Source organism: Gavia stellata, unplaced genomic scaffold (assembly GCF_030936135.1).
Source record: "Gavia stellata isolate bGavSte3 unplaced genomic scaffold, bGavSte3.hap2 HAP2_SCAFFOLD_42, whole genome shotgun sequence".
In the NCBI taxonomy this organism is placed as follows: Eukaryota; Metazoa; Chordata; class Aves; order Gaviiformes; family Gaviidae; genus Gavia; species Gavia stellata.
This window is the reverse complement of record NW_026776913.1, coordinates 977,336-1,047,425: the sequence shown is the minus strand read 5'-3', so window position 1 is coordinate 1,047,425 and position 70,090 is coordinate 977,336. Positions and strand designations below refer to the sequence as shown.

The window sequence follows — 70,090 nt, the reverse complement described above, 5'->3', positions numbered from 1 at the left end:
GCTGAGAAGTGTGTTTATTGTGGATTAAGTTCTCTTGTGTTTTACTTTTTCTTCTTTTTTCTTTCCCCCAATTAAAGAACCCTGTTTCCATGCAGTTCTCCATGGAGAGCAGGTAGGAATTGCTGCAAAGCAGCTGTAATATTCAGGTGCAGACTTTGGTGGAGAAGTCTGATGTAAAGAAAAGTGATGCAAGTCCCCGGTGGCCAACGAGAGCAATGGCAGGGTTGGAGAGGTGAGGAGCAAGGTTGTCCATACCGTGTCTGGCCTCGAGGGACTGCTTTTCCTACCTGTCCACACCTCTTTAGGAGACACTCTGCATCCATATCAACTGGAGAATTCTCCGATCACATCTTCAGATTGCTCATTGAAAAGGATGAGCTAGCTATGCTACTTCAGGGTAGGTACCTACCTCTCTAATTGGCTATACAAATGTTGAAGACCTGAAGAAAACTATAGAAGAGGCATAGCTCGTTAGCGCTTTCTGCATTTTAATGAGCCCCATGGTGTATGTAGTGCTGACTCCAGGAGCCTCAGGTACTGAGAAGAGACTGAACAATCCCCTCAAGGAGACAAAGGCAGAAGACAAACCTAAAATACTCTGAAGCATTACTGGGCCCCACTGAGGGCCATTACTGACAAAGCCTCCCCAGGGACTCGTTAGAGCCGATAATTGGAGGCTGTGATTGCAGGTAGGCAAAGGCACTGTGCAGGTGGCTCTGACGCTGACAAAGCCCTTGGATTGTTACATGGAGCACAAAGGCCAAGCCCTGACCCCCGGCCCATGGGAAGGGGGATCCTGTCCCTCACACGTGGGTCAGGGCCCTTCCTGGGGCAGTGGATGTGGGGTCTGCAATGCCCAGTGCAGGACAATGGAACAACACCCCCAGCTTCCCCATGGGGTTGCAAGGAGGAAATGAGGCTCCAGTGCCATGAGGACAACATGTCTTCTCACAGCCCTTGGTGGCACAGACAACTGCCATAGCCCAGAGGACAAAGACCTGGGTTCTGTTCGTGTCTTCCAGCCTGGCCAGCGCCCTTGGCAGTTTCCATCACAGGCTGTCCCACGCCTGCCCCTGTTTTCCTGCAGCCTGTAGACATCCATCTTGCTTCTTCACCTTGCTCTCCCCTGGACATTTCTCTGCCTTCACTGACGTCTCCCCACCCTCACCAGCCGTTCGTTGAAACACAAAGCCATGGTCTGATCACCAACTCTCACTGGGTGACCTCTTGCACCACAGCTCTACCCTTCGAGTGACATTTCTTCTTCCTCATGTCCAGGCTCCACTTTCCAAGCTGCACTTTGTAGCAGCTTTTCTCTCTCCTGCTTTTTCCCACCTCCAAGGAAAGCTCAAAATTCTCAGAAAGCACCCTCCAAGCAGGCGACCTAACTCATCAGCCTTCTTGTGGCCTTTCACCTGAGCTGACAAAAGTGACCTCACTGTGATCTTCTAAACCATGTGACTTTCCCTGGCCTTTCAGCTTCTTGGATAGGCACAAACGAGCCCTATGCCTGCTGCTGTCCCGTCAGGTACTCAGGCAGAAGGCACATGCCAACCCATATCCATGCCCTCTTCCTGGATGGGGCTCCACCATGTGGGGGGATAATAAGGACATTCAAGAGTGTTGGCCCAAATGCTAATCACTGAGGGATTCTGGGTATGACTGGCTTCTAAAAAGACTTTGTACTGCTGATGACATTTGGGCCTCACCATCCAGCCAACTTCCCACCCACCCTACCATCCACTTCTTCAGACTGGAGAGCATCAATCCGGCTCTAAGGAGACTCTGGGAGATGATGTCAAAGGACTTGCAAAAGGCCAAGTACACAACGTGCCCTCGTTTCCCCTAACCATTCTGGTTCAGCAATGCCTTTCTTGTCCTTCAAGGGCCTGGAGATGGCTGCAGGACAACTTGCCCCATGTCCTCCTAGAGTCTGAGGTAGGCAGGCCACTTGCAATTCTGTCAGTCCTCATCCCTGCCCTTCTTGAAGAGGGGTTTGACGTCTGCTTTTTCCAAGGACCACAGAACCTCCATGATTGCTCCGGCACTTTTGAGGTCACAATCCAGAATCACAGGCAAGGGTGACGTAGCAGTCAGGAGCACTTGCTATGAGCCTGGCCAAGGCAGCTGAGATGAATGTAGCTGTGAAAATGGAAATTTGTTCTTGGAGTCACACACAGAAATGTCGGAGCTCTGCCAGGTGCCCATGTCTCAGCTGGTCTCTTGCAATCCTCGTACACACAAGGGTGATCAGAGAGAGGAGTCCTTGCCTTGCACGTGCAGAGGCAGTGCACTGCAGCAGTCACAGTGTCTCTCTGACCTCCTGCTGCTGCTCCCAGAGGCTGGGAGGCACCTCAGCCCTGCGGTGTATCGCCCTGCTCTGCACTCGTCTGAGATGCTCCATGGCATGAGGAATGGACACGGGGACGTGGGTTAAATGAAGCACATCCCAGTGCTGCATCCAGGTGCTTTCCCAGGGGATGTTACTCTCAAAGTGAAGTGACCTTGAGACACTGTCTGTCCCAGAGGCCTTCATGGCACCCGCAGGAAGAGCTGATGGCATTTGTGCTCACTCGGGTTCATCTCCCCACACGCACACCATGTGCATGCTTACGTCTCGTCTGTACAATGCAAACCTGGACTTCTGACCTGGTCATTCGGTGTCCCTCTGTGGAGGGACAAGCAACCTCTCCGAGCTGGGCTGAGAGGCCAGTGCTGGACATGGTGGTGGTTATTGGCTGGTGTGTGACGACTGCCCTGGGGCAGCTGCCCGGGGTGTCCAGCGAACACGGGCACAGGCCAGACCCTGTCTGCTGGTCCTTCATGTCTCTGACTGGTCCCACAGCAGGAAATGGAGGCCAGTGAGAATGTCCATCCAGCCGGCACGCTGAGGAGATCTCCGCTGCAGGCAGCTTGCAGCCCCAGGTGCCAAACTTGCTGCCCAGGACAGCATGAGAGAATTGGCCCAGGGGATGCTCAGGAAGGTCCTTTTGCCCCAGGGACAGGGCAGCATGCCCCCAGCTGCCACCCTCAGCAAAGGGTTTCTCTTTCCATGTCTCCCCTGCACACACACAGTGCCCTGCTCTTCTGCTCGCACTTCCCATCTCCCCACAGAGCCTTTTCCCTAGCGAGCACATCTAGGCTGGCCTGGCCAGCCACTCCTGCACCCCCTCCCCAGGCTGTGGAGCCCAGGGCCATGGGGTGAGTCCGCAGGGTCATGCTGGTCATGCTGGGAGGCAGACCCAGCTCCGGGTGCCTACTGCCCCCTTCACCTTCAGCACTCAGACACTGCCCCACGGCTCCAGAGAAGATCTCAGAGAAAGGATCTCAGACAAACCACCCGGAGCAGGGTCCTTTATTTTGTTTAAAGACACAGCTCCCAATTTACACAAAGTCTCTGGGTCACACAGGACAGGCAGATACTGAAATAGAAATAGGATAAAGAATGACTTCCTTTTTGTGGACAGCATTAATACAACCAAGAAAAGCTAAAACCCAAAGAAACCAAAGAAAAAAACCTACCAAAGAGAGTCTGGGCATGTAATGAGTTACGAGACAAGGGATATGCAGTAGAACATGGGCAGATCATTGCTGCTTCTTAAAAGCAACAAGTCATCAGTTTCCTTAGGGCATCCTTGAGCTCCTGGTTCCTCATGCTGTAGATGAGGGGGTTCACTGCTGGAGGCACCACCGAGTACAGAAATGACACCACTAGGTCCAGGGATGGGGAAGAGATGGAGGGGGGCTTCAGGTAGGCAAACACTCCAGTGCTGATAAAAAGGGAGACCACGGCCAGATGAGGGAGGCACGTGGAAAAGGCTTTGTGCCGTCCCTGCTCAGAGGGGATCCTCAGCACAGCCCTCAAGATCTGCACATAGGACAGAACGATGAAAACAAAACACCCAAAAGCAAAAGAAACACTAACCACAAGAAGCCCAACTTCCCTGAGGTAGGCGTCTGAGCAGGAGAGCTTGAGGATCTGTGGGATTTCACAGAAGAACTGGTCCAAGGCATTGCCTTGGCAGAGCGGTAGTGAAAATGTATTGGCCGTGTGCAGCACAGCATAGAAAAAAACACTGCCCCAGGCAGCTGCTGCCATTTTCACACAAGCTCTGCTGCCCAGGAGGGTGCCGTAGTGCAGGGGTTTGCAGATGGCAATGTAGCGGTCATAGGCCATGATGGTGAGAAAATAAAAATCTGCTGACATAAAAAATACAAGTAGGAATACTTGGGCAGCACATGCTGCATAGGAAATGGCCCTGGTGTCCCAGAGGGCATTGGCCATGGCTTTGGGGAGAGTGGTGAAGATGGAGCCCAGGTCGAGGAGGGAGAGGTTGAGGAGGAAGAAGTACATGGGGCTGTGGAGGTGGTGGTCGCAGGCTATGGCGGTGATGATGAGGCCATTGCCCAGGAGGGCAGCCAGGTAGATGCCCAGGAAGAGGCAGAAGTGCAAGAGCTGCAGCTCCTGCGTGTCTGCGAATGCCAGGAGGAGGAACTGGGTGATGGAGCTGCTGTTGGACATTGGCTGTTTCCTGGTCTTAAGTTCTGTCCAAAGAAGGAAAAGACAGGAAAAATTTAGGACAGATTTCTCGAAGAAAATCCACTCAATTTTTCATAGAAATCCCCCCGCAGTTGGAATACATTTCCATTCTCTAGTTTGTGCTGGCTGAGTGTGCTGTGAGGAGCAGGAGCTCTGCCCTTCTGCTGCTGAGGAGTCAGCTTTGCTCTGCTGCAGTGGGTACATGGGAGCTGGTTTGTGACAACTCTGATGTTCACAGGGGATGTCAGATGTAATCCACCTTTCATGGAAAAGTTCAATATCTGCACTCATGACTCATGGGAGAACGTGGGCTGTGGCAGAGAGGCTTAACATGACTTTCTTACAATTTTGTCTATGTTTTTTCACAGAGCTGCAGTGTCCATCAGCCCTTTTCCCATCTGCCCTGTGTTTTCATTTTGCCACCTTGAAGATGCCTTCACACACAAATTACTCTTTTAAAAAAACCCTAAACCTGCACTCTGATGAGACCAGAGGAGTCCTGTTTCACAGGACAGCTCTGCAAACTCTTCTCCAGCCCAGCCCAGAGGTGGAGGTGTGATGGAGAGGGCAGGACACGACCCCTCCCAGAGAGAAGCAACTGACTCTGCGAGGAGAGTGCCGACCCCCAAGGAAAGGCTCCGCACTCCCGAGGATCCCACAGCAGAGCTGCGCCTTTCTGGGGGGCAGCTTGCAAGCCCTGCAGGACAGGCAAAGCAGAGACTCGGGGGTCCCTCCGATGGGAGGTTCTACAGAGAGAGTCAGCTCATTGCCCCGCAGACAGTGCCCAGCAGACATCTGCAGGGAAACACAGAAAGAGAGCTGCCTGAGCGCACCCTCCCCCTGTGCTTGTTTGCAGTGTCCTCCCAACCCCGTCCCTGTCTCTGCTGCCTGCAGCTGTCCCTGCCAGGAGCTGGTTCTCTGTCCCCTGTGTCTCCTCCCTGGCAGTGCTCACACAGCCCATCCCACCCGCTGCCTGCTCAGCTCTGCCCTGCAGAGCCCTCCCTGCAGCAGGACACTGCCCAGGGGCATCTCTGGGTGTGCAGGCTCTGAGGGGAACATCAGACCAGCCCTGGCGAGGATGGAAAAGTGACACTGATGCTGTCTGTAACCACGGCATGGTGATTTCCAATACTCCCCGCTTTATTCACCTCTAAGAGGAACAGACTTGGAATTTCAGTGCCTCCTCCGGAAATGAGAGATTAATTTCTATGTGCCATTGCCCACCCAGACAACCCAGAGGAGAAGAGTGAAAGACCAGGATCCTTCCCTTTCAGGCAGCCCCTGCCTTGCTGTGCTTCCTGAAAAGTCTCCTGGGAAGATCCTGCAGTGATGTGGAGCTGTGAGCAGCCCTGACCCACACAGCACCCTCTCAACAGCAGAAGCACCCTGCCATTGCACTGGTCTCTCCTTCCACCCCCAGCTTCTCCCCACAGCGCCGTGGGGAGCTCCCCGGGCAGGCTGAGTGCTGAGCCTGGCAGGCGGCAGAGTCCCTGCCCCAGCACCCAGCCCCGGGGGTGCAGGGACCCTGCTCGGAAGGACAGCCCTGGGCACCCCTGGCTGCACACCCACCTTCACACCCTGCAGCCGTCCCTGGCAGAAGGCAGCCCTCATGCCCTGTCCCTCTGATGGTGCAGCAGGGAAGCCCTGCTCTGGGGCACCTCCTCCTCCTCTATACAGGAGTGAGATTCCTGGGTACCATGCCAGCTTTACGAGAGCCCTCCATGAACTGCAGCTGCATTGCCCTGCAGCCAGAGACTTACCGTGTCAAGGGCTGTGAAGATTTCTCCTCCAGTGAGCTCGCCTCTGTCCTCCCACCCCAGACTGCCTTTAACCTCTCTCTGCCTTGATCCTCTCCCCTCGGTGCCTGCAGGCAGTGCCCTCAGCCCTGCTGCGCTCTGCAGAGGAGCTGCTCCTGGGCAGAGCTGTCTCTCCTCAGCGCTGCCCGCTTGCCCTGAGCTCCCTCCATCCCAGCAGCCCGGCCCAGCTCAGCAGCAGAGGAGCAGCCCAAGGCGGCACTTTCTCTGCCCCTCGGGGCTCCCCCCAGGGGTCCCTGGGGCTCCAGGGGAACCTGCTGTGAAACAGGCTGGAGCAATCACTGAGGTTCCCTCCCGCAGCTGGGGAGAGACACTTCTTCCCAGCACTGACATTTCTCCTATCAGGAAAAGAGTCAGGCATGAGAATCACGTTTTGTTTGTTTCATCATTAGACAGGACACCAGGAAGGTGACAGGCAGGGATCTAATTTCTGCAAGCTGGGGGCATGTCTTCAGTTGACTGAATTCAGACATTTCATTCTGGGTTTGTAGTCCTCGGGATAAAAAGACATCCAGAATACTTTTGTCCAAGCCATCTCTCTCCTCTGAAGCAAAGCCTTTGCTCACCCAGGCTCTTGGACACTTGATAACAGGTTCCCCTATGGCAAGTATGACCCTGCCTGATGCCACAGCTGTGGTGCTTCAGCCCAGATGTGCAGCAATGCCCTCAGCCAGGGCCACGGACAGGACAAACTGGAGCCGTTACTGTGGGAGACAGAGCTGTGACCTGATGGCAGAGCTCAGTCCAGCTGGTCTTCAAGGACAGCATCCTCCAAGCTCTGCAATAACCCAGACTGCAACTCAAAGGAAACTAGAAAGGGCACCATAATGAGTGTTTACTACTTCAGGAACAGTTGAAGAAGAAAACCAAGGTACTCTGTGGCCACTGCTGAGTTTCATAAGAGCAGGTGTAGACAGAGCTGAGATTCTCTCTTATCCTCTTTGCCTCAGTCTTCCCCAGCAAGGTCTCGCAGGCCTCTGTGACTCAGGGCAGGACCCTGAAGGAGATCAGCCAGTGGTGGATGGGGATCAAGTCAGGGGTCACCTGAGCAAACGCAACCCTTACCAGTCTATGGGACAAGCGGGGCGGCATCCCAGGGAGCTGAGAGGGCAAGCCAATCTCACAGGGATGACACTCTCCATCATCTTTAGAGGGTGATGGAGACTGGGGGGACTCCCTGATGACTGACAGCACCCAAACATGGCACGCACCTTTCAAAAATGCACAACAGATGAGCAGTGAAACTCAAGGCTGTGCTCCAGAGTGTGTCCATTCACTCAGATCCCATTTCTGGGTGGCTGAAAAAGAAGGTGTCTGGTTTTACTCAGGGTAGTGTGTGTCTCGCCATCCTCTTTGCTTTCTGTGATGAAAGGACAGGATTGCTGGGCGTGGGGAGAGCAGTGGTTGTCTTTTAACCTGGAAGTCAGTGAAGTTTTCAGCATCATCTCCCACATTATTGTTGTGCCCAAGTTAGGATATGATGGCCTGCGTGGGTGAGTCAGTAGATGGCTAAAACAACAGTCGGATGGTGGAGCTCAGAGGGATGAGGTCAATGTGTGGTACTCTGCCTGGAGGCATCTAGCTAAAAGGGTCCTGCAAGAGTCTGTCGTGCTACCTGCTCTGTTTCATGTGTTTTTAATGACCTGCAGGAGATGAGAGAGTTCATTTTCATAGCATTTGTAGATGCAACTATATTGAGGAGAGCAGAAACTACACTGCAGTCCACAGCTGCCATCCAAAGGACATAGACAGGCCAGAGGGATGGGCAAAAAGTAGAAACATAAAATCATAGAATCATTTAGGTTGGAAAAGACCTTTAAGACCACCGAGTCCCACCATTAACCTGACACTACCATGTCCACCACTAAACCAAGTCCCTAAGCGCCACATCTACGCATCTTTGAAATACCCCAGGGATGGTGACTTAACCACTTCCCTGCACAGCCTGCTCCTACGCTTGATAACCCTTTTGGTGAAGAAATTTTTCCTAATATCCAATCTAAAGCTCCCCTGGCACAACTTGAGGCTGTTTCCTCTTGTCCTATCACTTGTTACCTGGGAAAAGAGACCAACACCCACCTTGCTACAACCTCCTTTCAGGTAGTTGTAGAGAGCGATAAGGTCTCCCTGAGCCTACTTTTCTCCAGTTCCCTTAGCCATTCCTCATAACACTTGTTCTCTGGACCCTTCATCAGCTTCATTGGTCTTTGTTGGACATGCTCCAGCACCTCAATGTCCTTCTTGTAGTGACGGGCCCAAAACTGAACACAGCAGTCGAGGTGCAGACTCACCAGCACCGAGTACAGGGGGACAATCACCTCCTTGCTCCTGCTGGCCACACTATTTCTGATACAAGCCAGGATGCCGTTGGCCTTCTTGTCCTCCTGGGCACACTGCTGGCTCATATTCAGCCAGCTGTCAACCAGCACCTCCAGGTCCTCTTCTGCGGGGCAGCTTTCCAGCCACTCTTTCCCAAGCCTGGAGCGTTGCATGGGGTTGTTGTGACCCAAGTGCAGGACCCGGCATTTGGCCTTGCTGAATCTCATACAACGGGCCTCGGCCTGTCCAGATCCCTCTGCAGAGCCTTCCGACCCTCGAGCAGATCAACACTCCTGCCCAACTTGGTGTCATCTGCAAACTTACTGAGGGTGCACTCGATCCCCTCATCCAGATCGTCCATAAATATATTAAACAAGACCAACCCCAAACCTGAGCCCTGGGGGACACCACTTGTGACCGGCTGCCAACTGGACTGAACTCCATTCACCACAACCCTTTGGGGCCTGGCCATCCAAGCCATTCTTTTACCCAGCAAAGAGTACCCCCATCCAAGCCATGAGCAGCCAGTTTCTCCAGGCAAATGCTGTAGGAAACGGTGCCAAAGGCTTTACTTATGTCCAGGTAAACAATACCCACAGCCTTTCCCTCGTCCAATAAATGGGTTACCTTGTACTAGAAGGAGATACAGGTATCAGTAGCTGCAATGGTATCTCCATCTGCAGTGGCATCTGCACCTGTATGGGCACCTGCAATCATCTATGCATCTGCAATCCTCTCTGTATCTGCAATGGTGTCTCCATCTGCCATGTTACCTGCATCTGCAATGGTATCTCCATCTGCAATTAAATTTTCTCTGCATCTCCAAAGGTACCTTCCTCTGAAATGGTATCTCTATCAGCAATGCTACCTCCGTCTGCAAGGGTATCTGCAACACTATCGCGCCTCCAATTTTGTGTACATCTGCTATGGCGTATGCTCAGAACCTGGAGTGGTATTTGCACCTCTAGTGGCATCTTCATCTGCAATCGCATCCGAAACGGTATGTGTTTCAGCAAGGGTATCTGCAGTGGTATCTGTGTCTGCCGTGGCATCTACAGTGTCATCTGCTTCTGCAAGGGAATCTGCAGTGGTATCTCTGATGGTATGGGTAGTGTTGTCTCTGCCTGTATTGGTATCGGTGTCTGTCATGGTGTCTAGATGGGTACCGGTATGTCTGATTGTACCTGCATCTGCGTCTCTTCTGGCATCTGTGCGTGTATCTTCAATTGTATTTGTAGCAGCACCCGTATGTTTAACCCTGCCTCTATCAGTCATGGCACCTCTATCGGTAATGGTATCACGAGCAGTAGCTGTAGTTGTAGGTGTAATGGAATGTGGGCTTGTGTCTGTGACTGTACTTGTATCTGCGATTGTACGTGTGATTGTATCTTGATCTGTAATTGTATCTGCAATTGTATGTGTAATGATTTGTGTGACTGGTCATGTAGCTCTACTTGTGCATGTTATGGTGTCTCCGACTCTAATTGTATCAGTAATTAGATCTATTTTATGCCTGTATCTGCAATTGAACGTGTGTATGTGTCTTTTAATTATAATGGTGGCTCTGTGTGCTGGTTTTGGCTGGGATAGAGTTAATTTTCTTTGTGGCAGCATGTATGGTGCTATGCTTTGGATTTGTAATGACAACAGCTTTGATAACACACCGATGGTTTAGTTATTGCTGAACAGCGCTTACTGTCATGAAAATTCAAGACTGGCCAGTGCCGACCGAGCAGAGAGGCTAGGACGCAAAGTAAGGAATTAGAAGGGTAAATCTTTGTTCATGCGCATGAGGAGTCCCAGCCAAATTGGGGCACCCCGAACGAGGTTTTACATGGGCTTCCCATACCCTTCAAGCTCTCGGGGAATTTTTATGGTACCCCGTGAGGTAAATTAAACAGACTTTTGTGCTTAAATATGACAGAAATATTTAATGACTAATGCATCGGTCAGAGTCCTACCGCAACAAGCGTTTCTACAAGGAGTCTGCAAATACGCGTCACAAGCAGATTCCTTACCTACACTTGCACCAGCCCAGCTCTGCTGCCCAAAGTTTGCCCCTGAGCTTGGGCCCCTGAGCGCTCCCACTCCAGGATGGCTACAAGACAATGCGGAGGCTGTTGCTGATCTCATCACCCAGGGAAACTTCACTCCCTTACAGGAAGTCCTTCTGTTTCTGGCATCCCTGCTTCCAGCCAGTTTAACCCCTTCTGCAGCTGGGCCTCCTTGCCCTCCCTGCCAGATCATTCCTGGGTCACAAATGACCCCTGCTGAGCAATCGTAAATTGAATTTCCCCTCCATATGCAAGGGGCCAGCTGCATGGGGGTAGGGGGCTGCTCAGTGCTGGTCTGTCCAAACCCTGTGTCTGATCTCCATGCTCTGTCATGCCATCTTATTAAACTCTGCTCCGGCTATTTGCTGGGTGAGAGTGCTCACTATTGCCTGTGTGTTTGGGGCGAATGCATGTACACGCTTTGCTGGTGAAATCCAGGGGCTGGCTGCAGCAGGAGGACACCAGGGTGTGGAGAGAGGCAGGGCTGGAGCTGCCAAGTGGATAACGGCCCCGGGTCTGGGCAGGGCACTTGGGCAGACCCAAGCGCAGGCCCACACTGGAGGGACCGTGAGGACCGTTCCCGTGGGTAAGCGCTGCAGGATCTGCACAGACCACTTGTCACCTGCACACCAGACCAGCTTGAGAAGGGAGCGGGATGGGGCCGGTTGTGATACTCATGCCTGTGTGTGTTCTGCCGGTGGTGTGGGTGCTGCAAAGGTGCTGTTCCCTGCTGGAGTTGGTCAGGTGTGTCCATCTATATTTCCTCGCCGAGACCGGCATTTAGCAATTTCTTTTGAGTGATTCCCCATTGGGTGACCTCTCACTTTGGGAGGATCCAGTCACTGCCCACCCCAGGAACGTGCTGCCCCTGCAGAACCCCCAGGCTCTCCAGGTAGCTGTAGATTCCCCTCCTGGAGGACGTCTTCTGCACAGTCGTATGTGGGACAGCCCTGGGTGTGTAACTCAGTGCTCATTCACCATCTCCACGGTCACCATACACCAAAGAGTGAGCCCAAGATCCAGACCTGGGTCTCTAACAGCTGTGACAATGTGACCACGAGAGTTTCTCTCTCAATTCCAAGGAGAGAAAGGCCCTTTTGAGGTGAAATTCCTTGGGCCTGTTGCTGCCATCAGCTTTGGAAGAAGAGCCCAAACTTCAGTCAGCACACTGGGGAGATCCCATTTGATTTCAGAAATGCTATGAGAGTGTAGCTCTGTCCCAGTGAAAGACAGACTTTTATTTCAGAGCCAGGGAAGACAGAGCAGGCTCATTCCTCAGTAGAAGTAAGGAGAATCTCAACATTTATGTAGAAACACAGTAAAGGCTAATAACAACAAAGATAATGAAAACAAAAAGGACAAAAGAGCAAACAAAGGACAGTCCAGCAATGGGATACATGGGAAACATCCCTAAAATCACTTTCTTCATGGCATCCTTGAGGTCCCGGTTCCTCATGCTGTAGATGAGGGGGTTCAAGGCTGGGGTCACCACCGAGTACAGCATTGCCATCACTGAATCCAGAGCTGCAGAGGAGATGGAGGGGGGCTTGAGGTAGGCAAACGTGCCAGTACAGATAAACAGGGAGACCACAGCCAGGTGAGGGAGGCACGTGGAAAAGGCTTTGTGCCGTCCCTGCTCAGAGGGGATCCTCAACACGGCCCTCAAGATCTGCACATAGGACAGCAAGATGAATATAAAACAACCCCAGAATAGAAAAGCACTAAAACTAAGAGGCCCAGCTACCCTGAGGTAGGAGTCTGAGCAGGAGAGCTTGAGGACTGGGGGAATTTCACAGAAGAACTGGTCCAAGGCATTGCTTTCGCAAAGTGGTAGTGAAAATGTATTGGTAGTGTGAAGAAGAGAATTGAGAAACCCACTGCCCCAGGCAGCTGTTGCTATTTTGGCACAAGCTCTGCTGCCCAGGAGGGTCCCATAGTGCAGGGGTTTGCAGATGGCAATGTAGCGGTCGAAGGCCATGACAGTGAGAAGAAAAAATTCTGCTGACATCAAAAATAAAACAAAAAAGACTTGGGCAGCACATCCTGCATAGGAGATGGCCCTGGTGTCCCAGAGGGAATTGGCCATGGCTTTGGGGAGAGTGGTGGAGACGAAGCCCAGGTCGATGAAGGAAAGGTTGAGGAGGAAGAAGTACATGGGGCTGTGGAGGTGGTGGTCGCAGGCTATGGCGGTGATGATGAGGCCATTGCCCAGGAGGGCAGCCAGGTAGATGCCCAGGAAGAGGCAGAAGTGCAAGAGCTGCAGCTCCCGCGTGTCTGTGAATGCCAGGAGGAGGAACTGGCTGATGGAGCTGTTGTTGGACATCTGTTTTCTGTGGGCATTGGGACCTGTCCAAGGTGAAAAAGACAATGACAATTGAGGACAGAGTTCTCTGAGGAAAATAACATGCTATTTGTCATAGAAATCCCCATCCCTGTGATGAATGAGGAACAAGCCAGCGCATTCCCCAGCCCTGTCAATTGAATGGCATGGTGCCTGACAGTTTAAAACAGAGCTTGGGCACCTACTTCCCATGAAGATACTTCCAGGGAAGGACACCCAGAGTCAGTGCCACAACAGAAGCTGACCTGCACCCCAATCCATACCCCAGAGAGCAAGAGCAGCATGGAAAGGTGGGGAAACAGGGAAGAAAACTGCAATGCTCCAAAGCAATGAGGTGAGGACAGAAAGGCAGAGGGGTGTGCTGTGAAGCCTTCTCCTTACCCAGCTGTGCTCACCACCTCTCAGATGGTGTCACTGTAGGGCAGGTGGTTTTAGTCTCTTTTTTGTGTACTGCATCCCAAGACACATCCACCTGGAGGGCAAGCTGCCCAGGGCATGACTCATAACGGGGACCCCATTGCCATGAAGGCAGAGGCTCTGCTGGGTAGGAGAGGAGACCAGGGGGTTGCTCTGGGGAAGGTATCTGCACTCCAGGGCATGGCAGGGAAGTGCCAAAATAGCCCCCGCCATGGCATTTCTGGTAGCAGCTCCTTCTCATTCCCTGCCCTTGTCTCTGCTGGAGATGTCCCTGCTGGAAGCTGATTCCCTGTCCCCATGTCTCTCTCCTACCATCTCTCACAGACCCCATCCCATTCACCGTGTGCTCAGCTCTGCCCTGCAGACACCTTCTGGCACCAGGGTACTGCCCAGGGGCACCTCTCTCTGTGCTGGAGCTAATGAGCAGATCAGACAAGTGCTAATGAGAAGTGGGGTCTCAGTGCCTTTCCCAGAACATAGAAATAAATTTCCATCTCTCACTGCCCTTCCAGACAACCACGAGGAGAAAACTCAAAACACTGGCAGCTTCCCTTTCAGGTAACCGCCACATAGACCTTCCTTTTGAAAAGTGCCCTTGGAAATGTCCTGGGGGGGATGTGGAGCTGTGAGCAGCCTTGACCCATGCAGCACTCTCTCCACAGCAGAAGGACCCTGCCATTGCACTGGTCTCTCCTTCCACCCCCAGCTTCTCCCCACAGCGCCGTGGGGAGCTCCCCGGGCAGGCTGAGTGCTGACCCTGGCAGGCGGCAGAGTCCCTGCCCCAGCACCCAGCCCCGGGGGTGCAGGGACCCTGCTCGGAAGGACAGCCCTGGGCACCCCTGGCTGCACACCCACCTTCACACCCTGCAGCCGTCCCTGGCAGAAGGCAGCCCTCATGCCCTGTCCCTCTCATGGTGCAGCAGGGAAGCCCTGCTCTGGAGCACCTCCTCCTCTTCTACACTAGAGAACCTGTGGCAGTTCTTCCTGAAAGCTCTCAGAGTTTGTGGGATGTGCCAGCATTAGGAGATCTTCCAGTGAACTGTACCTAAATTGCCCCACACCCAGAGACTTACCGTGTCAAGGGCTGTGAAGATTTCTCCTCCAGTGAGCTCGCCTCTGTCCTCCCACCCCAGACTGCCTTTAACCTCTCTCTGCCTTGATCCTCTCCCCTCGGTGCCTGCAGGCAGTGCCCTCAGCCCTGCTGCGCTCTGCAGAGGAGCTGCTCCTGGGCAGAGCTGTCTCTCGGCAGTGCTGCCCGCTTGCCATGAGCTCCCTCCATCCCAGGAGCCCGGCCCAGCTCAGCAGCAGAGGAGCAGCCCACGGCGGCACTTTCTCTGCCCCTCGGGGCTCCCCCCAGGGGTCCCTGGGGCTCCAGGGGAACCTGCTGTGAAACAGGCTGGAGCAATCACTGAGGTTCCCTCCCGCAGCTGGGGAGAGACACTTCTTCCCAGCACTGTCATTTCCCTGCTGACAGACAGAGTCATGCCTAAATATCAACTTTTCTTGGCCCATCTTTAGACAGGACAGCCAGACAGAGACAGGCAGGGATCTCCTTTACCCCTGCTGAGGGAAGGGATGCAGCTGAGTCCAACAAGGCATCTCATCCTGGGTTTGGAGTGCTGGGGCTGGAAGGGCACTCAGCTCCCTCCCATGCACACCACAGACCCACAGCAGGTGGGATTCCTCCTGCCCCCCTTCAGGTGGACACACAATAGGCACCTGCATGTGAGCTCCTGCTCTCAGCTCCCATGGTAATTGATGGAGCTGGAGGCCAGGAGTGAGCTGTTCAGATGCAGTTGTCTGCTGACATCTGAGGTGCCAGAGGTGGTCAAAGATGTGTGCCGGTAATAGAGACAGATTGAAGATACGTGCAGGCTGATGTAGAGACAGGCCAACATCTGGGGCATCTTCTTGGAGGCTCTTGGGAATTTCCTTTGGCCAACTGAAAGGACAGCTGCTGCCCAAATTAAGGGCAACTGAACCTGTCCCTACTCGTTATGTTCAGGTCAGCCTATAGAGATATTCAGATGATGGAATGGAGCCGTATGCCATAGGGAGAGCTCCGTCTCTTTCTTCCTCTCCTCCAGGTGTTGGTTTTACTAGATCTTCACTGACTGTATTGGCAGCTGTCTCGTGTTCATCCCCACATTGTGGTACAGAATTCAAGGCAGGTGCTCAATGTAATGTTCAAATCCAGGCCCACAGAGCTACATGAGATGCCAGGGCTGGCAAGAAAATCACAGGACCACCAGGAAAGCAATTCCCATTCAGGGTGGGTGTGTGACAAGGCACCGCAGGTGGCATTGCAGACAATGCAATTTGGTGGCTGTGTGCCATTGACTGTTGCCATCACTCAGAGGTGTCGGTCATCAGATGTCATCAGAGAGGCAACGTCTGTCCCTTCTCTGCCCAATAGCTGCAGGCATTGCGTGAACACAAAGCATCACACACGGATCTTTATTCACTCCCTTGATGATACAGTCCGGGAACAGAACAATCCTTTTCTCACTGTACCTGCACACTTGTCTTCATGGACTGCGTCCTCCAACCACAGCAATGGTCCATATCAAAACTCAATTGACACTCAAAAGGGAATTCAAGGGCACGAAGATGAGCTGTTGCTACTTCAGGAAGAGTTAAGGAAGAGACAGAGAGACTGTGGAACCACTTCTAATTTTAGTAAGAGTAGGTGTAGATAGATCTGAGATGCTCTGTGTCCCCTTTGCCTCAGTTTCCACCAGCAAGGTCTCCCAGGCCTTTGTGCTTTGAGGCAGGGCTCTGGAGGAGAACAACCAGCTGTGAATGGGGATGAAGCCAGGGGTTACCTGAGCAAACCGCACACCTACCAGTCCATTGGACTGTAGGGGCTGCATCCAAGTGTGCTGGGAGAGTTCTTCACCAGTAGATCCTGGTCCATGATGATCCCAGTAAGGAACGTACTCACACTCTGTGAGGTACCATTTAAAAGGCAGTTAGGTCAAGGATTATAAGGAGAGAATCGTATAGGTAATCTTTGATCCAGTTAGGTGGTGGGATGCCTAGGTGGTTTATCATCGAATGGGACTCCCAGCCATGCGAAGCACGCCATGCAGACCCCATCCAGAGAAAAGAGTCTCCTGTTTTGGTCAATCAAACTCTTACTGTATTCCCTTAAGTGGAAATGACTCTATTCCTCTTCTCCACAGTCAGTCAGAAATGATGTTCTCAGGAGACCTTCCTGCTGCATTGTCAGACAGAGACAAGGCCATGCAGGTGCCGTGATGGCCGGTACCGAGTGGGAGCTGCCCACAGGCTGCACTGTGAGAAGGAGCTGCTGAGGTTGTCCTGTGCCCAAGGGATCTCTTCAGCACAGTACAGGTGTGGAGGTCACGCTGTACACGCAGCACAGCGCAGCACAGCACTAACTGTTCGATGCACAATGGTCTTCTGGTCAGGATCAGTGATCAGGTTTCCCTGGGAGAAGTCTGCGCTCCACCCCAGTGCCACGGCTGAGGTGCTGCAGCCCAAATGTGCATGGCCAGGAGGAGCTGGAGCACAGGCAGGAGGAGCTGAAGCCCCAGGACTTGTCACTCTACTGTGATGGTTTGGGATTAAATGAGAAGTGGTGGCACAGCTTGCTGAGCTGGGGTGCTGCAGTGGAGGGATACAGGCTCTGATGGAGAAGGTGACAGGGAGGATGAGAATCGTGGGGAAGCACCCTGTGTGAAGGAGCAGCTAGGATATATGGAGCTCCTCCATGAGATGGGCAAAAGGTTGGGCTAGCTTCTGTGAGTGAGGATGAGAAGACAATTCAATAAGGGTGACATGGTCTTGGCTCTCATAACCTACTTTGTCAGGGAGAGGAAACAGCAATAGTCCTCTCTCAGCAAGCCGAGGAAGTGTCCAGGTTAAGGAGCAGGTTCCTGTGGGGGACTGTAAGCACCCTGGCATTCCCTGGCCAGGCAAAGCGACAGGATGGCGGCAGCCTGGAGGATCCTGGGACAAGTTCCTAACAGAGCTGCCAGGTGGGCCAACAAGGGGGATGCTCACCTGGAGGCGGTACTGGCAAACAAGGAAATAGTGGGGTCCCAGGTGTCAAAGGAAGGCCAGCAGCAGAGCACAGGCTGGTGGACTCCAGAGGAGAAGCCTTGGATGTATGGGGAGACTGATACAGGTGGTGCCATGGGAAGCAGCTCTGAAGGGGGAAGGAGCTCAGGAAATGTGATAGGCCTTGCAGGACAGCCTCTCCCGAGCACAAGAAGGATCTCTCTGAATACCTATGGAAAAGAAACATTCATCTGTTGGCCAACATTGCTCTGATGGCCAACAGCATCCTGGCTTGTATCAGAAACAGTGTGGCCGGCAGGACTAGGGAAGTGATTGTCCCCCTGTAGAGAGGTGGGTGGGGGTCTCTTCTCCCAAGTGACAAGTGATAGGAGAAGAGGAAACAGCCACAAGTTGTGCCAGGGGAAGTTTGGACTGAATATTAGGAATAATTTCTTCACTGAAAAGGTTCTCAGGCAGGGGAACAGGCTGCCCCGGGAGGTGGTTGAGTCACCATCGCTGGAGGTTTTTAAAAGACCTGTGGATGAGGCGCTGAGGGACATGGTTTAGTGGTGGACTTAGCAGGGTTAAGTTTATGGTTGGACTTGATGATCTTAAAGGTCTTTTCCAACCTAAACCATTCTATGAATCGATGATTCTATGATCCTTGTACAGAGTCCGCACATGAGTGCCATGAATCGATGCCACCATTCCAGAGAAGGAGACAAGGCATTTGACCAGGTCGTTGAACCCTGGAATCGGTATGCCATGCCTCCTGTGCTTCCCGCAAGCACCTAAACTTTTGTCCAGAGAAGTGTGAGTCCTCTTTAGGTGTCCTGCCTGTCTCCCGCCCCATGCTGTGCTTTAGGCTGTGAAGAGAATCAAAACTTTATGACTAGGTTAGCTTCATTTTACATGCTGAAATGCAGGGCAGATGAAGGGAGCTCTGAGCTTCCAGGCTCTCTGCCGCCCAGTTAGGGCTTCAGAGAATGGAAATGCAGGTAATCTTCTTGTGCCAGTGTACACCACATCATAAGTTTGCCTTCCTTTATACCTTTTAACTAACCTGGGATCTGCCCGTTGGCTGCCTTTGGTTAAAAAAGAAACTATATTTCTCTTCCACCTCCCCCTCCTCAAAAAAGCAGAGAAAAAAGATATGGAGCATGGATTACTTAAGGGCAATACAGTAATCTTTAAATTATAAGAGAGAGGAAAGGTAGTACAACGAATCCCAAAACATCCTTGCGAGCTTCCTTATTTTCACTTGTCTCCAAAGCTCAGCTTGCTTAGGTCTTGGAAGGACTACCTCAAATCTCTGCAACCCAAATCCCTCCAACCTCCTCTTAGCAAAGGTCTTTTATCTGCCTGTCACTTCAGCACACTGTCCAATCTCTCTTTTTCAGCTGGGTGACGTCAAGGTACTCCATTGCAACGCCTTCCCTACAAAAGTCTTCTCTCCATGCTGATCCCACTTGGATCATGCCAAGTTATGTACGGCTCCATCCTCCTCTTGCAGAGCTCCATTGGATGGGCAGTTTTCCATTTCTTTCATGCCCAATCACCTTCACAACATTTTCTCTTGCATGCATACCACATATTGTCTGAAGAAGCACATTTACCCCCCACAGCTTCACTCCTTTCCCACTGCAGGCTGAGATATTTCTCCTCTTGGAGCAGACATTGTGCAAAACTGCTCCATATATGGAAACCCACTTCAATGCTGCATATTCATTTGGGCTAAAAAAAAGATAATAAAAATATCCTGAGCTAGTTTCTCAAAGACACATTTTCAAAGCGGCAAAGCAGATTCAATACAGAAATGCTGAGAGCCAAGTTACAAAAAGAGAGGGAAAAATAGGTGAAGACTCACAAATTTGTCCAGACTCACAAATTCTCTGTCAGTCAAGAGCAAGTCCCACAGCCTGGGGGACGTTTTCATTACTTGACCCTCTGGGAAGTTTTGTTTCTTGGGCCTCTTGGCTCGAGCCTGTGGCATTGACATTTCCAGGAAGAGGAAGAGTTCCCGTTCAGGTATCAAACTTTTGCCCATCCTGCCTGGAGATCCGGGACAGTTGTGTCACACAACACCCAGTGTCATAGTGAAGACGGAGGCAGTGTGAGTTGTAGTGGTTTGGACTCCAAAGGAAACACAAATCCTGAGCTGTGAGGATCGCATTGGCTGCAGTTAGACAGAAGTTCCCTGACACGGCTGTGCATTCCGACCTAGTTGGCAGAGTTTTTCACAGCCCTCACTGAGAAGGGCAGGGTGTCAAGGAGAGGAGAACTCATTTCCGTTTCCCAAATCCCAGGGCAGTGCCCAAACCATCCTTCCCTTGTCCCCTGGCACCCCATTTCTTGAGATGCTAATCTGCTGGGGCTTCTCTCAGTAAATCTTCAATAGTCCTTCAGGTGCTTGTGTGATTTCCCTAAGAGTATCAGTATCTAAAAAAGAAGAAGAAACAAAACAAAACCAAACCCCCAACATTAATCTGCCTAAATATAATTATCTGCAGCATAGCAGTTTGCATCTCTGGTGGCCACTCTGGGCAACACCGGATAGATCACTATTTGCAGCGTCAGCCATTATTCCTCATCCTCAAGGACAAATCTAAAGCAATTCAGAGAAAAGGTGCCCTTGAAAAGTCATCTTTTGTGTCCCCCAGGAGGCATAAGTGCTGCTCATTCCCCACTCCAGAGTGGGGTAGAGGCTGGATGCCCTTCTCAGGACAGACTCCTTGCCAGGAAGCCACAGGCATGGGGGGAGCTCACCTGGTTCTTACTGGCACTTCACTCGCATCCCTTTTGTGTATATCCTCCTTCTCTGTGTCTAATCTCCCCACACACAGGAATGACGGAAGAACAAACATTTCATAAAAACTTGTCACAAAGTCCTTGTTAGAGGCAAGAAGTCCCCCCATGAAATCTGGAGGGAGCCCAGAAGATTGCCTTAAGCACCAAGAAGAGCCAAGAAGCTCAAGGCCTCTTCTGAAGTGCAGCAAATTCTTGCAACCAAGATCTGAGCCTGGAAGTGGGAAGGAATTTCTGTCTGTGGGTGGAGGAGGAGTAAGTGTGTTGTGGGAGTATGTCAGGGCTGAAGGCCCTTGCGCAAATCCGAATTGATGGAGACATTCCCACCTTGTGCGCTTGCCTCAGCCTAGGAAATGGGGAGAGCCTGCTGCTGGGGGTGTCTGTGCTCAGTCATGCCCCATGAGCTGACCTTGCTCTCTTTTGCAAGAAAGAAGAAAACAGGAGGACTCGGTTTGCAGTATCTAAGTCAGACAGTGGGACACAAATAAGTAATTACATTGTTGGATGGGAGTCAGAATATGAGAAGGAAAGAAGGGGGAAGTAATGATTTCTGTGTTAAAAGATGGGGAAACTGAGACCCAACTTGTGCATCTTTCCTCTGCGCAAGGATCTACTTTTTTTTTTTTCAGAGGGGCTGACCCTATCAGACTAGCTTTCACAGTTGTCCTCTGCTAGGAAGCCCAGAGAACAAGAGGGATGGGATTCACCGAGTTGGATTTAGACATGTCCAGTGGAAGGGCTTGATCCAGCTGCCCACTTCTCCCTGCCAATAGGGAGATGCCCAGAGGAATCCCAGACATGCAGGAATGCCACGCCTCAGCCTGGCTGGGTGACAGAAGAGAAAACAGCATGCTTAGAGTCAGTTTCCTCCCACTCCTGGGCAGGTGTGGCATTTCAACAGCTCCCACTTCCAGGATCACAACTGGCTTTACTTTAAAGAAGGAAGAAAGCCAGGCAAGTTTTTTACACTCTTCAAGACCAGACCTATATTTCTTTAAGACACAAATTCCCTTCTCCCGCTTCTCATTCCACAACCAGGCCCAAGATTCTGCACTTCTAAAGATATACCTGGTACACAAAAGAGGCACTTACGAGTGGTCCCCACTTGATCAAAAGAGATCCACCACCTGTTTATTCCTGGTGGATCACAACATGTATGAGCTCTCAATGCAGGCCACAGTTTTTCTGAGTGCATTTCCAAGAGCCCCCTTGACCTCCCTGTTCCGCAGGCTGCAGAAGAGTGGATTGACCAGGGGCGTGAGGATGGTGTAGAAAAAGGAGAGGACTTTATGGAGCTGCCTCAGGGAGGCTGTCCTGGTGTCATATAGACAAGGACGAGGGTGCCATAGAAAACAGTCACCACCATGAGGTGAGAGGAGCGGGTGGAGAAGGCCTTCTGCCTCCCCATGGTGGTTGGGATCCTCAGGACTGCAGCTCTGGTGCAGATGTAGGGTACAAGTGTGAGTCCAAATGGGAAGGCTCCACACACATGGGTGTGTCCCAGTGGGTGGCTCCCCAATTTGGCACAAGTCCCTGATGATTCCCTGTCTCAAACTTCCTATCTTTACCGTGAGTTGGAGATGGCTGAGGCAGTCACCTAGACAGCCCAGAGAGCTCCTGGAATGGAGGAGCCCTTTTACTCAGTCATTCACCCCACCTACACTGGGGTGCCTTGGTCCTGAAGGTGCTTCCATGGGGAGGGTGCCTCAGATTCACTGCTCGCTCCAAATCACATCCCATGTAGACGGCTGAGAGACAACTGTGAGAGAGCTGAGGGATTGAGATGGATCCCTAAGATACGAGCAAGATGGAGAAAGAGACAGCGAGAGATTAAGAGAGTTGAGAACATAAGGGACATGTCTTGGCACCCTGGCCCCATACACTCTGGCCCAACCTCTGCCTGTCCACTGAGGTGTGTGAGTGCCCATTAGCTTATGCCCCACAGCTCTGACTGCACTGACCACCACGCTGCCTGTATCTGGGTTCAGCAGTGTCAAGCACACAGAGAGGGTATCTAAGGAAAGAGGAGCTGGAATGAGAAGACAGGCAGGACAGGACTGTACCAAAACACGTGGTCTCGCTTCATAGCTGCCGCTGTGCAAAGAGCCCCTGGCACAAACAGGCAACACTGTGGCAGGGATTAGAGAAGAGGAGAGGTTTCCTTTTAATTTGGGAGAGACTTTAAGGCACAGTTGTAACCCTCATGTCTTCAAAGGATGGCCCCGCTGAGCAAGAGTCCATCTCTTCTGCAAACGACCACACGTTGCCCGGTATGTGGCTCAGGGCACTTGGCATTACCTATGGGAAAACTAAGCTGCCAAGTCTATGCTAAGTACAGTTCTCCTGAAGACCACTGTAGGAGGAGACGATATCACCTTCTAGAGTGCTGATCCTTCCCCGCTATCAAAGGAGGCCAGAGAATGAACTCATCTTTTTAGACATTAAAGTTATAAAAGTCTATGTCTGAACAAGCGAATTCCACTGAATGTGCTGGATTAGCTGAAGTATTGGCTCTGGGAGCATTGTGTCAAGGACTGGACATTTATTTCACCAAACATGAGTGATATGGAGACAGGTGCACTGTTACTCCAAACTACATTCCTGACCAATATTCTAGATTCTGGACCAAATTAGAAGAGAGGTCATTCTCAACAGTTCAACTGGACTGAATTTCAGGCATGTTTTTGTTCTGACCAGGACGTTAACGGAGATGTATTTTCCACTTGGTGGAAAAATTAAGCTGTTATTGTTCTCTTCATTGTGTTCCACCTATGTCCTGTCATTTCCTAAAGACTAAGAGGTTCAGCAAAGATCTGCCACCAAAATAATCAGGAAACCAGATTTAGAAGGAAGGCGCAGTTGCATGAGAACCGGACGAGGGCGAAGCTTGTTGAGAATTGGGTGTGCCATGGAGGGATGAAGTCCTCTGCTTGTTGCTCTCTGTCTTGGTTTGCACGCTTAGAAAATGCCACTGTGGTATTCACCAGGGTTTGTAAAGTGCTTGTAGGTCATTTGAAAGGCATTGCTATGCAGGGTCATCTTATGATGACGTGTTGCAGAAGAGAGTCTGGTGTGATATTCGATTAAGGAGATCTTACACTGCTAAGAAAGAGAGGTCTCATTTCTGCAGATGCATCATAACCATGTGTTTGCCCTCCCCACCCCTCTCCCCTTTCAAAATCCACTTACAACACCTCTCCTCAGGTGGAAAAGCAGTTTCTGAAGATTATCCCACTTCTTTTGAAACCTGCCTTGAGAGCATCTTTCATCAGCTGGTTCCTGAGCCTGAAAACAAAGGGACTCATCAAAGGAGTTGGCACTGTGTTGAGAAGGGCCACTGCCTTGTTTCAGGAAATGTGGTGACTTGAAGGCTGGACATACATGAAGATGCAGCCCAGAAGGGAGCAGAAGTAGCACTGAGTTAAGCAGCCTGGGCAGGATATGGCTTTGCTGGCCATGCACAAGTTTCCTACAGCTTTGGGTATGATGGATATGGTGATGAAAACCTCCAAACAGGAGAGGTTACAGAGGGAAAAGTACGTGGGACTGTGGAGGTCTCCTTCAGCAAGAACGAGGGGATGATCGGCAGGTTTGTCCCTAAGATTACCAGGTGTGAAGCCAGGAGAGCGATTGCCATGAGGGACTCCTGATGGTGGAGGGAGGGGAAGCCCAAGAGAAGGAACTCTGTGACAGTCGTATGGTTCAACATTTCTGCATCCAAGCTGCAGTGGTGGGGGGCGTGGGGAGAATAACCCCATACATCAGGACAGGCTGGGACGTGAGCAGCTGAGGAGCAGGGCCTGGGCACTACGAGGGATGCACTACAACCAGTAGCGTACGGTCCCTATGAACAAGGGCAGCTGCACGTGGGGCTGTGTTAGGAGGAGTGTGGGCCACCCAGACAACTTGAGTGATCATCCCCCTTGACTCAGCACTGGTGTGGCTCCACACACATGGGTGTGTCCCAGTGGGCGGCTCCCCAATTTGGAGAAGTCAGGAGGAACTAGAGAGTGTTGAGTGCAGGTCTGCCAAGATGGGGTATGGGACCGGGTGAATATGACCTGTGTGGGGCGGCTGAGGGACCTGGGCAGCATTGACCCAGTGACAGAGAGGCTCAGAGCAGTATAGGATTAGCCTGAGACTGCTGGAAAGGTGGTTTCAGGGATGATGGAATCTTTTTTTCATAGGGGGAAGCGGCATGAGGGAGAACTTATAGCACAAAGGGCAGCTGGAGAGCTCCAGACTGGACACAAGGAAAGAGAAATGTCACTCGAAGGGCAGTGCTGTGGTATAAGAAGTCACCCAGAAGGAGACTGGATCAACCCAAGGCTTTGTGTTGCAAGGGACAACGAGGAAGGATGGAGAGATATCAGTAAAGGAAGATGCTCAGGTGAGAGCCAGGTGGGGTAGCAGGGTGGATGTCTACAGCCTGCAGAGAGAGGTGCAGGTGTGGGAGACCGTAGGACAGCCAATGGTGGAGATGAGAGAGGGATGGAGAAAGTCAGAAAAGCCCCCAAGAGAGATCAGCTCTTTCCCTCCTCGGCTGTGGCTGTTGTCTCTGCCACTGACACCCATGAGGAAGCACCTTGTCCTTACAGCACTCGGGGCTCATTCCCTCCCCTTCCCCACCTGGGAGCCTGGGAGGTATCGTACCATAGTCCTGCCCTGGGCATTGCCCATCCCCACATCACACCGCCCCAGGAAGAGCCCTGAGCAATGTGTGAGGGACCGGATCTCCCTTCCCAGGGGCTGGGGGTCAGAGCTTGGCCCTTTGCCTTTAGGTAACACATCCAGGGTTACTCAGAATCTCTTCCTTCACATTGCCTTTGCCTACCTGTCATCACTGCCTGGAGTTTTCTGCTCTAAGCAGCCCCTGGGGAGGCTTTGTCAGCAATGTCCCTCCGTGGGACCCATTAACACTGCAAGAAACAGTGGAGATTGCATCAGACACTGACTTCTTGAGAGGGTTCTTCAACTCCCTCTCACTGTCTGACGTTTATGGACTGGGCAGCAAACCCACCCGAGGGGTCATTAAAACACCTTGGGCTGCTACTCTGCTGCGAGGCTGTGCCGGGCTCCTGGGACAGAGGGAGCTCATGGCAAGCGGGCAGCACTGCCGAGAGACAGCTCTGCCCAGGAGCAGCTCCTCTGCAGAGCGCAGCAGGGCTGAGGGCACTGCCTGCAGGCACCGAGGGGAGAGGAGTGAGGCAGAGAGAGGTTAAAGGCAGTCTGGGGTGGGAGGACAGAGGCGAGCTCACTGGAGGAGAAATCTTCACAGCCCTTGACACGGTAAGTCTCTGGGTGCAGGGCAATGCAGCTATAGTTCATGGAGGGCTCTCGTAAAGCTGGCATGGTACCCAGGAATGTCACTCCTGTATAGAGGAGAAGGAGGTGCCCCAGAGCAGGGCTTCCCTGCTGCACCATCAGCGGGACAGGGCATGAGGGCTGCCTTCTGCCAGGGACGGCTGCAGGGTGTGAAGGTGGGTGTGCAGCCAGGGGTGCCCAGGGCTGTCCTTCCGAGCAGGGTCCCTGCACCCCCGGGGCTGGGTGCTGGGGCAGGGACTCTGCCGCCTGCCAGGGTCAGCACTCAGCCTGCCCGGGGAGCTCCCCACGGCGCTGTGGGGAGAAGCTGGGGGTGGAAGGAGAGACCAGTGCAATGGCAGGGTCCTTCTGCTGTTGAGAGGGTGCCGTGTGGGTCAGGGCTGCTCACAACTCCAGATCACTCTGAGGATATGTGCAGAGGGTTGTTCTGAAGAGGGAGGTAAAGGCAGCATTTACCTGCAAGGGCAGGAGTCTGTGCTTTGACATTTCTCCGATTGGTTCTTGGGTGGGCAGTGGGTGATGGCAATTTATTTCTCTCTTCTGAAGAAGGCACAAACAGCCCAGTTCTTGTTAGCACTTCTCTGAGCAGTTCTTTTGCTCACTGCACACACAGAGTCAGTTGCCCCTCTCTGTGAGTGGTTGTATCCTGCCCTCTCCATCACACCTCCACCTCTGGGCTGGGCTAGAGAAGCGTTTTCAGAGCTGTCCTTTGAAACAGGACTACTCTGGTCTCATCAGAGTCCATGTTTTAGGGTTTTTTTAAAAGAGTAATTTGTGTGTGAAGTCATCTTCAAGGCAGCACAAGCGAAAGGACAGGGTGGATGGGAAAAGAACTGATAGACACTGCAGCTCTCCTGACTCTGCATTAAATTACAAAGAGCTGAGACCTTTTGCCTGTCCCATCTCAAGACTCTTCACATTTTCAGTCATAAAAAAGAGGATTTCTACCCCTAAAAAAAACACCTGCCAGATGTGATGGTGTAAAAAAAAAACCACAGACAATATTGTCAAAAAGACATGCTAAGCCCCTCTTCCTCAGGGCACGTTCCTCTCAGTCATGAGTGCAGATATTCCACTTTTCCATGAAAGGTGGATTATATCTGACATCCACTGTGATCATCGGAGCTGTCACAAACAAGCTCCCATGTACCCACTGCAGCAGAGCAAAGCTGACTCCTCAGCAGCAGAAGGGCAGAGCTCCTGCTCCTCACAGCACACTCAGCCAGCACAAACTAGAGAATGGAAATGTATTCCAACTGCGTGGGGTTGCGATGAAAAATGGAGTGGGTTTTCTCAGAGAAATCTGTCCTAATTTTTCCTGTTTTTTCCTTTTTTGGACAGAGCCCCCAGACCAAGAGACAGAAAATGTCCAACAGCAGCTCCATCACTGAGTTCATCCTCCTGGCATTCGCAGATACGCGGGAGCTGCAGCTCTTGCACTTCTGCCTCTTCCTGGGCATCTACCTGGCTGCCCTCCTGGGCAATGGCCTCATCATCACCGCCATAGCCTGCGACCACCACCTCCACACCCCCATGTACTTCTTCCTTCTCAACCTTTCTGTCATCGACCTGGGCTCCATCTCCACCACTGTCCCCAAAGCCATGGCCAATTCCCTCTGGGACACCAGGGCCATCTCCTTTGCAGGATGTGCTGCCCAGGTCTTTCTGTTTGTCCTTTTCATGTCAGCAGAGTTTTATCTTCTCACCATCATGGCCTACGACCGCTACATTGCCATCTGCAAACCCCTGCACTACGGGACCCTCCTGGGCAGCAGAGCTTGTGTCCACATGGCAGCAGCTGCCTGGGGCAGTATTTTTTTCTATGCTGTGCTGCACACAGCCAATACATTTTCACTACCTCTCTGCCAAGGTAATGCCTTGGACCAGTTCTTCTGTGAAATTCCCCAGATCCTCAAGCTCTCCTGCTCAGACGCCTACCTCAGGGAAGTTGGGCTTCTTGTGGTTAGTGCTTGTTTTAGTTTTGGGTGTTTTGTTTTCATTGTTCTGTCCTATGTGCAGATCTTGAGGGCCGTGCTGAGGATCCCCTCAGAGCAGGGACGGCACAAAGCCATTTCCACATGCCTCCCTCACCTAGCTGTGGTCTCCCTGTTCATCAGCACTATCATGTTTGCCCACCTAAAGCCCCCCTCCATCTCCTCCCCATCCCTGGACCTGGTGATGGCAGTTCTGTACTCGGTGGTGCCTCCAGCAGTGAACCCCCTCATCTACAGCATGAGGAATAAGGAGCTCAAGGATGCCCTAAGGAAACTCATGACTGGTTGCTTTTCCCAAGCGGCAATGAACTGCCCATCTTCTTCTGCATATCACTTGTCACATAACTCATTACATGCCCAGACTCTCTTTGGTAGGTTGTTTGGTTTGGTTTCTTTGGTTTTTAGCTTTTCTTGGTTGTATTAATGCTGTCCACAAAAAGGAAGTCATTCTTCATCCTATTTCTATTTCAGTATCTGCCTGTCCTGTGTGACCCAGAGACTTTGTATAAATTGGGAGCTGTGTGTTTAAACAAAATAAAGGACCCTGCTCAGGGTGGTTTGCCTGAGATCCTTTCTTTGAGATCTTCTCTGGAGACGTGGGGCAGTGTCTGTGTGCTGAGGTGAAGGGGGCAGTAGTCACCGGGAGCTGGGTCTGCCTCCCAGCATGACCAGCATGACCCTGTGGACTCACCCCATGGCCCTGGGAACCACAGCCTGCTTGCTCTTCAGAGCAACGCCGCCAGCTTCGAGGATGTGGGGAGCCTGGGGAGGGGGTGCAGGGGTGGCTGGCCAGTGCAAGGAGAAGAGCAGGGCACTGTGTGTGTGCAGGGGTGACATAGAAAGAGAAACCCTTTGCTGAGAATGGCAGCTGGGGGCAGGCTGCCCTGTCCCAGGGGCAAAAGGCCCTTCCTGAGCATCCCCTGGGCCAATTCTCTCATGCCGTCCTGGGGAGCAAGTTTGGCACCTGGGGCTGCAAGCTGCCTGCAGCGGAGATCTCCTCAGCGTGCCGGCTGGATGGACATTCTCACTGGCCTCCATTTCCTGCTGTGGGACCAGTCCCACCAGGGCTGCTCTGCTGGGCTTGGCTGGGGAGAGGGCAGGGAGGTGGCAAGATTCAGAGAGGGGCTGGGATGGCTGGGATGGCAAGTGCCCCGGAGAGGAGAACTCCAGTGAACAGCTCAAGTGTGTGAGTGGGCAGGGTGGGGGCACACAGCAGGGTCCTCGCACAGCCGGGCTCCTGCGAGAGACATGGAGGACCAGCAGAGCAGGGTCTGGCCTGTGCCCGTGTTCGCTGGACACCCCGGGCAGCTGCCCCAGGGCAGTCGTCACACACCAGCCAATAACCACCACCATGTCCAGCACTGGCCTCTCACCCCAGCTCGGAGAGGTTGCTTGTCCCTCCACAGAGGGACACCGAATGACCAGGTCAGAAGTCCAGGTTTGCATTGTACAGACGAGACGTAAGCATGCACACCGTGTGCGTGTGGGGAGATGAACCCAAGTGAGCACAAATGCCATCAGCTCTTCCTGGGGCTGCCATGAAGGCCTCTGGGACAGACAGTGTCTCAAGGTCACTTCACTTTGAGAGTAACATCCCCTGGGAAAGCACCTGGATGCAGCACTGGGATGTGCTTCATTGAACGGACGTCCCCGTGTCCATTCCTCATGCCGTGGAGCATCTCAGATGAGTGCAGAGCAGGGCGATACACCGCAGGGCTGAGGTGCCTCCCAGCCTCTGGGAGCAGCAGCAGGAGGTCAGAGAGACACTGTGACTGCTGCAGTGCACTGCCTCTGCACGTGCAAGGCAAGGACTCCTGTCCCTGATCACCCTCGTGTGTACGAGGATTGCAAGAGACCAGCTGAGACATGGGCACCTGGCAGAGCTCCGACATTTCTGTGTGTGACTCCAAGAACAAATTTCCATTTTCCCAGCGACATTCATCTCAGCTGCCTTGGACAGGCTCATTGCAAGTGCTCCTGACTGCTACATCACCCTTGCCTGTGATTCCGGATTGTGACCTCAAAAGTGCCGGAGCAATCATGGAGGTTCTGTGGTCCTTGGAAAAAGCAGACATCAAACCCCTCTTCAAGAAGGGCAGGGATGAGGATTGACAGAATTGCAAGTGGCCTGCCTGCCTCAGACTCTAGGAGGACATGGGGCAAGTTGTCCTGCAGCCATCTCCAGGCCCTTGAAGGACAAGAAAGGCATTGCTGAACCAGAATGGTTAGGGGAAACGAGGGCACGTTGTGTACCTGGACTTTTGCAAGGCCTTTGACATCATCTCCCAGAGTCTCCTTAGAGCCGGACTGATGCTATCAAGGCTGAAGAAATGGATGGTAGGGTGGGTGGGAAGTTGGCTGGATGGTGAGGCCCAAATGTCATCAGCAGTACAAAGTCTTTTTAGAAGGCAGTCATACCCAGAATCCCTCAGTGATTAGCATTTGGGCCAACACTCTTGAATGTCCTTATTATCCCTCCACATGGTGGAGCCCCATCCAGGAATAGGGCATGGATATGGGTTGGCATGTGCCTTCTGCCTGAGTACCTGACGGGACAGCAGCAGGCATAGGGCTTGTTTGTGCCTATCCAAGAAGCTGAAAGGCCAGGGAAAGTCACGTGGTTTAGAAGATCACAGTGAGTTTACGCACTCAGCTCAGGTGAAGGGCCACAAGAAGGCTGATGAGTTAGGTCGCGTGCTTGAAGGGTGCTTTCTGAGAATTTTGATCTCTCCTTGGTGGTGGGAAAAAGCAGGAGAGAGAAAAAGTGCTACAAAGTGCAGCTTGGAAAGTGGAGCCTGGACATGAGGAAGAAGAAATGTCACTCGAAGGGTAGAGCTGTGGTGCAAGAGGTCACCCAGTGAGAGTTGGTGATCAGACCATGGCTTTGTGTTTCAACGAACGGCCGGTGAGGGTGGGGAGACGTCAGTGAAGGCAGAGAAATGCCCAGGGGAGAGCAAGGTGGAGAAGCAAGATGGATGTCTACAGGCTGCAGGAAAACAGGGGCAGGTGTGGGACAGCCTGCGATGGAAACTGCCAAGGGCGCTGGCCAGGCTGGAAGGCATGAACAGAACCCAGGTCTTTGTCCTCTGGGCTATGGCAGTTGTCTGTGCCACCAAGGGCTGTGAGAAGACATGTTGTCCTCATGGCACTGGAGCCTCATTTCCTCCTTGCAACCCCATGGGGAAGCTGGGAGTGTTGTTCCATTGTCCTGCACTGGGCATTGCAGACCCCACATCCACTGGCCCAGGAAGGGCCCTGACCCGCGTGTGAGGGACAGGATCCCCCTTCCATGGGCCGGGGGTCAGGGCTTGGCCTTTGTGCTCCATGTAACAATCCAAGGGCTTTGTCAGCATCAGAGCCACCTGCACAGAGCCTTTGCCTACCTGCAATCACAGCCTCCAATTATCGGCTCTAACGAGTCCCTGGGGAGGCTCTGTCAGTAATGGCCCTCAGTGGGGCCCAGTAATGCTTCAGAGTATTTTAGGTTTGTCTTCTGCCTTTGTCTCCTTGAGGGGATTGTTCAGTCTCTTCTCAGTACCTGAGGCTCCTGGACTCAGCACTACATACACCATGGGGCTCATTAAAATGCAGAAAGCGCTAACGAGCTATGCCTCTTCTATAGTTTTCTTCAGGTCTTCAACATTTGTATAGCCAATTAGAGAGGTAGGCACCTACCCTGAAGTAGCATAGCTAGCTCAACCTTTTCAATGAGCAATCTGAAGATGTGATCGGAGAATTCTCCAGTTGATATGTATGCAGAGTGTCTCCTAAAGAGGTGTGGACAGGTAGGAAAAGCAGTCCCTTGAGGCCAGACACGGTATGGACAACCTTGCTCCTCACCTCTCCAACCCTGCCATTGATCTCGTTGGCCACCAGGGACTTGCATCACTTTTCTTTACATCAGACTTCTCCACCAAAGTCTGCAGCTGAATATTACAGCTGCTTTGCAGCAATTCCTGCCTGCTCTCCGTGGAGAACTGCATGGAAACAGGGTTCTTTAATTGGGGGAAAGAAAAAAGAAGAAAAAGTACAACACAAGAGAACTTAATCCACAATAAACACACTTCTCAGCTGTATGGTTATTTTTAGCAGCTTCCAACGAGGTTCACCACCCCAGTTGAAGAGTTGCCTATAGGGACTATGAGGGAGAGTACTGAAAGACAAGAGAGGACTGAAAGACAATGACGCTTTACCTCCCTGGAGCTCAAAGCAGGGTGATAGGTGAGAGGGATCTGAATGATCAAAGAGTAAGAGGCGGAAAACCCTGGAGAACAGTGGAAAGTGCGTATGTCCAGATCGTTTTCTGAAGAGATGACTTCCGACGTGGGGAGTTTGATCAGGACAGGCAGAAACACCTGGAAGGTTAGGGAGATTAAATACGCAGCATGACAGACAGAGTACTGGCAATGCAAGCACAGGGCAAGATCAGGATTTCTTCTCCTGCAATAAATACACAGTCTCAAAAGTCCCATTTTGGCAGGATAGAAAATACAGTGATATTTTATTGAAAGTACTGAAACATGGCAGCTGGTAAAAAGGTGCTGGGTTTTTTTTCTTTCTTTTTTTAAAGTATTGAGAGCAGTTCCCAGGTTTTCAGGCAGAGCTCCGGGGTCTGACCATAAGCAGCCAGTGCCACCTCGAGAGCTGTATCTGAGGTACTTGCCGGGGCATGTAAAGGACCACTTCCCCTCCTGGTCCAGACCTATGGCCTTACCAGTACCATAGCCCCAAGACCCCACAGTTTCTCCAGGCGATGCTTTGGACCACCTGCTCCCTCCAGGAGTCAACTCCCAGAGCCTCGGCGCTCTCTGGCATGCGGTCCAGACTTAACGTCTCTCTGGTACCTGGCTCCCAGGCCCCTTATCCTACTCACTGGCTACTCCAGCCTGATGTGGGCTAGCAGTTACACACACTGACACGCACATCCACATGATATGCATGCAGTTGGGTCTCTCCTTTTGGCTGCCCCCCAGGCACATGAGCTCCTATGACTTGTGGTCCCCCCTCTGGTGTGGGAGGACTCATACCTCCACACAACGAGCAGAGATCCCCCTCACCCCAGGAAGTAGTGAAATGGAGTTTTATACGAAGGCAGGACAGGCTGGGGCCATCAGTTCCAGGGTATGGCTGGACAAGTGTACTTACCAGCAACCTCCTTCATCATGACTAGCTATTTTTAGCCCTATTTCATCCCCAAACACACTTGAGTCCTCCCTTTCCCTGCCATCGGTCCTTTCCTCAAAATCCCATCGGAAGTCTTCATTACGTGAAATAGGAACCGGATTTGCAGATCCACTTTCAAGAAGACACAGACAAAAAGTATCAGTAAAATCATGATCATTCAATTGCAGTAGCTGAATCTACTCATGACCCCTGCAGTAAGGGGAAGCCCCGGGACCTGGCAGGGGAGCAGCAGGGGATTACCAGGCACAGCCGAGTGTCTGCCCATGGTCAAGGCTTCAGCAAGGGGTCAATCTCAAAGGGTTTTTTCCTAGGAAGCAGGGAGGGTAGGCTGTACGTGCACACCCTGAACTGTGATATCTTCTATAGCTGTGTGGAGTCAACAAGATGTGTGTCCACTTTAGCAAGTGTCTTTGCCTCATAAGCGGAAGCTCGCTTAATTTCTGGCCATGTAGTATCTGCAATGGCATCAGCATCTTCAAGGGCGTCTCCATCGGTAGTTGCATTGGAAACTGGACTTGCATCTTCAATGCCATCTGCTGTGGTATCTGCAGCTGCAATGCTGTCTGACACAGCACCTGCATCTCCGGTGGTGTCTGTAATGGTATCTGCATCTGCCATGGCATCTCCAGTGGCATCGATGCCGGTACCTTCAAAGGAATCTTCAAAGGCACCTGCATCTCCAATGGTGTCTGCATCTGCCATGGTATCTGCAATGGCACCTGCATCCTCAATAGCATCTCCATCAGCAATTGCATCTGAAAGTGTATTTCCATCTGCAGTGGCATCTGCACCAGCATTGGCAATGTTATCCACAATGGTATCTCCATCCGCAGTGATGGCTGCATTGGAGAGCTGTAGCTGACAGGACAGTTGCACACACAGCATTCCAGATGCAGATACCTTTGCAGATGCCCTGGCAGATTCTTTCCCACTGCAGATGCAGAGGCCATTGCAGATACTGATCCCGTTGCAGCTATCCATAGCATCACACACCCCCATGCAGATACCAACACCATTACAGATGCACACACAGCACAGCGGGCATTATCCCCCCTCCTCAGCACCGCTCAGAACACATATACACAACACCACACTGCGTACGGGGTCTCAGGAAGAAGTGACCTCTTGCTGGCCTCTGTCCTCTACTGGCCTCTAACTCTGGTTCCCACAGGCCCTGCCCTCCTCCTGCCTCCCCAAGGGGCCCAGGAGCTCAGAGCTGGGAGAAAGCGGGCACAGTGCTGCTAAAGAAACCTTCTGCTGGGGATAAGCAAGTTGAGTCCTGCATGGAAAGGAGGCACGGCCATCTCTGTGAGGGCAAAAATACCCTCCTGACCACTGCAACAGCCTCACTCACAGCCAATACTGCATTTGGTGGACAGGGACAAAAGAAATCCATTCACTGCCTCCAACACGGAAACAGCTTCAACATGGACCTGACTAGAGTTTTCCCCACCCTCTTGCAGAAGGGGATAAGGAGCCACCAAGAAAATCACAGAATCACAGAATGAGAGGGGTTGCAAGGGACCTCTGGAGATCATCTAGTCCAACCCCCCCCACCAGAGGAGGTTCACCTACAGCAGGTTGCACAGGAATGCTTCCATGTGAGTTTTGAATATCTCCAGAGAAGGAGACTCCAAAACCTCTCTGGGCAGATTGTTCCAGGGCTCTGACACCCTCAAAGGAAAGAAGTTCCTCCTCATGTGTAGTCGGAACTTCCTATGACCGTGTTTGTGCCCATTACCTCTTGTCCTGTCACTGGGCACCACTGAAAAAAGACTGTTCCCATCCTCCTGGCACCCACCCCTTAACTATTTCTAAGCAGTGATAAGATCCCCCTCAGTCTTCTCTTCTCCAGACTAGAAAGACCCAAGTCCCTCAGCCTTTCCTCCTAAGAAAGCTGTTCCACTCCCCTAATCATCTTCGTAGCCCTTTGCTGGACCCTCTCCAGCAGCTCCCTGTCCTTCTTGAACCGGGGAGCCCAGAACTGGACACAGCACTCCAGATGCGGCCTCAGCAGGGCAGAGTAGAGGGGGAGGATAACCTCCCTCGCCCTGCTAGCCACACTCTTCTGGATGCAGCCCAGGATGCCATTGGCCTCCTTGGCCCCAAGGGCACATTGGTGGCTCGTGGTCATCCTGTTGTCCCCCAGGACTCCCAGGTCCCTTTCCACAGAGCTGCTCTCCAGCAGCTCAGCCCCTAACCTGTGCTGATGCAGGGGGTTATTCTACCCCCGGTGCAGTGCCCTACACTTGCCTTTGCTGAATTTCATCAGGTTCCTCTCTGCCCAACTCTCCAGCCTGTCCAGGTCACGCTGAATGGCAGCGCAGCCTTCCGCCGTATCCACCACTGCTCCCAGTTTTGTGTCATCAGCAAACTTGCTGAGGGCACACTCTATCCCTTCATCCAGGTCATTGCTGAATATATTGAACAGGACTGGATCCAGTACTGACCCCTGAGGAACGCCACTTGTGACAGACCTCCAACTAGACTCTGGGCCACTAATCACAACCCTCAGAGCTCTATCTATCAGCCAGTTCCAAATCCACCCCACTGTCCATTCCATCACACTTCCTACGCTTGCCTCTGAGGATGATGTGGGAGACGGTGTCGAAAGCCTTGCTGAAGCCAAGGCAGACAACATCCACTGCCCTCCCCGCATCTATCCATCCAGACATGTCATCGTAGGAGGCTATCAGATTGGTCAGACATGACTTTTCTTGGTGAATCTGTGTTGACTACTTCTGATAACCTTCTTTTCCTCCTGGTGCTTTGAGGTGACGCCCAGAATGAGCAGCATGGAGAATAAACAGGAAGAATTGGAGATCTGTGTGCGGTCGCAGGGCCATGATCTCATTGCAATGACTGAGACATGGTGGGATAGCTCACATGACTGGAATGTTGTCATGGATGGCTGTGTTCTTTTTAGGAAAGATAGGCCAGCAAGGGGAGGTGGTGGAGTTGCTCTTTATGTGGAGAGAGCAACTGGAATGTATCGAGCTCTCCCTGGGGGCAGATGAAGAGCGAGTTGAGAGCTTGTAGGTAAGGATTAAGGGGCAGGCTGACATGAGAGATGCTGTTGTGGGTGTTGATTACAGGCAACCTGATCAGGGTGGGGAAAATGATGAGGCCTTCTACAGAGAGCTGAGAGTCATCCCACCATCACAGGTCTCAGTTCTCCTGCGAGATTTCACTCACCCTGATACCTGCTGGGAATGCTTCACAGCCAGGCATGTACAGTCCAGGAGGTTCCCCCAGTGTATTGATGATAACTTTTTGGCTCAGGTGGTGGAGGAGCCAACAAGGAGAGGTGTTCTACTGGACCTAGTACTGACAAACAAAGAGGGACTGGTGAGGGACATGGAGGCTGGGGGCAGCCTTGGCTGTACTGGGCCAAAGCTTCTAGTTCCTCTTGTTTATTCTGCATGCTGCACGCATTAGTATAAACACACTTCAAATGTGCTCCATTGTACTGAGAACATCGTGGAGCAGACTGAAGGACCTCGCTAGCACAGCGTCCCTCCAACATTGGTGTGCCACCCCCAGGTTTATCTCTAGTGAGCCTGGTTTTATCCCTTTCCCCCTTCAAATCCAATTTAAAGCTCTTTCAAGGAGCCCTGCTAGCTCCTCGGCAAAGATTCTTTTCCTCTTCTGGGACAGGTGTACCCCATCTGTTGACAGCAGGCCTGGTGTTGTGTAGACCGACGGATGATCAAAAATCCCCAAATCCTGCTGGTGACACCAGGCTCAGAGCCAGGTATTGATCTGCTGGCTCGTCCTGTTTCTTTCTTCATCATTTCCTGCAACTGGAAGGACAGAGGAGAGCACTACTTGTGCCTCTGATCCCTTAACCAGTTATCCCAAGGCCCTGAATTCTCTCTTGATTGCCCTTGGACTTCTTATTGCAACTTATTGGAACAGGCTGCCCAGGGAGGTGATGGAGTCACCAGCACTGGAGGGGTTCCAGGAACCTGTGGACGTGGCACTGCGGGACATGTTTAGTGGGCATGGTGGTGTTGTGGTGATGGTTGGACCTGGTGATCTTACAGGTCTTTTCCAACCTTAATGATTCTGTGATTCTGTGATTCATTGCTGCTGACATGAAAAAGCAAGAATGGATGATAATGCGAGGGCTGTACCAGGGTAGGAATTTTTCCCATCACATCTTTAACGCAGACCCTAGGGAGGCAGCAGACTTCCCAAAGAAGTGGGTCCAGTCTGCCTGTTGGGCCTTCTGTTCCCCTCAGGAGAGAGTCTCCTATGACAGTGGCCCATCTTTTTCTCTTTATGGAAGTGGTTTTGACACAGGGAGTAGTCTGACTTAACCTTGGGGACACCTCCAACCTAGATCAACCATCGTCCTCGTCATTATTGGGTTCCACTTGCAGATTCTCGTACCTGTTGTGCAAGGACACCTGGGAAGGTGGGGTAGTGATGGAGGAGATGCGTCTGTTGTGCCAGGCAGGAACCTGTCGCCGTTTCCCCCTATCCCTTGAGTGACCGCGTTCAGCTAGGTGGAGAGAGGATAGGGAATCCTCCATATGATGTGTCTGGTCTGCCTGACAGGCTTGTTCCAGGAAAGGTAGGGTGTGTTTCCAGCATGTTCCCAATGGACCTCTGTCTGCAAAGACTCGACACTCACAGTGGATGCAGAGTTTAGAGAGGCCATGGCGTTCTGCTGGGTAGATACCATATCTCCCTGGTCAAGCCGGCTGAGTTACAGCGCCCTTCCTGCACGCCCTTCCACGTGAACTGCCCCGCAAACTGCCGTGCCACGCCCTTTCTGATGCACCACACCGCATTTGTCTGCCCTGCTCGTGGCACTCCCTAGGGTTTTCTTTTATACATGTGGGGGCTTGGCCACCTTTGCTCCTGGCCCTACCCAGGTCTCGTTGGCCGCTGTCACGTTAGCTGCTGGCTTCTGATGGGTCTCTCCACTCCCCTGAGGTGTCCCTGGTTCAGGAAAGCCCCTGTACACTCTATACCCTGTACAGTGCTAGAGTGCTGCACTGCAGATCATGCCTGCACCAGAGCTGCTCACCTCAGCCACCATCACAACCCATCTCCAAGGACAGCCTGGTCAGGATGTCCTGGGAGCATGCAGACGGGCCATGGTGGTCAGCTACAAGCAAAGACATGCACTGCAGGTGCCTGCATGGGCTCAGAGCAGGGCACGAGGAGACACCCTACACCCAGCACAGAGGCCCCGTGGCAGTGCCCGTTGGCTGACACCGAGCTGGGGACTGTGGGACAAGAAGATGAGACCTTTGCAGCTGAGTGGTCCCCACATGGTCCCAGAGCCCCACAGTGCAGGCGCTGCATGGACCAGAGAGCATCAAAGGACAGGGAAACACTCCCCCGACACAGTCCACACAGCAGTCCTCTGTGCCTGCTCCCCCAGCAGCCCCCTATGTGCAGCCCCCCACCACTGCCTCCCCTGCACAACCTCCGTCGTGTCCCATGGGACCACCAGCAGACAGCCCTGCTGTGGGATCCGGGGGTCTGGCCCAGGTGAGAGGCTGGGCAGAGCTGGCCATGCCCCAGTACCCTGAGCCCAGCAGGAGGACGGAGCTGGCCACGCAAGAAAGGCCCCTCCCCAGGGCTGGGGTGTATGGGCAGACATGGGAAAATGCCCCGCTCTGCTCCCTGCCAGCCCTGCTCCCCAGGACAGCATGAGAGCCCAGGCCCTGGGGCTCCTCAGGCAGCTCCCGCATTTCTCCACTCCCCCTTCCCTGTGCCTGCTGCGTCCTCACTGGCTCCCATGGGACTGCAGAGTCTTGGTTTGTGGGTACCTGGGTTTAGCGCTTTACACTGGGGGACTTCACCTCTGAGGGGGTTTCACCTTCTGAGTCCCCATTCACAGCCCACCCCCGGGCACATGGACAGTGCCTGTCCTCTCCTGAGCCCTCCACATTCCTTTCCAGAGGCACTGACATCTGCTATCAGCCCTGTCATACCTCTGGCAGCCGGAGGAAGGGGACTGGGAGCTCACGCACCATCTCCACTGCCTCTGGACACCAGGAAGGTGGTTTTCAGACAAGTTCTTAGTGTCCCAGGTGTGATTCGAACAAATGGTCACAAACACAGTGAGAACAGAAGGAGAAAACTTCCAAAGGTCCAATTCCTTTGGACTGTTGTTGGCTTGAGCTTTACAAGGAAAGCTCAGCCGTCAGGCACTGCACTCAGGAGACTGCCTTTTATTTCAGAGATGCTATTAGAGAGGCCAGACGTGACACAGTGTTCAACACATTTGTGAAAGGGTCAGACACAACAGGAACAAGCCTCAAGAGCATTGGTATGAACCCCAGCAATTACTACCAGGTATGATAATCAGAGGGACAAAAAGCACAATCCTGGGCTAAGAGAATCTCTGGGCACTCCGTAGAGAAGGGGAGGCAGGTTATTGTTGATGGAGCAATGTCCATTGCATCAGTTTCCTTAGGGCCTCCTTCAGCTCCACGTTCCTCATGCTGTAGATGAGGGGGTTCACTGCTGGAGGCATCACCGAGTACAGAAATGACACCAACAGGTCGAGGGATGGGGAAGAGATGGAGGGGGGCTTCAGGTAGGCAAATATGCCAGTGCTGAGGAACAGGGAGACCACAGCTAGGTGAGGGAGGCATGTGGAAAAGGGTTTGTGCCGTCCCTGCTCAGAGGGGATCCTCAGCACGGCCCTCAAGATCTGCACATAGGACAGCACGATGAAAACAAAACACCCAAAACTGAAACAAGCAGTAACAACAATAAACCCAACCTCCCTGAGGTACAAGTCTGAGCAGGAGAGCTTGAGGATCTGTGGAATTTCACAAAAGAACTGGTCCACAGCATTGCCTTGGCAGAGTGGTATTGAAAATGTATTGGCTGTGTGCAGCACAGCATAGAAAAAAATACTGCCCCAGGCAGCTGCTGCCATGTGGACACAAGCTCTGCTGCCCAGGAGGGTCCCATAGTGCAGGGGTTTGCAGATGGCAATGTAGCGGTCATAGGCCATGATGGTGAGAAGATAAAACTCTGCTGACATGAAAAGGACAAACAGAAAGAGCTGAGCAGCACATCCTGCAAAGGAGATGGCCCTGGTGTCCCAGAGGGAATTGCCCATGGCTTTGGGGAGAGTGGTGGAGATGGAGCCCAGGTCAAGGAGGGAGAGGTTGAGGAGGAAGAAGTACATGGGGCTGTGGAGGTGGTGGTCACAGACTATGGCGGTGATGATGAGGCCATTGCCCAGGAGGGCAGCCAGGTAGATGCCCAGGAAGAGGCAGAAGTGCAAGAGCTGCAGCTCCCGTGTGTCTGCAAATGCCAGGAGGAGGAACTGGGTGATGGAGCTGCTGTTGGATTTTGTGGTCGGACATAAGGAAATTCCAGTCAGGGCAGGGAGGTGGACAATGTCTTCTTTAAGCAACCTGTGGATTTCTCAGGATCAGTGACACAGGGTCTTACCGAGAACAGAACACAGCACTGAGCACTGAGCAGAGCTCAGTATAGCTGGGCTGTAAGGACAGCCCGCTGCAATGGCCCACAGGGATATTCAGTTGACTCTCTCAAGGGAATTCAATGGCACCAAGATGAGCTGTTACTACGGAAGTTAAAGTTAAAGAAGAAACAAAGCAATGTGAGGCCACAGCAACATTTAGCAAGAGCAGGTGTAAATAGTTCTGAGATACTCTGTGTTGTGTTTGGCTCAGTCTCCATCAGCAGGGTCTCCCCGGCCCTTGTACCCTAAGGCAGAACCCATGGAGAACAAGCAGCAGTGGGTGGGGATCAAGTCAGGAGTCACTTGAACAAACTCAGCCCTTGCCAGCTCATGAGACGGGAGGGCCTTCATCCAAGGATGCTGAGAGAACAGGCCAAACTTTCAGTGATGCTGTTCTATGTCGTATTGGACAGGTCATTGGTTTAGCAGAACTCACTCAGCTGGTAAACCCCAGGGGATCTGCTAACTGTCCTGGTCCTGCCCAAACAAAGCCTGTACATAACTGTGGGAGGAGATAATGTCCCCGGAGTGCACACAGGGAGGTGGCTGGGGAAGGCAGTGTGGGCTGCTCCTCCCTTGGGAAAAAGCAAGCCCATTTGTGAGATTGTCTTTGCTCAAGGACCTGGGTGCACTTGATGGGTAATACAGAAGGATGGGCGATCCGGTATGTACCTCAAGGAGGTCTGACCTTGGCGGAAAATCATCCGTGGTGTGAGTTATAAGTTCTAGGAAGCGAGGCAGCAGGAACCACTCAAACCAACAGAGGGCAATCCTCATGAGGAAGGGGGTGGGTGCAATGGTGATCCAATCCAATCCGGTCTTGGCACACAAGGATCCAGCACGTTACTTCACCTGTCCTAAGTGACCACCTTGACAGATGGGGCCCAAGTCATTGGCTTCTCATATGGACACTCGCTGGGGGGGGTGGGGGGAGCGGAGCTGGAATGGGTGGATAATATCAGTGATGTCAAGGAGCAGCGCAGTGGTAAATGAGGATGTATAAACCTGACTGTTGGAAGCAAAGCTGCTCCTAAGTATGCAGTAGAAGTTGTAAGTGTTGGTAAGAGGGGATTTGGGGACTGAGAAAGAGAGAATGGAAAGGTTTGAGTAGGGTGTAGAAATGCAACAACATAGGAATGGGGCGATTCTGTATGTATTGACTGTATACACTCAGGTGTATCACTCAGTGTGGGACCTGACCATGACGGAAATTCTGTGGAATAAGGGTGCAGATTATACTGGGTCTCGCTGGGTTGGGATTAACATTCCTCATAGCAGCTCATCTGGTGCTTTGCATCGGTGGCCAAAACAGTGTTAATAACTGTTTTAGCTATAGCTGAGCAGTGCTTGCACAGTGTCGAGGCCTTTTCTGTTTCTCTCTCTTCCCCTCCAATGCGTAGTTTGGATTTCTTGATGATGGAAGAGCAGGGGATGTCATTTAGCAAGGCCAAGTTTTTTGCTCTCTGTTGGTGTCTGTGTCTGCTTTTTTCCTAGGGGAGGGGCATCAGGAGCCCATGTTAGAAGAGGCAATGGGTTACCCCATGCCCGACACAGCCAAGTCCAGCCAGCTCTGCAATAGACCTACTGCTGGCAAAAGCTAAGCCCATCAGCCAAGCTGCTGGCACCTCTGTGAAAATGTATTTAAGAAAGGGCACAAATGCCAGAGTGGGACAGGAGTAAGGAAAAAAAAGGTGTGAGAAAACTTCCTGCAAACATCAGGGTCGGTGAAGAAGGAGCAGGAGGAAGAGCTCCAGATGCCACAGAAGAGATTGCCCTGCAGCCCACGGAGGGACCACAATGGAGCAGGTATTTCCCTGCAGCCTGTGGAGGATCAAGTGCCAGAGAAGTTGGGTATTTCCTGAAAGAACTCTAGCCTGTGGGAAGGTTGCCACGGGGAAAGTGCAAGGAGGGAACAGCAGAGGTGAAGTGTGATGAACTAACTGCAATCCCCATTCCTCCTTTTACCACTCACGGGGAAAGGAGGTAGAGGAAACAGCAATGAAGGAATCAAGCTGAGCCTGGGAAGAAGGGAGAAAGGGGAGGTGCCATTGTAATATTTACCTTTTCTTCTCACTATCCAAACCTATTTGAATCGGTACTAAATTACATTAATTTTCAACAAGTTGAGTCTGTTTTGCTCATGATGGTAATTGGGAAGTCATGTCCCTGCTTTTATGTCAAGCCCTGAGCTTTTTTTTCCCTTTTTTCTCCCCTGCACTATTGAGGAGGAGGAGTGAGAGAGTGGCTGGGTGGGCATCTGGCAGCCAGCCGAGGTCAACCCACCACGCACTGTCTCCCACCATACTCCCGTATTGAACCTAGGAAGCTACAGTCTTGATAGGTGGGCAAAGAGGTGAGCAAAAGACTGACTGGATGCACTGGAGTCTCTCCTGGGACTTAACGATGTTATCAGTGTCCTGGAGGAGCTGACAGAGTTTGCAGATGACACAAAACTGAGGCAAGGGACCAGTGTCTACACGGGAGGGCTGCTTTCTGGAGGAACTCTGACAGGTTGGTAGAGTGGGCCAACAAGAACCTACTAGATTTCAGAGAGGAAAAATGCCAAGTCCTACCCGCGGGGTGGCCTAACCCTGGGCAACAGCCCCAGCTGGGGCCCAGCTCAGCAGAAAAGGCCCTGGGGGTCATGGTGGACAACAAGGTGTATGAACAGAAGCATATCCAGGAGAGAAGGGAGAGGCATTCTGCCCCTCTATTCAGTGCTCACTAGACCACACGCACAGTACCGCACTGAGTTTGGAGCCTACTACCCCCAATACTGGAAAGACATGGATCAACCGGAGTGAGTTCAGTGAAGGGGCACCAGTACAGGCAGGTGTGTGTGAGTGTGCAGGGGGCTGGAGAACTTTCCACCTGAGGAAAGGCTGAGGGAACACTGTTCAGTATGGAGACGGGAAGGCTTCGGGAAACCTTATACAAGCATTTCAGTTCCTATCAGGCGGTTAAGGAGATAGAGCCAGGCTCTTCGTCATGGTGCATGGTGGGAAAATGAGAGGAAAGGGACAAAAGTTGAAAGAATGTTCAGGTGGGAGATAAGGACCATGAGGTCCACGGGGTCGTAATCATAAGGTCACTCATGGACTGGAAGAAGTTGCCCTGAGTGGTTGTGCAGTCCTGATCCTTGGAGGTTTTCAAGCCTTCTTTCCCCCTAAATATCATCTCCAAACATTGAAAAAAATACTCTTGCTCATGCAAGAAAGAAGCAAAAGCCTATGGCACGAGTGCAAGCTCTGCCTCCCCTGGGCCCTCTCTTCCCTGTGAGAGAGCTCTTCCACCAACCCCACACTTCTTCCACCCTCAGTTTTTGCAGCTGCACGTGCCTACCCTGCCCACTTGCCTTCACCACCGTCAGCTTTGTACTTGAGGCCCGACACATATCTTGGCACTCCTACTCTAAGCTGGCCCCACCCCACACCTGGAGCCCACCTGGCCATGGAGGCAGGGAGAGGCCAGGTGCTGGGCACAGCTTTTTTCTGGGAATGTCCCCAAGGCGCTCTCCTCTTGTGTGTCAGCCGGTGGCCTGGACGGGGTGGAACTGGGACAAGGGCTGCTGGGGCAGGGCTAATGTAGCCCAGCTGGGAGAGCATTAGACTGAAGACCTAAAGGTCCCTGGTTCAACCCCAGGCTTCAGCAATGATTTTCTCCCTTTGATTTTTGCAGAGCCTGTCTGCCTTCTTGCATCCTGCCCTGGCCCTCCTTGCTCCTTCACCTCTTGCCAGAGCACTGCCTGTGCACTGTAGCTGCAGATCTGGGGGTTAGAAGGAGCCTTCCTCTTGCACCACAAGTCCCCAGGCTTGCCCTGGACAGGACTCCCTAGTCAGTGCTTCTTCGGGGCGGTCTGCATCTGTCCCTCCTTCCCTGCTCCACAGCAATCGGGATCCCTCCTTTGCGGGGTCTCTGCAAAGACCCTGTCTCTGTCCTCTTTGTCATTCTCGATGGTGCACAGGCTGCACCCCTCCTCACACACATCCTTCACCTGGACCTCAGTTCCCAGACCAGAGCATACTGCCCATGGGGGAGGCCACCGTCCCCCCAGTGCCAGGGAGAGGCACTCCCTGGAGCTGAGGCCTGAACGGCAGCAGCCTCCCTCCAGAGGTCTGTCGCAGTGAGACCTCAGATGTGCGAAGGGCAGCTGACAAAGCTGTGCTGAGGATCGTCCCCTGTGGCGCATGGGCTTAGTCACACGCTGTCCTGAGCAGAGTTTCTTGGACCCCTTTGCCCCCCTGCTGCAAAGTTTGATGAAACACAAACATGCTGCTCTCTGCACATCAGCAAGGAAATACATGGCACAGGGGGACCCCTCTGGGGCCCCACATGAACATCCCTCTGCATCAGTTCCTCCCTGCTGCAAGGGCACAAGTCCGGACAGAAATGCCAGCAGTGGCTCCCCTGCGGTCTAGCATTAAACGTCACCAACTCTCACACTGTGACTTCCATACAGCACCAGTTCGACCGCTGGATGTCGTTTTTACGCTCCAATTTTACCTCCCTCTGCATTTCCTCAGCATCACACCTGCTTCTGTGTTCTCCATCCCATCAGCACCAAACCCGGGGCTCACAGCACACCTGTCTCAACAGTCCCCAGTTTCCATACCCAAATATGCTCACCCACCAGACTGGACTGTCCAGCCCAGCTGCAGCCCTTCACAGCCATCAGACACTGTCCAGAGGAAGAAAGACCTGCTCATGAGCTCCAACAAGCTGCTGGGCTCCACTCTTGCAACCTCTTGCTGCTACAGAACCCTTCTCACCCATCAGGAAGACAGTGACAACTGTGACCCAGGACATGCCTCTCTGTCTCCAGCCTGAGCATCTCCCCAGTCAACCGGTCAAGCCAAGGAATGGCACATACTGGACTATAGTCCCACAGCAATGTGCACGTCCTAGCTCCCTGCAGATCGGCTGCCTCAGGGCTGGCTCCCCAGGCATGCACCTCTAGAGGAGTTTGCGTTTGTTGTGACCGAGCGCAAGTGAGAGGCGGTGAGAGACCGTCTGTCACAGCACAGCTGCTGTCTTGTCAGCTTTGAGCATGAGCTTGAAAATGCTTGGCCGCAGGGGTAGTGCCTGCAGGATTGTCACTGCTCCAAGAGTCCTTCTAGGTCTTTCTTGAGCAAGAACGGGAGAGCCATTGCTGAGGATGGGCTTTGGGGCCCTGTGTGCAAAGCAGACTAGATGAGCAGTCCATCCCCTTAACTCCACTCAGCCACCCCAGAAGTTCACGGTGACTGTGGTCTGCTTTAATTCGCACAAACCCTCCTTGCCAGGCAAGGGCTCAGCACGGAAAAGTCTATGGCATTGGGCACCACAATTGCCCCAGCTTTACCACCATGACAACACCACCCCTGCACGTGGTCAACCCATCGACCATTGAGTGAAGAGCTGAACACGCTCACCCACCCTGCCCCAGAGGCCGCAGCCAGGGCTGTCCCAGGGCACTGCTTTGCTGTCAGGACAGTCCTCAGGGCTGAAGGAGTGGGAAGGTCCCTGAGCCCTACCCACACCCTTGGCCCCAGGGAGATGGAAGCTTGCTGTTCACCCCACCTCCAGGGATGCTGGGGGACAGAGGGGTGCAGGGGGAGGCCCAGTGCCTGGAGGAAGGGGTGTAAGATTTCTGCCCCCATGTCCTCTCCACCACATGCCCTGGGGTGCCATCAGAGCCTGGGGGTACCTCACCTCAGGGAGGGCATTCCCCTCCCCCTGTTGCACTGCTCCTGCTGTGGAGTTGGGGACAGATGTGGCACAGAGGGCTGTTGCCCTGGGTGGCAGAGGAGGCTCAGGGGAAGGGATTTCCTCTTCTCCATTGAAACACTGGAGTAGGCCAGATCATGGCAGCAGCACCTGCAGCAAGAGCCTCCTCCTGCCCCATTGCCCTGCAGAGATGTTGAAGGGGCAGCATTCTGCAGTGCAGCCCTGTGCCAGGATCAGGCCCCAGCAGAGTGCTGGTCCTGACTTCCCCCATCTCAGGAGGATTCAAGCGCTGTTGTCTGCAGTGTCCCTGGGCACCCAGGGGACAAGAAACTGTGCTTGTCATAGGCACATCAACAGGATGCGAGTGTCTCTGATGCTGGCAGGTGTCAAGGGGATGTAGCTCAGTGGAAGAGTGCCCACTTCGCATGTGGGCTGTCCTGGGTTCAGGTGCCAGCATCTCCAGGGGTGCTTTTGCCCTGACTCCCCAGCCTCAGGCAGGTGCAGGCACTGATCCTCCCCAGGCTCTGTGGGCCTGCCCTGCCCACCCAGGGCTTGGCTGTGAGGTGAGGAGGGCTGTGTGCGCTGCCTCTGCTGAGCCCCCTCTTGGAGGAAAAGCAGGTAGCTGTGCTGGACCTGAGCTCAGGTCACTGCCCTGCACCACACACCCACCCCACCCACCGCCCAGGGACAATGCTTGGCAGCAGAGTGCCCCTGTGAGGAGACCTCAGGGAGGGGATAGAGGTCAGCAGCACACTGGGAATCCTTTCTGGCTGCACTGAGAGATGTGGTGTGAGGGTGCTGGTACAGCCCAGGTGTCCTTTGGGACCAGGGCCATGCTGCCCTGGTGGGTCTCCAGGGATAAGGGTCTGAGATTGTCCTGTCTCCAGGTGGAGATGCCATACCACATGGGAAACACTCCTCTGTGCCAGCAGGTAGGGTGTCTGAGTTGGAGGAGCCTGGGCAGGGCTGTGGGACCCCCAGCTGGAGGAATGGAATGACATTTCTTACCCTGACCCTGCCTCCAGCTCCTTCTCCTTCCGCTGTCACCACTGGCTTAGAGCAGAGCCTCAGCTCAGGGAACCTGGAGCTGCTGAGGTCAGGCACAGCCCTGCAGAGGTGGGTTTGGTGGGGCCGGTGCCCACCTCTTGTTTCTGGGTGTTGGGTGTCTCCGTCCACCCTGTGATGGTGGGATCAGGGATGCACAGGCTTGTCCAAAGCCATGCCCAGGTGGCGAGGGCCAGAAGGTGGTGCCTCAGCTGCTCCATCAGCAAAAACACCCTCAATCAAAATGGGTTGTGAGACATGGCCTTTCACTGCAGGACGCCCAGCCCCCGGGAACGGTGAGCCCAAACTAAGAGAAATAAGGCTGCTCTCCTCTGGGTTTTCAACAGCCGAGCTCTGCCCGGCATAGGGCAGTAGTGCTGAGAGTTGGGCTCTCACTGTGACCCCCCTCAGGTCAGTCCTTGGGAGCTGCAGGAGCAAGCACGGATCTGGGGCACAGTGATGATCCTGCCTCCTGCAGAGAACAGAGCCAGCCTGCAGGGCCAGAATGTTCAGGTCCCAAAATGCCATGAAATGGGCTCTTTCTGCTCAGCTGCGCTGCCCCCTCCAGCACACCCAGGCCTGTGGCTCATCTCCCCAAGGAGGAGGAGGCAAACCTCTACCAGGTGCCAGAGCAGGGGAGAAATATTACGCCTGTGGGAGGGCAGAGCTGGCGGGGAGGTGGCGCAGGACCACCACTGGGCTCTTCTCCCTGGTCCCCACCTGGGGCACCTTGAGTCTGCAGGTCAGTGTCTGTACTGCCCGGAGGCCCCCGCCATCCTGTGTTCAGAAGATAACACTCCTCCCTTCCTCTTTACTTCACTTTTATACGTTACTTCTCTGAGATGCAGGGCTGCAGCTTGCCCCAGTGGGTAGTTTTCCAGGGAAAGGAGGCTGTTTGCAGTGCCCATGAATGTCACCCATCGCTGCTCTCCCATGGGGGCTGCCAGCAGGAAGGCTCCAGGGTGTGGGGCAGAGGGATGTGTGAGCCTGGGCTCCCCCAGGTCCCCCCAAGGGTCACCCCAGGTGTAGAGGAGCTCCCAGCAGGGAATGGGGCAACACTGCCGTAGAAGAGGATGCTGGCAACAGCTGCTGCCTCTCTTCTCCTCTAGGGCCAGATCCTGCTCTTTGCAGTGCTACTGAGCTGCAGCTGCTCCCCACAGGGAGCCCTGCCACAGACAGCCAACGCACCTTCCAGCCCGCAGCAGAGGAGTCCATTGGGGAAGAGCTGGAGGGGTGTGGAGATCCACCAGTGGGAGCAGGGAGGGCAGTTTGGGCACCAGTTCCTGCCCAGGTGTCAAATCCTTCTCCCCGCCTGGCTTCTGCATAAGAGGTTTCTCTGCCGTGGGCACTGGGGCAGGTAAAAGCCTGAGCAGAGAGAGATGGACCCTGGCTCAGCTCCCAGCAGTACCTGCTTTAGGGGAGGGACACAAAAATCTCCTCTGCCATGGAAATGTGCCCACATGAGCATCCTCCTGGACGGGCCCTTCTCCAGGCCAGGGGCTGGGACATGGCTTTTGGCTGCAGCACACGTCTCGTGGGGATCCTTTCTCCATCCCCCTGGCCCTCCAACAGCGCTGAGAGAAAGGTGCCCCCATTCCCCCTGCTCCCACCCCTCCTGTACCTGCACACAAGTACTGCCCCGACACAAACCCAGACTGGCACCACTGGTGAGGCAGAGGAGGACAGGGGTGGGGGCTGGAGGGGAGCAGGAGGAGGGGTCATAGGGATGCCATGGAGCCTTACAGCCCCTGCTCAGGAAGAAGGCAGCTCTGCGGCTGTGACAAGAGTGCTCGGGGTCTGCGAGTGCCTGGGCAGCAGGAACAGCCCCTGGAGACTTGGGTCCTGGCAGAGCATGAGGAGAGGGAATTCCAGTCCCATGTGTCCCAGACAGTGGCTCTGCACCCTGTGCTGGGGCAGTGGGGAGCAGAACTGCCTCCGAACCATTGTGGGAGGTAATCTGTGGCCATGACCCCCCTGGGGTGGGCTGGGGTGTTCAGGGCACCGCAGCCACCTTAGGGCTCACTTGTGTGGGGCCACAGCCCAGGGCTTACCCTGGCATGGCAGCTCTGTCATGGCCTCTGCACTGTGGGACCAGAAGGTAGGGCCTGGGGCAAGGAGCAGCTGGGAAACCCCGGGGTGAGGAAGTGGGTGCTCCCACTGGGGTCGCATCATGGGACCTATCAGAGAGACATTTTGACTAGAAACTGCCCGTGGCCAGCAGGATGGAAGTGTCTCTGTCAATACAATTATCGCCCAGGGACCATGGGCTCTTGCAGCCCCACAACCTCACCCCAAGCCTGCTGTCCCTGAGACACACCCCTTCCCCACCACCATGTCTTTGTGCTCTGCTCCCCTAGACCAGCCTCAGGGAGACACCGCGACACCTGGGCAGGCAAGCAGCAGCTCAGGGTCAAAGTCCCCCGAGACTTTTAATAAGAACAAATATGATGTACAGCATAAGAATGGGAAGAAAAATAGAGGAAACTCTGGACTGTTTCTGCTGCGCATGGGTCAAGGGAGATGGTGCCCTGGAGCTCACAGCTCTCCCAGCTGCACAGACCTCTCCTCCCTCCTGGCTGCACCCAGCGGCACAGCAGGGTTGGGCTCTCCTGGCCTGGGGCTCGGGCACTGTTGTGCACTGAGCTCCGGTGTCACAGCCTTTGTGTCCTCACAAGGATGTGCCAGAGACACCTCTTCAGCATCATCATAGCCCGTACTCCCCAGGGACAGGGACGAGGTGACTCCTTCAGCTCCAGGGACCCCGGCACTTCTCTGGGAGTGCAGGCTGCCCCCTGCAAGCAGCGAAGCAGGACGTTGCAGTTCGCCCCATGGGTTCTGTACATCACTTCCCTCCCTGTTCCTCACCACATTCAGCTCCTTCTCCCACCCCCAGTCCCTCCAAGGGAAACTCCTGGGTCAGGTTCCCTCTTCCCATGAGGCTGGGGTCTCAGTATGGCAGCGGCTTGGGTGGCACCAGGGATGACACCCCCGGAACCAGCAACACTGAATTTCCCTCTCACCTCTGGCTGCATCCCTGGTCCCTGCTCCCTCCTCTGGCACCCTGGGCAGTTCCCAAGCTCCCTGCCCAGGGGCAGCATCCTCCTCTGGGTCAGAAACCTCCCTGGCATCATCATAGCCATCCGCTGGCTCACCTCCGGGCAGGACAAGAACATCTGAAAGCAGAGGGGAGCTGGTGACAGTGAGAAGGTACGTCCTGCAGAGCAGAGGGCGGGAGGATGTTCTGGGACACAGGGCTGAGACACTGGTGTTGGCAGCACCATGGGAGACCCCCAGGTCCTGCCCATCTCTGACAGTGACACTCAGTGACACCTTTGTCCATCGCAAGTCTGCAGGGAGATCAACCCCTTCCTGCCTCCGTTACCTGGTGCTGATCCCAGACCATCCTCCTCCTCGCTCACGCCAGGGTAGGGCTGCAGCTGGGTCAGGGACTCCTCTGAATAGGAGCCTGGAGGGATGCACAGCGGGTGTTATGGAGCAAGCCCCACTGACCTGGCTCATGGTCAGCACTGCTGGGGAAGGGGGACCCACCGAGCTGGGGCTGAATAGGGAAGAGGGATGGGAATTCACCCTGCTCCCCTGGGACAAACCCTGTCTCAAAGGTGCTCCCAGAGCTGCCCTAGGACAGCCCCTTCCCTCACTCCTCGGCTGTCCCATGGGGTGCAGGGGCAGGCAGAGAGGGGCTGTCCAGCTGGGATGGGCAAAGCTGGTTGGGAGGAAGCTCCTCTCCCGGGCCCAGGACCTGCATGCTCTCCCCACAGACCACACGGCCCCAGCGCTGAATGGGCTGGGGGCCTTACGGGGATCAGCCCTGGGTTATGGCCAGGGAAAAGGGTCCTGCAGATGCGCCTCCAGGGACGACCCACACCCACCTGAGCGACCAAACCTCGCCTGCTTCTCCCACGCTGGGCTGTAAACAACCTCCTCATACACGGCCTCGGGGAATGGTTCCTGAGCTCTCCAGGAGCCTGGGGACACAGGCAGGGCTGGCACAGGGAAAGGCAGAAGGGCAATGGGACCCCACTGTTCTCCCGCAGACCTGTTCCTTGGGACTGGTCCTACAGCACAGCCCCACTGTGTTGCCCAGGCACAGCTGCCACATCCTCAGTGAGGGCAACATCACTGTGGAGGTTATCTGGGGCAGTGTCATCCTCGCATCATCCTTTTGGAGACAGCGCTCATGCCCCTCTGGCCCCTGGGTCATGCCCCCTTGCCTGACCCCAGAGCAGCTCCCATGTTTCCTCTCCACCTGGAGCTGCCCCTTATCTGCCCCATGGGTCCACAGCAGAGCCCCTGCCCTGCCAGGGGGTGGGAAGGGCTGGGCAGAGGGACAGCCCGGGGGCCTGACACTGTGGAGATGGACCATGCTGCCTTGCACTCCTCCTGTCATCTCCCTTGCCCCAGAGCCCCCTCCAGCGCTACCTAGAGCACTGCCAGCCTTGGCCATCCCCACTCTGCCATTTCTCTCCTCGCTCTATCGCTAGCTCCCCCCGCCTCTGGGCTCTCTCCACCCCTTGCTGCTGGTGCCCCACAGCCAGGCACTCAATGGGGCCGTGCATGGGACAGGTGGCAGTACACAGTCTCATCCCCCCAGCTCTGCTCGTGCCCCTTGCTGACACCCTGCAGCACCCCAAAGCCCTTCCAGGAGGCATCTCCCCCTGGGACAGCTGTGGAAGGACCCACCTCTGCGTCCAGCCCTGGCGCTTAGCACTTGCCCAGCCAGGAGGGCCAGGAGCAGGCAGAGAAGGGCCCCCAGGATGATGCAGATGATGACGGGCACTGAGACTCTCCCACTGCTGGTCAGACGGCCTCGGGTGGGATCTGCATGGGCAAGAACATGGAAGGGGCAGCAGCAGGCCCGGGAGAGGTGGAGGCAGCACCAGTCCTGACCCCCATCACACAAGGCAGCAGGGGGTGGAGGGCCCCAGGGGTAGAGTGACGGGGAAGCTTCCACCCTGCTGAGTAAATTACAACCCTCCCTAACCCTCCACCACCCACCCAGTGCCTCCTCCTGGGAGTTTCACACCCTAGCAAGGAGCCCCTTCCATCCAGCTGTGGGTCACAGTCTGGGGGGATACCCAGCCCTGGGGGGAGGACAAGTTACCTGCTCGGGGTGGGGATGCTGCTGTCCTGGCTATAGCTGCAGAGGAGGAAAAGGAGAGCTGAGCTGAGAGGGCGGGTGTGCCTCCTCCTCAGCACACCGTGTATGTGTCTGTAGGTGTCCTTGACACATCCCACCCAAATTGCCCTTCCTGTAGTGCTAGAGAGGGAGGCTGGGACTGGGTCCAGGGCTTCTGCTGTGGGCAGCAGGCAGGATGGCACAGCCAGCCCAGGGGATAGCCCTGGGGCTGCAGGGCCCCACGGGCAGTGGCCAGAGGATGTCCAGTTCCACCAAGACTGCTCCCCACCTGGCACCAGGCTCCTGCACTCTGCAGGAACGTTCTTGCTCTTGGGAGGTCAGGGGCCATGCCAGGACCAAGTGGACAAAAGGCCTTCCCCAGCTCCCTGCCAATACCCAAGCAAGGGGTCCCAGTCCTGCCACTCACCTGAGCAGCGCACGGCAGCATCTTCCTTATGCCGGCAAACACCGCTGTCCCCGGGCCGGGCCCAGCAGTCCTGTAAGGACAGCTCTGTCCCCTGGCACTCCACCTGCTCCAGCCAGATGGGGCCCATCCCCATCCCAAATGCAGCCTCATGCAGGGCAGACACTGCGGGGCCACAGCCCAGCTGCCTGCACGCCACTTCAGCATCCCGCATGTCCCAGGAGTCATCGCACACCGTCCCCCAAGAGCCACGGTGCCAGACCTCCACTCTGCCTGAGCACCCGTCCTCGCCTCCCACTGCACGAATCTTCTCCCTGTCTGGAGAAGGCAAAGACCTCCCATGGCACTGAGACAGCTGGCAGAGCCCTGCCAGACAAGAAGGGTACACAGGGAGCAGCTCCCTACCTGTGCAGCTCGTGGAGTTGGGGCACGGGGCCAACGGGCTCTGGGGCATTTCTGGGCGTCCCCCTGAAGAAGGAAACACTGTGGTGAAGGGGTTTGTTTGGGGGATCGTGCAGAACAGAGCAGGGCTGAGCTCTGCTTGTGCCTCCCTTTGCCATCATGATCACGGCAGCAACTGAACACCGGTCATTCAGGGGACACGCGTTGGACTGTGGGGGGACCCAGATTGCTCAGCCCCAAAAGGTCCCTGGTTTGCAGAGCAGCAGGAGGGTGTCCATGGAGGGAAGGCACCTCTGAATCCTGTCTAGTCTGTTCTGAGACCTCACCTAGAGATACCTCTGCCTCCCCTGGGCACTGCTGGCAACCTGGGTGGCAACTGCTGCTGGACATGTGTGGCTGCGGTCATGCTTGTGCCACTGGCAACACAAGGGTCTGACATGGAAAGGAAAAGCCCCTCCAAGCCCTTTCTCTGTGTTTGACTATGCCCAGCGGGTAGCAGGATCTGGGGTGACACGGGTGCCCAAACGGCTCAGAGTTACCGTTGCAGATGATGTGGACCTCGTCTCGCAGGTCTTCGCATGACTGTGGGTCCCAGGGAGCCGAGGGACACTGCCAGAAGGAGCTGGTTTTCTCCCCACACTGCACCTTATCCAGCCACGCGGGGCCAGACACCCTACCGTAGGGCAGGCCTGTTTCCTGGGATCCTCTGTCTCCGCAGCCCAGCTCCTTGCATGCCAGCGACACCGTGTCGAGAGTCATCGAGTTGGAGCAAATGCTCCCCCATGTCCCGTTGTAGAAAACCTGCAGGCGCCCAGAGCAGCCGTCGCTGTTCTCCAGCCTCAGGGCCACGAGCTCTGGGAGGAAAGGCACCAAGGGGGAACAGGCTGGTCTGGGGCTGTGGGAGCCAGGACACCTCTGCACCCGCCAGGCACTCAGACGGGCAGGGGCAGGGCCAGCACACCCGCCTTGCACCCAGGGGCAGAGAGAAGTCCCTGATGGACAGACACCCCTGCCCTTCCCGCTAACCCTTGGGGACAGCTGAGCTCCCCAGGGACCCCCGGTGGGACTGAGGGTGCCCATGCATGGGTGTCCACAGGACGGGCTTGGGCAGGAGCTCAGAGGCAGCCAGGGAGAGCCTTGGCCATGCCCGGCCCTCCGTGTGTCCTGGCCTCCCCAGGAACCAGGCTCCCACCACAGCTCCCAGCACAGACCTGAACAGACGACTCCCGCATCCTCTTTGTGCCCGCAGTCGTGCTGCCCCCAGGGCCTGGCAGGGCAGTCCCAGAGAGCAGCTTCGGCCCCGGAGCAGTTCACGCCATCCAGCCAGATCTGCCCGGAGCCTTCCCCAAACTGAGCAGAGCCAGCCACCTCCACTGCCCCTCCGCAGCCCAGCTGGTGGCAAATGACGGCAGCATCAGACAGGTCCCAGCCATCGTCGCAGACAGTCCCCCAGCTGCCCTGGTAGTAGATCTCCACTCTCCCGGCGCAGCGCCCAGCCCCGTTCACCAGCCGGACCCGCCGGCTCCCTGTAGTGGGTAGAAACCCCTGTTGCTCTCAGGGGCCGGCTGCCCACCCACCCTGTCACCTGGGGGGCCCGTGCAACGCCGCTCACCCCAGCAAATGACTCCCACGTCCTCCGCAACCCCTGCCGCCAGTGCACTCTCAGGCAGGGAGGTGTTGCAGAGGGTCAGGTTGGCCTCGTGCCCTGCGCACCGGACCGCTCGCAGCCCCACAGGGCCCGTCCCTCGCTCCGGCTTTGGGGGGTTGTAAGCTCCCCCTGCCTCTCCGCACCGCAGCTGCCGGCACACCACGCTGGCCTCCTGCACATCCCACTGGTCATCCAGGACTCTGCCCCACGTCCCATGCTGGAAGATCTCCACTCGCCCATCGCACCGGCTCCCTCCACCCACCAGCCGCAGGGATGCAAAGCCGTCTGAGCCTAGGGAGAGCAGAGATACCACAGCCATTGGCGGCACCGGGGAGCATGGTACCCTTCAGGGAGCAGGGCAAGAGGGGATTTTCCGACCAAACAGGACAAGATTGAGCCTTGTGTTGGCGAGAAGAGAAGGCAAAGCTTTGGCCTGTTCTACAGCTCACACCCAGGTCTGCTGCTGCTGGGGGCTCCTGCCTGGGTGGTGGGATGAGGCTCTGCAGGGCCCTCTGTGGGGATGGGATGCAGCTGTCTGCAGCCAGAGGGCTGAGGCAGTGCCCTGCAGCCCTGTCCTGGGCTCATCCCAAAGTATAGGAACAGAGGAGCCCAGGCCTGGCAGCGGCACCAGGGCCTAAGCCACTGCCCTGATGCTTCAGTCCTCAGCTCTCCCGCAGCAGAGTGGTCAGACTAAGCAGGCAAAGCCCTCCCGTTGGCTCCTGGGTTTCTCCAGGGAGAAATTCAGCCTGGTACTGCCTTGCGACCCCTACTTTGGGTGACCATGATGCACACAAAGGGCGAATGAAGTTAAGGCAGCATTTTTCCGGCACTCACCTGAGCAAATAACAGCAGCGTTGCTCCCGCGGGAGCATGGTGAGGCCCCCAGGGTGATCACTGGGCACTGACCCAGGTGGGCTTCAGTCCCGTCACAGTGGAATGAGTCTCTCCAGACAGGGCCAGTCTCTCTCCCAAAATACTCTCCTCCAGGAATGGACTCGGCAAACCCACAGTTGAGTTGATGACAGAGAACGTGGGCATCCGACAGATCCCAGTGGGAGGCACAGAGGGTCCCCCAGGTCCCCAGCACCTGGACCTCCACCCTCCCTGCACATGCCGTGCTGCCGTTCACCAGCCTGAACCCTGTGTACTCTGGGGACAGAGGAGGAGGAGAGAGGGCGGATTGGTGCTCTTGTACCCCCAGTAGCTGGCGGAGGGGCCAGAGGAACAGCATGCCTTTCTTCTCCTTCTGCACTATTTTCATGCTGCAGACAATCCCCTCATCCCTCCTGCCCTCACACCCGGCCCAGCACGGTCCTTGTTCTGTTCCCCAACCCCGGGCACAGCCCCAGTGTTCAACACCCCATCCCGAGTCCTTACGTGTGCAGGTGACAATAGCGCTGTTCACGTGGGTGCAGGGCTGGTCCCTGGGGGACCCTCTGGGGCAGGAGGCCAGGAGGGATTCATTCCCCACACACTGCAGCTCTCCATCCCAGATGGGACCGACCCCTTCTCCAAAGTGACCTCCTCCAGTGACAGGCAGGGCCACGCCGCACTGCAGCTCCCTGCAGACCACGTCAGCAGCTTTGGGACCAAAGTGGGAATCACAGACGGTTTTCCACTGGTCCCCATCACGGATCTCCACACGTCCTGAGCAGTGGCTCTTCCCTTCCACCAGCCGGACAAATCCTGGAAAAAACACAAAGCAGCTGGGAGTTCCCAGAGCCCTCTGGCAGTTACATTTCCACATCTCTCATGACCTTCAAGCAAGCCATGACCAAATCACCCATTGCACATCCCAGAGGAAGCTGTGGGGGAGTGTTGGTGACATAAACACATCCAGCCCCGCCCTCCCCGCACCCCTTCTCTACACCCTCAGGGCACTAGAGGTTATGTGTCTGGTGCAGCACCAGGCTCCACTCTGACAATCTGCTGCTGCACAAAGTGCCCTTCGCTGCCCGGCATGGTCCCCCCATCACCGCAGTGGTGTGCGCAGTTTGGGTCCACAAGAACTGGCCCAGATGATAATGACTGCTGCAGCCTGCTCAGTCCCTGCAGAGCTTGCGACCAGGCAGGGCCATCACCTTGATGCAGCCATAAATACAACACGCTCCCAGGGGTGCTCTAGGGTGCTGGGAGGTTCCTTTTAAGCAGGAGATGTCACAGAGCACAGAAATGCTGCAGCTGTAATCATGGCTGGTGCCTGTCCAGACCCCTCTGATGCCTGCTCAAGGGGGGATGTTCTCAGCCAGGGACACAACGCTCTGCCTGGATGTGTGCACAACCCGGATCAACGGCCAGACAGAGGGGCAGGAGTTTCACATGCCCCCCTGGGCCCATGCCTACTCTCACGGAACAGCCGGCACAGATGAGGATCTGCAAGTGCTGCCAAAGTCCCTGGTGTCATGGGGCAGTGTAGGGAGATGTGGGCAGGCAGGAGAGGTTGGGCAGTGGCCAGCACAACCTGCACGGGGTCATGTCCCCGCAGGGCTGTCACAGTCTCAGGGACGTCCTAGTGCCAGCCTGGGACTCTGGCGATGGAAGAAGCAGCCAGGGTCAAGCAGCCACCAAGCCCTGAGCCCTCGGGACAGGCAGCAAAGGGCTTTGTGGCCATCCTGCTCCTTTGCCCAGGGCCCACCACTCTAAAAAGTCCCTTCAATTCAGTCGAGGTGCTCATGTCTGTGAGGGGGAATTACCCAGTGTGACCAGCCATCTCACGCCAGTCCTCCAAGATGTGGGGTGCCAAGCAAGTCCCCCGTGGTGTTTCCAGGACAGGGACCCTCAGCATTTTTGTCTGGGAACTGGCAGAATAGGTGGAGATTGATGAAGCCCAATGGACACCCTGGGTCAGGCATGAAGGATTCATCTGCAGCCCAAGACACCAACTGAGGCGGGGCTGAGAAACTGAGGCAGAGTTAGTTTGCCTTGGGGTAGGCTCCCACTGGGCTTTCCCTGGAGACCGATTACACCAGCAACGACAGTCCTGGCTCGGCAGTGTGATTGGCCACACTGGGCCCTGATTAGACATCTGCTTGTTGCTCCCTGAGGGCACAGCCAGGTTCCTTTGCCTGTCCCAGCCCCAAAGGCAGGCAACAGGCTGATCCCTTACCTGAACATGTCACTCCAGCATCCTCACCGCTAACACAGTCATGTTCACCCCATCCATCGTGTGTGCAGTCAGACAGGGCAGATTCGGTGCCTTTACAGCCAACATCATCCATCCAAATGGAGCCAGATCCTGGCCCAAAAGAGCCAGCCTGGTGAGCTTCAACAGCAGACCCACAGTCCAGCTGCTTACAAACCACTGCAGCATCATCCATGCCCCAATAGTCATCACACACGGTCCCCCACCGGCCCCTGTGTTTCACCTCCACTCTCCGGGCACAGCGCCTGCCGCCATCCGCCAGCCTCACCTCCGCAGCTCCTTTAAACAACAACATGGGATGGGTCAGGAGAGCACCAAGCCTTAGCACTGCATGTCTGGGGGAACCCCCTGCCCAGGTAGAGTCAGAGGTACCAGGGTGGAAGCCCACTCCCTTCCAGGCTGTCCCCAGTACAATGTGAGGGTCCCTTCTATCCTCAGGGGCTGCACAAGGCTGGGGGTGTTGAGTTCTGGCCTGGCTGAGTCATTCGCCATCCCACCACACAAGGTACCTTTTCCCATTACAATGACCACGTGCCCCCCTGCCCATACCCACCCGCACACTGCCCAGCCCTGCACTGGGCACCCGCTCCTCCACAGCCCAGCACCCCCTGAACAGCCCCAGGCACCCAGGCCTGCAGCTTCCCATGCAAACCGCCTGCCCCAGCACCGTCCAAACCCAACCCCACGCCGGGGCTTTCCATGTTCCCAGGGAGCACCGAGACGATCCCGATGGTCCCCCAACCCACATCCCCTCCTCGCCTCTGGTGTCAGTTCAGTCCCTGCACTGAGCCAGGCCCCCCAGGAAGGATGTCTCTCTACTGTAGATGCCCGGTCCCCTTCTCTCTGAGAGGTACGAACTGCTGTCATGGGGTCAGGGCTCCCCTGGAACAAGGGGGCAGCGAGCAGCACAGAAACCCTCTGGGGTAGCCCAAAGGTTGGCAGTGCCCTGGGGATCTCTGGGTGCTGCCATCACTAGCTAGGCCACCACTGGCTCCAAAGGCACCGTGTTGGGGAAGAGGGGGGTGTCCAAAAGGGTACCCCAGGACAGGGTGTCTATGAATCAAGCTAGGCAGAGGCTGCCCTAAACACTGGAACCCCGGAAAAGGAGACACTCTCTCCCACCCAGATGGGCACAGGGAAAGGCACAGGGTCCATGGACTTGAGCACCTTCTGGCCCTCGTCTCAGTGGCACCTGCAAAGAAACCCCGTTCCCAGACAGATCCCAATGACCACGCTGGTACCCGCTGGCCCTGGGCTGTGGGACAAGGGAGTCGGCACTTACCTCTGCACAGCTGCACCCAGAGCAGCAGCCACAGCACCTCAGGGGACAGGAGTCCCTCTGTGCCCATCCTGAGCCTTCTGCCCTGCCAGCGCATCCCTGCTCTGCCACACTCCCTGCCACAGCACCTGGGGACTCATGGGGACAATGACAGCGGGATGGCAATATATCTCCGCAGATGCCAGCCCAGCTACAGAAGGAGCCAATCGAAGCAGCAGCAGCACCTTTTTAGACATTATCGGGAGCTATCTCCCCTCCGACACAGCCGAGCCCTCCAATGAACTTCTCCAGTTCAATTCATGACCATATATGAGGGATGGCTCCGCTGCAAATGTCACGTCACTGTGGTGGTGGGACATCACAGGACAGGGCCGGTTGTAGTGGGGGAAATGCATTTTTTCACCCCTTGAACCCTGCTGTGTGGACCAGGAGCACTGAGCATCTCCTGTGTTGGGCACATCCAAGAGCCCAAGGCGCGAGTGTCCAGCCATCCCCCTGCCATGGGAACCGCAGGGCTGGGACTGCACTGAGGGCTGTGTCAGGAAGGGAAGGGAACAGCCCCTGCCCCTGCTACAGACCCCGCTGCACTGGGAGCAGCAGCTGCGAAAGGGCCTTAGCCCAGGCCAGAGCCCCATGCCAGGAATGCTGGCTCGCCTGTCCCTCCCTGGAGAGCCCCATGGAAGGTCCCTTCAAATGAGCTGGAGCTGGGATGTGTCCCTGTCCTGGCAGCAGACATGCAGCCCGCAGGCTCACATGCATCCCTGACTCTTGGCATGTCACCGAGGGGCCGTTATTCCCCGCGGGTGGCTCCGGAGCTGCAGCCTGCAGGTGCACAAACCACAGCCCACGTGGCCTCGCAGTGCTCCCCGCGCTCCCCCCCATCACGCCCAGGCAGGAAGTCTGTGGTTTCCCCCTGGCGCCGTGCCCTGGCACATCCCTGCGGTGCCCCCGAGCCACCCCCACCCCGACTGCTCCAGCCAGGGCTGCAGGGGCTGCTCCTTCGGCCTCGCAGGCATGGGGCCGGGCAGCTCCTGTCCCCCGTGATGCCCTTGTGACAGCACACGGCCGCTCTGCACCAAGCCCCGATGGCCATGGGCTGCCACTGGTGACGTGACCTCATACCCTCCTACTGCCACTGCTGTGTGCGCCTGGGTTATAGTGATGGTGACCTCATACCCTCCTACTGCCACTGCTGTGTGCTCATGGGTTATAGTGATGGTGACCTCATACCCTCCTACTGCCACTGCTGTGTGCTCATGGGTTATAGTGATGGTGACCTCACACCCCTCCTACTGCCACCGCTGTGTGCTCATGGGTTATAGTGATGGTGACCTCACACCCCTCCTACTGCCACCGCTGTGTGCTCATGGGTTATACCTCCCCCATGGCATCCCTGTAATGAAATGGGATCTCCCCAGAGCACTGGGGAGATTAGCAGCAGTCATCCCCATCCAGCTGGAGCTGCTTCCCTCCCTGACCAGCAAGGCCAGTGTGGAGTCACTGGTGGCCCCAGGCACCACAGCCAAATAGCTCTGCAGAGCAGCACCACGAACTCGGGGCCCTGGGAAGATATTGGGGAGCCATATGAGTTTGCTGCTGTCCCTTGGTCTCTGTGCCCAGCACATGCCCTTGAGACAGCCTCCTCCACCCCATGCGCTGGCCCTTACCCCAAAGTCACGCCCAGTCCTCGTTCCCCATACCAGCCATTTCCAGCCCTGGCCATTCACCGTGGACCAGGTGAAGGCTGATCTTTGAAATATGACCGGCTCCATCCTCTTGCTGGGCTCAGTGTCTGCACTGGGGGAACAGCCAGACCTGCATGGGCTCACACATGCCCAGACCCTGGCAGGCCCCAGAGCAGGGCTGAGCCCCAGTGCCCTGCACCACAGCTCGTAGTACCTCCCCTCCCATGCCATCGTCCTCACTCACGATAACCACCAAGTGCATTACTCCCTGACCAGGTATGCAGAGGAGCTGCTGGAGGGCTTCTCTGCTCACCCCTTCTGCCTCAAACTCTGCCTTGGTGCCAGCCCACAGGCACTGCCACATTCCCTCTGTGTGAGGTGCTGGGTGTCTCCACATGCCCTCCTCTGAGCCCATGCAGGGACCCCCAGGGTGTAGCTCTGCTTGGAGCTGGCCACCAATGCTTGGCTGTGCAGTCGCAGGGGATCTCAATGAGGCCACACTTGGAGAGAAGGTTGTGATTGTCCATGGTCAGAGTAGGCATGAGGATCTGCCTGGCAGTCAGGAAGGGCAGAAGAGGACAAGAGACAATGAGGACAAGAAGCTAGAAGGGAAATTTCAACTGAGGTTTAAGAAAACAACCAGTCACTTTCATAGTTGATTAGCACAGAGTGTGGGGCTCAGAGATTTTCAAAACTCAAGTGGAGAAAGCACTGACCAACGTGATCCTACTGACAAGCTCTCCCTGCTCAGAGCACATCGTAGCACTAGACACCTCCATTGGTTCCTTCTGACCCTTCTTGGCAGTATCTCTGGAGATTGCCTAGCCTAGCCTAGAGCAGGTTGCCCAATACAGGGTCCAGCTGGGTTTTGAGTATCTCCATGGATGGAGACTCCACAACCTCTCTGGATAACCTGTTGCAGTGATCAACCACCCTCACAGTAGAAAAGTGTTTTCTTGTGTTGAGATGGAAGTTCCTGTGCTTCAGATTCTACCCATTGTCTGTCACTGGGCAGCATGGAGAAGAGTCTGGCTCCCTGATCTTCGTTCCCTGCCATCGGGTATCGATACACATTGATGAGATCCCCATGAACCTTCCCTTCTTCAGGCTAAAAAGTCCCAGCTCTCTCAGCCTCTCCTTCTGACAGATGCTTGTGTGCCTTCATCATATTTGTGGCCCTTTGCTGGACTCGCTCCAGTAAGTCCATGTCTCTCTTTTGCTGGGCATCCCAGCACTGGACATAGCACTCCAGATGTGGCCTCACCAGTGCTGACTAGAGGGGCAGGACCACCTCTCTCGACCTGCTGGCCAAGCTCTCCTGAATGCAGCCCAGGAGGCTGTAGGTCTGCTTTGCCACACAGCCACACTGCTGGCTCGTGGCCAGCTTGGTTTCCACCAGGACCCCCTGATCCTTCTCTAGAAACCTGCTTTCCAGCCAGTCAGCCCCCAGCCTGTACTGGGCCATGGAGTTATTCCTGCCCACGGGCAGGACTTTGTGTTTCCCGTTGTTGAACTTCATGAGGTTCCTCTCTAGCCAGTTCACCAGCCTGCCCAGGTCCTTCTGAGCGGCAGTGCAACCAGCCGGTGTATCAGCCACTCCTCCCAATTTTGTATCATCCACAAACTTGCTCAGGATGCCTTTGGTCCCATCATCCAGCACTGTAATGAAAAGTTGAATAGAATGGGACCCAGTAACAACCCCTTTGCAACACCACTGCTGATTATCCTCCAGCTGGACTTTGTGCCACTGGACACAACCCTCTGGGACCAGCCATTCCATCAGTTTCCAGTCCACCTCCTTTTCCACTTATCTAGACCATATTTGCTCAGCTTGTCTATAGGGGTATAATGGGAGACAGGCTGACAGCTCCCTGCATCCTCCTCCTTGCCCTGCTTCAAGATAGGTTTTACCTTTGTTTTCTTCTAGCCCTCAGGACCCTCACTCAGTCACCATGACCTTGCACACATGGTTTCAAGTGGCCTACAATGACGTCAGCCAGCTTCCTCAGCACTCATGAGAGCATCCTCTCAGGTCCCAAGGACTTACGCATGTGCAGTTTGCTTAAACGTTCCCTAACCTGAGACTCCTGCACCAAGAGAAAGTCTTCCTTGCTCCTTGCTTCTGGTCTTGGGTGCCTGGGATTCCTGAAGGTTGGTCTTACCAGTAAACTCAGAGAGGAAAAGGCATGGAGTACCTTGGCCCTTTCTGTGCTCTCTGTCACTAGGGTCTCTGCCCCATCTAGCAGTAGGCCTGCATTTTCCCAAGCCTTCCTCTTGCTCCTGGACTGTTGTTGAATCCTTTGTTGAGGCCTTTCACATCCAGGCTGAATTACCAGATTGAACTCGAGATGGACGTTGACTTTCCTAACACCCTCTCTGAATGCTCAGCATGTTCTCGGTGCCCTCCAGAACCCTCCTGGGTGTCTTGTGCCCTGCTGTGCTGCCCCTCGGGCAGGTGCCTGACTGGCTAATGCCCCCCATGAGGACCAAGGTCTGTGAACGAGAGGCTTCTACTTGTCTGAAGAAGGCCTCATCTGCTGCTTCTTCCGAATACGGTTGGTCCACAGCAGACACCGACTACGTTACCCACGTTGGTCTGCCCACTTATCCTGCTCCATCAGCTCTCATCTGGCTCATCGTCTGTCACAAGCAGAGCTCCATGCTTTCCTGCTGCTCGCCCACATACAGGGCAACTTCCCCTCCTCACTGACCTGCCCCGTCCTTCCTCAAGAGCCTGCATCCAGCCATGGCCACATTCCAGTGGTGTGAGCTGTCTGACTGTGTCTCTGGTATCTAAGTCAGATTACAGCTCAGGAACTGCCCACAGACTCCAAATTCCTCCTGTTTGCTCCCCTCTCTGTGTGCATTCCTGGACAGGCACAGCAGAGGTGTGCCCAGCCATGCTGATGTCCCTGCTCAGATTGAGGGCTACTTGGCAGGTATCCATAAGCAGCCCTGCTTGTACCCTTTGCTTCACCTCCAACTTCCTTTTTCCCTGATTCCCCCATCCCAAGTTCTTCCCTTTGGTCATCCTCAATGCCTCTCATACAAGAAGCCCACCTCTGTTTTCACTTTACCCACTGGCCCTGGCTTTGCTTGCCTGTTGCTCTCCTTTGGTGTTTCTGGGATGGCTGCCTTGGGAATTCTTACCTTGGTCAGCAAGTCCATTAAACTAGTACCTCCTTTTATGATCCATCATGTCCTTCAGTTCCTCATGCTGTCGTCTTGTTCGAGGCACCACAGGACAGGGTGAGCCACCTACACGCACCCATTAACAGCTGACACAATGAAGCTTCAGTTCTGGGGGACCTCGAGAAACTCTGAGATTTCTCCAAGAGAAAGCTCACCAAGCTTTACAAGGAGAAGTGGCCAGTTCTGCATCAGGGCATGTATCAGGGCAAGCTTGGAGCTGATGGCTGAGGAGTGTCCCTATGGAGAAGGCCATGGTCACTACAAGGGATGCTCTAGGAGCCAGTGGAGCATGCTGGGCACGAATAAGGCCAGCTGCATATGGGGCTGAATTAGGAGGAGCGTGGCGACCCAGACAAGGGCAGTTACCTCCCTCCTTGACTCAGCACTGGTGTGGCCACATCCAAAATAATGTGTCCTGGTGTGGGGCTCCATGTTCTGCAGGAGTGGGGAGGAACTGGAGAAGGTCCAGAGGACGTCTGCCAAGATGGGGTGAAGGGGCTGAATCACATGACTCGTGCAGAGAGGCTGAGGGACCTGGGCTGCTTTGGCCTCATGACATAGAGGCCAGAGCAATGTTGGAGTAGCCTGCAACTACTTGAAAAGTGGTTTCAGAGAGGATGAAGCTTTTCTTTGTAGAGGAAGAGGCATGAGAAAGGAAAAGCTTTGGAGGCTGAGACTAGACATGAGAGAAAATGAAATGTCACTTGAAGGGTTATGCCATGGTGCAACAAGAGGTCACCGGGGCTGGCGGTGTTTGTCTGTGATCAGCCCATGGCTTTCTGTTTCAAAGAGAGACATCGGTACAGGCAGGGACCTGTGAGGGTGACAGCAAGGTGGGGAAGCGGATAGTGGGTCTACAGCCTGCAGGGAAACAGGTGCAAGTGTGGGACAGTGTAGGGCATCCTGTGGTGGAGATGGCCAACAACGATAGCCGTGCAAGAAATGGTTTAGAGAGAGAGATAGGAAGAGATAGGTAGAAACGCAATTAAGGAGCTGATTAAAGAATTAACGTGACTTCAGAAAGATGGGGCAAGTTTCTAACTCCCTGACGCTCAAAGCAGCAACCAGATGGGTGGACGGTATTTGAATGAACAAAGAGCAAGGGGAGTGGGAAATCTGGCCAGCAATGGGAAGGGCAAATGTCCCAATACATCTGCTGAAAAGATGCCCTTAGACATGGTCATTTAACCAGGAGAGGTAGGAACACCTGAAAGATGAGGGACATTAAATATGCAACGTAATATAATAGATAGAGTAGTCGTAATGCAAGTACAGGAGATGACTATTTTTTCTCCTATGATCAATGCAATTCCTGCAAATTCCCATTCTGACATGGTGTGAAAACATTGCCATTATATTAGAAGTACTCCATTGTTTCAGCTGATGAAAATGTGTTTATATATGTTTTTTTAATGTTGCAGATTTGTTCATCTTTCCAGGCAGACCTTGTCTGTCTGACCATAAAATATCCAGGGCCACTTTTAGAGACCTGAGTGTACCTGAGGTTTTGCACGGGACTGGCAGCTATCAGACAGGATGTGTGGGAGAGCAGAGCTTCTCGGGAGCTACAGTTTCAGGCTGGGCAGGGGGTGTCCAGGGCATCTGTACTGGCAGGAGGTGCCTGTGTCCCCATAGCTGAAGGCATTTGTGTCTTACATCTAAACCCAGTTCTGGAAAAAACCTTCCTTTTAAAAAAAAAAAAAAAGAACAAGGACACAAATTCCCCCCATTGACCAGTATATTAAAACACAAGAAAATAAAACAATGAAGATTTTAAAAGCTGAAAAGTGTTTTTAAACATTTTCTTTGCTTTGCATCTTCATGTTTAGTTCTTTGCTTTATTTTTATTGACATTTTCTAAACATGTCTCTTATCAGGCTGGCAGCATTTTAAAAAAGGTCATTTTGTGTCTTGCACATGTTACAAATCTGTAATATAAAAACTCATCTACACAGTGTATGTAGGTGAGCAGGCACTTCTTTATTGCAGTGCTGGACGCACAGGAGATCGCTCCACCTCGTGTGCGTGCTTAGTTTCTCTGCTACAAAAGTTATATACAATCAAAGTATACATATTCATCATATTTCCAAGAAACAATTAACATATTCATACAATTTCCAAGAACTCATTAATATATGTAAATGCTCGTGACGCATGCGCCTTCAGGTATACAGGTGGTCGTCTAAAGGTCCTCTGGTGGTCGGCCATAGTCTTCCTCATGGTGTCCTTTAGTTGAAGCCAATCTTTGCGCATGCTCAGGTTGGTTGCAAAATCCCATTCTTGGAATCTTCTTTAGTTTTCCCCGGTTTACTGACCAGGCCTACAACTTATCATTCTCTTGACAAGCAAATTCTACCTCTTCACAATGCTACATTGTTCAACAGTTAGTTTATGAATAAATCACAGATAAATCATACCTAGTTACCTTCATACAAAATATATATGTAATTTAATTTTTATTAATCGCTCTTTGGACTATACTATTCTATCAATATCCATACTTAAAATAATCAATGGTTATTTCTATTAATATCTATTGATCGGCATTCTTGATATTCAAATCAAGATGGGAAAGGTAAGGAATTTTCCAAGCAGCATCATTGGTGCATATCAGGTCACATGGTCACAGGACTCAAGCAAGACTTTTCTATTCAATTCTTCATTGTTCCATCTCGTTACTATTAGTTCCTTAGAATGGAACAGTGACTCCCTGGTGAGGTTCCTATGGTTATTGTTTCTAACTTCACAATCCTAACTTATGCATTTGTATCTTATTATTTCATTTATTAATCAAATTTAACCTTTCTATATGATCATATTTTGATTATTTTAAAAAAATCAGAGTATTTACAACACACAGAGCCCTGTGCCCCCAAGACAGTTCCTGCTCAGGACTGTCAATGATACCCCTCAGTCTTTGCAGAGAGAGAGTCACACGGTGGTCTTGACGTCTCTTTGCTGGCTTAGATGTTAGTTTAGGTGGTCACATGCAGCAGAGGAAGATTCTTGTCCCATAAACATTTGCTCTGTTGCTGTCAGAAAAAGGGCCTGACATTATAGGATCAATTCAAGTCGGAAGGGACCTTGGGAGTTTTGCAGTCCAACCTGCCAGAAAAAAGTGTCCGACCAGGTTGTTTAAGGCTTGGTCCAGTCAGAGTTTGAAAACCTCCAGGGACGGAGTCTGCACAGCATCTCTGTGTGACCTGCTCCAACGCTTGGCTCAGCTCATGGTGAAATAGACTTCCCTTATCTCCAGGCTTAATCTCTCCTCTTTCACCTCCCACCTACAGTCTATTGTCCTCCGGCCATGCACCATGGTGTAAAGCCTCTTCCTCTATTCTCTAGAATGTTTTTGTAGCAGGCAGCAATGAGGTCCCTCTCAGCCTTCCTTTCTCCAGGCTGGACTAGCTCAGCTCCCTCAGCCTCTCCTCATGGGAAAGGTGCTCCAGTCCCTGACCATCCTGGAGGTCCTTTGTTTCAAGCAAAGTGATTCAAGCTCTGAGCCCAGCAGGAGAATGGAGATGGACAGGCAGGAAAATTCACCTGTAAACTTGGGGTGTGCTGCCAGTGTTGGAAACAGCCAGCGAGAAAGGCTGAGGGGTTACAAATGCCCTGGCCCACCTTCCCCAACTCTCCATGCCTCCAAAAGCACAGAGCAGCCTCATCCCTCCCGCGGCTGCAAGTCTCAGCTGCCTTCCACGAGCCCTGGTTCTGCACCACCAACCCCCTCGCGTGAGTCCGCACCCTGCATGGTCCAACAGCTCAGCTAACTTTAGTGTGTTCTTCTCCCGAGCACTTTCAAGCCCAGCCCAGTCCCTCTCTGGCTCTCCCCATCACTTCCCACCTCCCACCCATCTCTCCCCTACCCAGCCCAGAAAAGCAGCCCATTCTGGGCTGACCCCACGGCAGTGCCCACTGATGGGTGCTGCAAAGCTCTGCGCACTCAACCCCCCAGCCCCAGCCCCTCTGGAAGTCGCTGTAACTCCTGGGGGGCAGAGAGGTGTCTCAGCCTTCCCATCAGCTCCAGGGCTGAGGGCCAGCCATGGCATGAGGAGACAGAGGCCAGTGTCTCCCTGTGTCCCCTGCTCCTGTCTCCAAGACATCCTTGTCGTCCAATGCCAGCAAGACCCTCTGTGCCAGTCCCTCTCCCGGGAAAAGACTCCTGGCCCAGGGGCTCCTCAGGCTGCTCCGGCTGCTCCAGCAATACAGAAGCCTGCCCCGAGCTGGTGCATGCAGAAATAGGTTTCTCTTGGTGATTTATTCCCCCCCCCTCCGGAAGCACAGAGTTGCTCCTTTGCTCTTGTCCAGGGATGTCCCTGCCCCCAGAGAGCCTTTTCCCAAGGAATTGTGTCCGTGCTGGCCTGGCTGGCCTCTCTTGCCCCCTTGCTGTGCTCCCCACAGGACCCCAAGCTGGCAGTGGTGCTCTGCAGAGCGAGCAGGCTGTGGTGCCTGCAAGCCATGCGGAGCCAGTCCCATGCAGATCCCTGTGGATCATTCACCATCTCCAGGGACACTGGGAACCCACAGGTGAAGGCTCATCCCAGGCCCATTCCCTAACACGTTGCCCCATGCCCTTCTCCCCTGAGCCCATGGAGAGCCCAAGCAAAGCAGCATGACCTCGTAAGGGCAATTTCTTCAACCTGACCTCAGCTTTGGAAGAACCCAACCACCAGACACCGGCAATGAGGAAATCCCCTTTTATTACGGAGACACGACACGGGAGGCTGTACCATTGTGCCAGAAACATGCAAACAGGCCTCTGGGTCAGACGGGCTGGGTTCGTGCCTCTGGTGGAGTGGAGTGGATGCAGCCGTTCCTGGATAAACATTGTTATCACAGATAAAATGCCCAAAGCACAGGAGGTTCCAAGGTGGATTTGAATGACTTGTAAAGAGACACGGGCAGGTTAATGCTTCTGAGAGACTACTGACAGAATCAGCTTCTTCAGTGTGACCTTCAGCTCCTGGTTCCTCATGCTGTAGATGAGGGGGTTCACTGCTGGAGGCACCACTGAGTACAGAACTGCCACCACCAGGTCCAGGGATGGGGAGGAGATGGAGGGGGGCTTCAGGTAGGCAAACATGGCAGTAGTGATAAACAGGGAGACCACGGCCATATGAGGGAGGCATGTGGAAAAGGCTTTATGCCGTCCCTGCTCAGAGGGGATCCTCAGCACAGCCCTCAAGATCTGCACATAGGACAGCACAATGAAAACAAAACACCCAAAGTCCACAAAGATACTAACCACAATAAGCCCAACCTCCCTGAGGTAGGCGTCTGAGCAGGAGAGCTTGAGGATCTGTGGGATTTCACAGAAGAACTGGTCCACAGCATTGCCTTGGCAGAGTGGTAGTGAAAATGTATTGGCAGTGTGAAGCAGAGAAGTGAGCAACCCACTGCCCCAGGCAGCTGCTGCCATGTGGACACAAGCTCTGCTGCCCAGGAGGGTCCCGTAGTGCAGGGGTTTGCAGATGGCAATGTAGCGGTCATAGGCCATGATGGTGAGAAGAAAATATTCACCTACCATTGAGAAGGGAAAGAAAAAGACCTGGGCAGCACATCCTGCAAAGGAGATGGCCCTGGTGTCCCAGAGGGAATTGGCCATGGCTTTGGGGACAGTGGTGGAGATGGAGCCCAGGTCAAGCAGTGAGAGGTTGAGGAGGAAGAAGTACATGGGGCTGTGGAGGTGGTGGTCGCAGGCTATGGCGGTGATGATGAGGCCATTGCCCAGGAGGGCAGCCAGGTAGATGCCCAGGAAGAGGCAGAAGTGCAAGAGCTGCAGTTCCCGCGTGTCTGCGAATGCCAGGAGGAGGAACTGGGTGATGGAGCTGCTGTTGGACATTTGCTGCCTCTGGGCATGGGGACCTGTGCAAGGAAGAAAAGTCATTGAGAAGCTAGGGGAGACTTTTCTGAGCAAAACCAAAGCAATTTCCTTCAGACCCTCCCCTTGCTACACACCCTGCTCCCCTGATTTACTTTTCTAGGAGACCTTCCTTCAGCTCCATGGCTGAAGCACTGGTTTGGTGCTGCCTGAATATGCTGTGAGAAGTGGGCTGCTGAGGTTTCAGCCCTGTTCTGCAGCAGTGAGTTCACGGGAACGGTGGAAGCAGGGGCCAGTCCTGGTGTTCAAATATGTCAGATGAAACC

General features: G+C 54.2%; 3 protein-coding genes and 1 pseudogene across 3 annotated transcripts; 1 reads left to right on the top strand and 3 right to left on the bottom strand.

The window, feature by feature from the left end:
• Positions 1 to 3,598: 3,598 nt before the first annotated feature.
• Positions 3,599 to 4,528, bottom strand: LOC132321521 (olfactory receptor 14C36-like). The gene has a single exon (XM_059835018.1). The coding sequence runs from the start codon at positions 4,520 to 4,522 to the stop codon at positions 3,599 to 3,601; it is 924 nt and encodes a 307-aa protein (XP_059691001.1). The 5' UTR covers positions 4,523 to 4,528.
• An 8,126-nt stretch (positions 4,529 to 12,654) lies between these two features.
• LOC132321509 (olfactory receptor 14A16-like) lies at positions 12,655 to 13,050 on the bottom strand (the record flags this gene model as incomplete). The annotated part of the gene is made up of 1 exon (XM_059835004.1): positions 12,655 to 13,050. A coding segment is annotated over exon 1 (396 nt), but the record flags the coding sequence as incomplete, so codon positions are not given.
• Positions 13,051 to 27,003: 13,953 nt separating this feature from the next.
• Positions 27,004 to 27,977, top strand: LOC132321435 (olfactory receptor 14C36-like; annotated as a pseudogene).
• An 11,236-nt stretch (positions 27,978 to 39,213) lies between these two features.
• On the bottom strand, positions 39,214 to 69,806 carry LOC132321513 (olfactory receptor 14C36-like). The gene is made up of 2 exons (XM_059835008.1): positions 68,898 to 69,806; positions 39,214 to 39,261 (listed from the first exon to the last, which is right to left on the bottom strand). Exons 1-2 carry the CDS (start codon positions 69,783 to 69,785, stop codon positions 39,214 to 39,216), a joined length of 936 nt encoding a protein of 311 aa, XP_059690991.1. The 5' UTR covers positions 69,786 to 69,806.
• Between the last annotated feature and the right edge of the window lie 284 nt (positions 69,807 to 70,090).

Bases quoted from the DNA above. Each gene is read 5' to 3' on its own strand.
- LOC132321521 (XM_059835018.1), bottom strand. From the start codon at position 4,522: ATGTCCAACAGCAGCTCCATCACCCAGTTCCTCCTCCTGGCATTCGCA.
- LOC132321513 (XM_059835008.1), bottom strand. From the start codon at position 69,785: ATGTCCAACAGCAGCTCCATCACCCAGTTCCTCCTCCTGGCATTCGCA. The intron at 39,262-68,897 runs GTCACACTGAAG...GTGGAGCTGAAG, and splicing joins TGAGGAACCAGGAGCTGAAG to GAGGCCCTAAGGAAACTGAT.